Source organism: Phyllostomus discolor, chromosome 4, assembly GCF_004126475.2.
Source record: "Phyllostomus discolor isolate MPI-MPIP mPhyDis1 chromosome 4, mPhyDis1.pri.v3, whole genome shotgun sequence".
Classification (NCBI taxonomy): Eukaryota; Metazoa; Chordata; class Mammalia; order Chiroptera; family Phyllostomidae; genus Phyllostomus; species Phyllostomus discolor.
The window spans coordinates 116,165,965-116,226,912 of NC_040906.2; the positions used below are offsets into that span (position 1 = coordinate 116,165,965).

At 46.5% G+C, this 60,948-nt stretch overlaps 2 protein-coding genes across 10 annotated transcripts; one reads left to right on the top strand and one right to left on the bottom strand.

Annotated features, from left to right (window-relative positions):
- Positions 1 to 34,025: 34,025 nt before the first annotated feature.
- Positions 34,026 to 55,022, top strand: ABCC10 (ATP binding cassette subfamily C member 10). Of its 6 annotated transcripts, none has more exons than XM_036024120.1 (22): positions 34,049 to 34,303; positions 34,570 to 34,741; positions 36,686 to 37,904; positions 39,273 to 39,500; positions 40,138 to 40,294; positions 40,580 to 40,689; positions 42,240 to 42,319; positions 42,918 to 43,089; positions 44,544 to 44,642; positions 45,039 to 45,228; positions 47,553 to 47,630; positions 47,781 to 47,975; positions 48,382 to 48,535; positions 48,696 to 48,885; positions 50,594 to 50,937; positions 51,278 to 51,447; positions 51,907 to 52,067; positions 52,382 to 52,635; positions 53,601 to 53,746; positions 53,845 to 53,947; positions 54,179 to 54,291; positions 54,564 to 54,702. In XM_036024120.1, the coding sequence occupies exons 2-21, from the start codon at positions 34,581 to 34,583 to the stop codon at positions 54,276 to 54,278; spliced, it is 4,311 nt and encodes a 1,436-aa protein (XP_035880013.1). In that variant the 5' UTR covers positions 34,049 to 34,303; positions 34,570 to 34,580; the 3' UTR covers positions 54,279 to 54,291; positions 54,564 to 54,702. The 6 variants fall into 6 exon arrangements, 4 of the variants coding, with proteins under 4 accessions (XP_035880014.1, XP_035880013.1, XP_035880011.1 ...); XM_036024118.1 differs by having other exon boundaries at positions 34,057 to 34,303; positions 53,845 to 53,942; positions 54,564 to 55,022; XM_036024119.1 differs by having other exon boundaries at positions 34,057 to 34,237; positions 53,845 to 53,942; positions 54,564 to 55,022.
- Positions 54,967 to 60,434, bottom strand: DLK2 (delta like non-canonical Notch ligand 2). Of its 4 annotated transcripts, none has more exons than XM_036024124.1 (6): positions 60,385 to 60,434; positions 59,089 to 59,219; positions 58,749 to 58,812; positions 57,083 to 57,213; positions 56,512 to 56,656; positions 54,967 to 55,860 (listed from the first exon to the last, which is right to left on the bottom strand). In XM_036024124.1, the coding sequence occupies exons 2-6, from the start codon at positions 59,162 to 59,164 to the stop codon at positions 55,125 to 55,127; spliced, it is 1,152 nt and encodes a 383-aa protein (XP_035880017.1). In that variant the 5' UTR covers positions 59,165 to 59,219; positions 60,385 to 60,434; the 3' UTR covers positions 54,967 to 55,124. The 4 variants fall into 4 exon arrangements, with proteins under 4 accessions (XP_035880017.1, XP_035880016.1, XP_035880015.1 ...); XM_036024123.1 differs by lacking the exon at positions 60,385 to 60,434 and adding an exon at positions 60,267 to 60,361; XM_036024122.1 differs by lacking the exon at positions 60,385 to 60,434 and adding an exon at positions 60,110 to 60,260.
- Between the last annotated feature and the right edge of the window lie 514 nt (positions 60,435 to 60,948).

The window sequence follows — 60,948 nt, forward strand, 5'->3', positions numbered from 1 at the left end:
TCGATGTTTCTCTCACACATCGATGTTTCTCTCCCTCTCTTTCTCCCTCCCTTCTTTTCTCTCTGAAAATACATAAATACATTAAAATATATATCACTTAGTAAGTTTCTGGGTGGTGATGCTGGCAAAAATATAGGTAGGCAGGAACAATATAAAGAAATCCAAAACAAGTTTTTTCTATAATGAGAACAAATTGCTCCCCTCCCTATGATGGAAGGGATCCAAGTTGATAGTAGTCAGATCAGTCTTAGTGAGAAAGTCCAGGTTGTTGATTCCTTTCATAAACCCCCACCAATGGCCCCATGGCCACTTTGTTCATGAGTTCACAGACCAACCTCTGAGGCAACTAGCATAGAAACCTGATACCACTCAGAACAGGTCATGCTATCTACCTGATTGTTAAGAGCCTCTTCTACTCTTAGGACACGAATATAGTGTCCATTCTCTCTACTGTAGAATGGTTCGCTCAGCATATACTCCAACCTCTTTCTAGTGTGCCTTTCTATACTCATAGTATAGAAGCTAAAAACTATAAGTTTTAGATCCTGTTTCAGCTAGGGTTCCAGATGTGATTGAGATTCTGCCAGTCAGGTGCATTTATATGAGACTTGAATTTAAACCTGAATTAACTGGGTTAAGTGGAGAGAAGGCAAAGTGTGAAGTATCCACTTGGCTGCTGTGGATTATGGCAGAGGAATGTGGTTCTGTGGTTACCAGTTTGCTGGTTTGATGGTCTCCTGTGGTGGCAGTCACAGCTTACTCAAGCACAGGAGAATCAGTGAGGCTCTGGGGGCAGAGTTGTTCCTGCAGGCTCCACATAAAACTTATTCCTCCAGCCTTTCCAAATATTACATAGACTACCTAATCCTTGGTTATAAATCCTTTCCCCCTAAACTAGGTAGGGTATCTGTGGTCTGCAACTGAAGCCTGACAGATACTCTCACATTTGGGACCTATCCTGAGAGTTTTGTCCACATTATTCTTCTCCAAACTTCATTTCAATATTATTCCTAATTCCTCATCTAGCTAAGCCAGTAAGAATTTATTTAAGAATAGGTATAGATTTTTAAAAGATTTTATATATTTATTTTAGAGAGAGGGGAAGGGACAGAGAAAGAAAGAGAGAAGCATTGATGTGAGAGAGAAACATCAATTGGTTGCCTCTTGTACATGCAACTGAGGCATGACTGGGAATTGAACTGTTGACCTTTGCTTTGCAGGGTGTCACCCACCAGAACCATGTAGATCAGTGTAGATGCTTTCCCTCAGGCCCTCTTACCTGGGAAAACGAGACAGATAGATGTATTCCTTGAAGTCCTACCTATTCTCAATGTCCTTCAGGGTCACTCTTGATTGAGGGCCATAATTTTACAGGAATCCATTTCTTTCTAATGATCCCATATCGGGGAGACAGCAGACAGTTGGTAACAGGGCACATCTCCTCATGTCATAGTGATAGAAGAAGTAGTAACATAGCAGAAGAAGGGGTATGGGTACTGTGAGCCACTTGGGTCTTCACAATCTGCTCAAGCCTCATCTTGTATACATCATTTCTCCTTGAGGATGGATCCACACTAAGTTTCATACCTAGGAAGACAACATAGTAACCAGATCGTGATGACCAATTTGAGTTCTGTCATCATTTTGTGTCCAAAGTCCAGCAGCAAGTTGAGAGCTAATTCTCAAAGGGAGAATATTTACTTGCCAGAGGTCATGGTCAAAGGGCCTCTGCTGAGATTCTCTTTTCAGAATCTGACACAGGCCATGCAGTAACTCAATCTGCCACAGACATTGTAGACGTCAAAAGGATAATAAGGACCAAGCTACACTGCAGACTGAGCCAGCTGGAAAACCTTCTTTTTCTATGAATCTCACTTAAACGTGGCTTCAGTTCAGGTGACCAGGTTAGGAGGTCAGAGCAGTACACCCAGATATGGTGAACATTGTGTCTAAACTCACCTGAGTGGTATCTCTTTTATTTCATTTCGTTTAGATAGCACAAAGTAAAGCAACCTGTCTTTCATTTTGGAGGGGACACCTGTATACAAAACCACAAAACTCCATGAAACTTCAGTGAAGGCCTCTATATACTGTGGTGTCTCTGTCCTTCGGTATGTATGTGGTTCCTAAAGCATGTCAGGAATCTGCTGTTTCATACTCTACTGGTCCTGTCAGTCAGATGTCATCAGTTCAGTGAACCAGTTCTGTCTTATTTAGCTACGAATCAGGGGTTCCCACAACCCTCTTCTCAGGCTCCATAATTTGCTACAATCACTCACAAAACCCAGAGAAACACTTTACTTACTATTATTTGTTTGTTATAAAAGAATACAAATGAGCCCTGGCTGGTGTGGCTCAGTGGATTGAGCACCAGCCTGCAAACCAGAAGGTCTCTGGTTCATTTCCCAGTCAGGGCACACGCCTGGGATGCAGGCCAGGTCCCTGGTTGGAGGCGTGTGAGAGGCAACCAGTCAATGTATCTCTCATACATCAGTGTTTCTCTCCCTCTCTTTCTCCCTCCTTTCCCATCTCTCTAAAAATAAAATCTTTAAAAAATAAAGCATACAAATGAACTGTCTGATGAAGAGACACACAGGGTGCAGCCCAGAAGGGTCCTCAGCTCTGTGTACCACCCTCCTAGCATGTCGATGTGTTCACAAACCCAGAAGCTCTCCAACTCTCAGAGTTCAGGGATTTTTGTGGAGGCTTCACCATATAAGCATCATTGATTACTAACTCAATCTCAGCCTCTCTCTCTTCTCCAGAAGATGGTGGTGAACCTTAAAGTTTCAAGCTTTTAATCATGGCTTGGTCTTTCTGGTGATAGGCCCCATCCTGAAGCTATCCAGGAGCCCGCCAAGAGTCACCTCCTCAGAACAAAACACACTTCAATCATCCAGAGAACCCCAAGGGAATCAGGAGCTCACTGTAAGATGCTTCTAGCATTCCCATCACCAGGAATTACAAGGGTATTAGGAGCTCGGTGTCAGGTACTGGGGGCAGAGACCAAATATATATTTCTTATTATGTCACAACCAGCAAGATATCTTGTGAAATGGGTAAGATAGTCAAGACCCCTATGTACTAAATTGTAGTAGAGCCAGAGAATTCATGTAACCATGAGACAATAGGTAAATACCTATTGTTATGTATTTTATCTGTTGTTTTTTGTTAATTATGCCAAAGAAAAACACTTCAGTAGCCTCTTTATGTCCCTCAAGTAACACTCCCCCCAAGAAGATTAAACCACTATTCCAACTTTTATGATATCCTTGATTAGCTTTTCATATTCTTGAACTTCATATACCAGCAGTGTATGAGCATTAGAGCTACTCTTCATTTTTGCCAAATTTTTGGTATTGTTGGTTTTTCTTCTTAATTGTAGCCTTTCTAGAGGTAGTGTTGTTCTAACTGTGCTTTCCTAAATTCTATATTTGTGTATTTGGCATACATTAACCTTAGGGCCAAACTAATAGCTAAAATTGTCTGCATCTTCCCTGCAGTCCAGCTTTGGTGAGCATGCAAACATCATATTACAAATTCCTCAACCAATTCCAATTTTATATCCCCAACTCTGTCTTTTATCTCACCCTCACACATCAAGCCAATACTCCCCCTGCCCTGAATCACTCAGGGCTAGGTACCAGACAAGTACAGCCCACTCCTATAGTCCAGAGCTTGCTGGTGTTATTCAAACCAGCCAGTCCGAATCTGTTTACCTTCCCCAGCCTTGCTTTTCTTGCAAAAACCTCAATAAAGGCTGTGGCCCATGCTTTCCCATCACTCCTGCTTCTGCTTCCTGACCCAACCTGGTGCTTCCCCATGTGGCCCTACATGGAGTGTGTGCCCCCTTCTCCTGGACATGCTAAATAATAAAAAACTTCTTTCAGTGCCATTAGCCTCTCCAAGTTGTCACCCAGTCACATCTGTGAATCCTGCAGACACAATTGATTCAAGTATTATATCATTGTTGTTTTAAGTTCCATGTCCCTAATGACAAATGAGGTTGAGCATCTTTTAATATTGGTTTATTGGTCATTCAGATATCCTCTTGTGGATTGCTTGCTTGATTCTCTTGCTTATTTTTCTATTGGATTGCCTCCCTGTTTCTTACTGATTTTTAGGAGTTCTTTATATATTCTGCCATGAGTCATTTGTCAGTTATACATATTGTGAATGTTTCTTCCAGATAGTGTCTTGCTTTTTTACTTTCTTAATGGCATTTTTTGATGTCTTATCAACTCCATTTTAAAATTTCTACTTTAAACTTATGTAGATAAAGTTTGAGAGATAAGTTTTCAGTGTAAAAACCCAGGAGACTGACAACCCCAATTCATAAATTTTATAAAGAATAATGCTGAAAGAAAATTTTCTGATATAGATGTTTTTGTCTATAGTCTCAGAAAAATAAAAAATTCCTTGAGTCAAGGATGAAAAGGGAAGTCAAGGGTAAAGCAAAGAACTTGGACTTTGAGGTATTCAAGAGTGGGTGACTTGCACCTCAACTCCCCTCTCTCCCTGGCCATACACAGAAACATAGACACGGTAATGTGCCCTAAGCAGGCAAAGAGGGCACAAGGCAGCCGCTTAAATTTCCTGAGACATCCCAGTGTTTCCAAAGAATAGTGTTTCAGCTTGAGCCAGCAACTCATGCAGAACATAGATGACACTTAGGGAGATCTTAGGATCAACAAGAGCCAATCTGAGACCCAATATAAGACTGAGTTATCAATGGAGACACTGCTCAGTCTTGACTGAGCCAAGAGATTAGACCAACACTTGACTGCATGCAGACCTCAAGGGCAGTTGCCAACAAGGTTCCCAGTGGTCAGAAAGACAGAAAACTGTTTCAGAAACCAAGTGTGCCAGAGACCCCGTGAGAGTAGGTTTAAGACTTTCCATCCCCTATGTGACCAGGAGGTCACATAGTGCTTTCGCACTTCCTGAAGGTATATTAGTAAGAAGCAAGAGGAGTAGGAGACTCTCAAAGGATCTGAGAATTTGCTTAAAAGTGTTATTTTATCAAGAAGAATCTGTTTAAACTTAAAGAGATGGAGATTCTGTTAGTTGGCAAATTTAAGTTACCAATCAACTAGTGGTATCAGGGTTGTGAAGATTTGACCAGTTATAGAAAATAATGTATATTTTCTTCACACATGTGATGTTGTGGTTTTGTAAGTATGCTATTATTATCAGTGTAAATGATTCTTATGCTCTCCTTCCTCTGTAGACAGCCTCTTTTACAATTATTCCCATTCATTAATTTATATGAGGCCAGGCTCAATCTCTTTGTGGTAATAAAAAACAGAGCAGAATTGGAGGGCGGGGTTATGTTTTACAGTATGTCAATCCTCTTCTGATTTGAGAAGACAGTATTTATACTTACAGTAGTTGTATTAGGAACATAAAAATACCAATTAGCACAATATTATTTGGGTGATAAATCAAGGACATGATCAAGTAAGAAAACTAATAAGAATGATAGGTTTATTTTGAAAGTAATTTTCCCAGGAAAAAATCTTATATGACCCCTTCATTCAAGTTATACTTTCAAGGATATATTTATATTAAGAGAGAACAGAGCAAGTTGGTAATAGTTATGAATAGTCACCAAGTCTCCATTTGCACTAGTAGAAAATGAAAACAAAATTGACATTTTTGTAAATGATCCTATTCTAACACCTTATCAAATCATATTCCTTGAACTTGTATTATAATTCAGAACGATATTTCTTCCTCTGTTGCTGTAAGGAAGAGAAAACATCTTCATTTTTCATTAGAAATGTCTTTCTGTTGATTTTTGAATCTTGCTTTTAAAGACCAGGCTCTGGAATTTCATTAGTTTGCATTAAAAGCTGAATTCAAGAGAAAAATCTCAAATAAACAACCTAAACCCATATCTAAAAGGACTAGAAAAACAGCAAGAAACAAAGCCCAGAGTAAGTAGAAGGAAGGAAATAATCAAGATCAGAGCAGAAATAAATGACACAGAGACTAAAAAAAAAAAAAAAAAAAAAAAAAATTCAAAAGATCATTGAATCTAGGGGCTAGTTCTTTGAAAAATAAATAAAATTGACAAACTTTTAACCAGACTCATCAAAAAAAAAAAGGGAGAGAGGATCCAAATAAATACAATCAGAAATGAAAGGGGAGAAGTAATAACTGATACCACAGAAATGCAAAGGATTGTGAGAAATTACTATGAACAACTATATACCAAGAAACTGAACAACCTGGGTGAAATGAGTATATTTCTAGAAACATACAATCTTCCAAAACTAAATCAGAAAGAAGCAGAAAACCTGAATAGACCAAATACAACAGTGAAATTGAAGCAGTAATCAAAAAACTCGTGGCACACAAAAGCCCTGGACCAAATGGCTTCACAGGGCTAATTTTACCAGTCACTCATGGAAGAACTAACACCTGTCCTTCTCAAACTATTCCAAAAAATTCAAGAAGAGGGAAGACTTTCAAACTTTTTTTTATGAGGCCAGTATTATCCTAATTCCAAAACCAGGTTAAGATACAACAAAGAGGCCCTGGCTGGCGTAGCTCAGTGGATTGAACTCGGGCTGTGAACCAAAGCATCGCAGGTTTGATTCCCAGTCAGGGTACATGCCTGGGTTGCAGGCCACGGCCCCCAGCAACCGCACATTGATGTTTCTCTCCCTCTCTCTCTCTCTCTCTCTCTCTCTCCCTCCCTTCCCTCTCTAAAAATAAATAAATAAAATCTTTAAAAAAAGATACAACAAAGAAAGAAAAGTACAGGCCAACATCTCTGATGAACATGGATGGAAATATCCTCAACAAAATTTCAAACTGGTCATGGCTGTAGTGGCTCAGTGGATTAAGCACCAGCCTGTGGACCAAAAAGTTTGCAATGCCTGGGTTGTGGGCCAGGTCCCCAGTTGGGTGCATGTGAGAGGCAGCCAAACAGTGTTTTTATCACATATCAATGTTTCTTTCTCTCTCTTTCTCCTTCTTGTTGCCTCTCTCTAAAAAAATAAATAAAATCTTTAAAAAAATATTAACAAACTGGATCCAGCAATACATCAAAAAGATTATACACCATGATCAAGTCAGTTTTATTCCAGGGATGCGAGGATGGTATAATCCACAAATCAATAAATGTGATACATTACATAAACAAATGAAGGACAAAAATCACATGATCATATCAATAGATGCAGAAAAAGCATATAATAAAACCCAGAACCCATTTATGATAAAAACACTCAGCAAAATGGGAATAGAAGGAGCATACCTCAACATAATAAAGGCCACATATGAAAAACCTACTGCCAACATCATACTCAATGGGCAAACACTAAAAGCATTTCCCTTAAAATCAGGAACAAGATAGGAGTGTCCACTCTCACATCTCTTATTCAACATAATACCAGAAGTCCTAGCCACAGCGATCAGACAAGAAGAAATAAAAGGTTTCCAAATTGGAAAAGAGCAAGTAAAGCTGTCATTCTTCACCTATGACATGATAATGTACATAGAAAACCCCATGGGATACACACACGCACACACACACACACACACAAAACTACTTAACCTAATAAATGAATTTGGCAAAGTAGCAGGATACAAAGTCAATATTTAGAAATTGATGGCATTTTTATGCACCAATAATGAATGATCAGAAAGAGAAACTAGAGCAGTGCTGACCTTGAAAGCATGCCTGCAGGGGAGGAGCAGGAGCAGCATGGGACTTCTGGTCAAGATGGAAGTGTAGGTAAACACACTTCACCTTCTTGCACAACTACAGCAAAAATTACAACTAGACTACAAAACACATAACAACCAGATTCATCAGAAAATTGAGCTGTATGGGAGTCCAACAACCAAGGATTTAAAGAGGCCACAACCATCCAGATGGGCAGGAGGGGCAGAGATGCAGAGACACATGGAGAGATGCAAAGATGTGGAACAGATGGTCCCAACACCACATGTGACAGATAAAAATCAGGAGTGATACTGTGAGAGCAAGGGATCCCAGCCCCAGACCAGACCACCCAGCCCAGGATTCCATCACCAACAAGATAAGTCCCCATAACTTCTGGCTGGTAAGAACCAGTGGCATTTGGGGTGGCAGAAGAAACTGCAGGATCCTCTGGAGACTCCCCATAAAGGGCCTACAATGGACTTAGGACTTATGTAGACTCACCCCCTCTGGGACTCAGCACCAGGACAACACCTGGAAGGGCACCAGTGGCATAAGGCATATGGGGAGAAATTGAAGTGTTTGGCAATGGGGCAAGAGCCAGGAAACAGCTCCCTCCTGGGCAAAAGTCAAGAGGCCAGGCAGCAGCATTGTCCCCTCTTCAAGCCCTCCCCCACACAGAGCCACAAGTGGTGATAGGTTGTCCCACCCTGGTGATTACATAAGACTGCCCCATACAACCTACAGGTTCACTTTTTTACAATAGGCCATGCTGCTAAGACAGAGAGTCAAAGCAGCTCTACCTAATACACAAACAAACACAAGGAGGCTACCAAATTGAGGAGACAAATAAATATGAACTAAATGAAAGGAAAAAAGAAAACTCCAGAAAAAGAACTAAATGAAATGGAAATAAGCCAGCTAACAGACACAGAGATCAAAATACTGGTTATCAGGGTGCTCAAGGAACTCCTTAGGTACTTCAACAGCATAAAAGAGACCTAGGCAGAAATGAAGGTTACATTAAGTGAAATAAAGAAAAATTTACAGGGAACGAACAGTGGAGGGGATGAAGCCAAAATCAAATCAATGATTTGGAACATAAGGAAGAAAAAAGCATTAAATCATAACAACAAAAAGAAAAAAACAATAAAAAAAAAACAAGGATAGAATGAGGAGCCTCTGGGACTTCTCCAAATGTACCAACATCTGAATCATAGGGGTGCTGGAAGGAGAAGAGGAAGAGCAAAAAATTGAAAACTTATTTTAAAAAATAATGAAAAAAAGCCTCCCTAATTTGGTGAAGGAAATATACATGCATGTCCAGGAAGCACAGAGAGTCCCAAACAAGATGGACTCAAAGAGGACCACACCAAGACACATCATAATTAAAATGCCAGAGTTTAAAGATAAGAGAGAATCTTAAAAGCAGCAAGAGAAAAGCAGATAGTTATCTACAAAGGAGTTCCCATATGACTGTCAGCTGATTTCTCAAAAGAAACTGTGCAGGCAAGAAGGCACTGGCAAGAAGCATTCAAAGTGATGAAAAGCAAGAACCTACAAACTAGATTACTCTAACCAGCAAAGCTATCATTCAGAATGGAAGGGCAAATACAGTGCTTCCCAGACAAGTTAAAACTAAAGGAGTTCCTCATCACCAAGCCATTATTATATGACAAGTTAAGGGAATTACATAAGAAAAAAGATCAAAACTATGAACATCAAAATGGCAATAAATTCACAACTATCTACAAACAAATCTAAAAAACAAACTAAGCAAACAAGTAGAACAGGAACAGAATCATAGATATGGAGATCATTTGGAGGGTTATCAGCTGGGAGGGGGAAGGGCAAGGATAGGGGGAGAAGGTGCAGGGATTAAGAAGTACAAATTGGTATGTACAGAATACACAAGGGGATGTTAAAGACAGTAGAGGAAACTGAGTAGATGAAGAACTTATATGCGTGACCCATGGACATGAGCTAAGAGGGGAAGATTGCTGGAGGGAATGTGGGTATTGGGTGGAGGGTGGCAAAAGGGGAAAAATGGAGACAACTGTAATAGCATATTAATAAAATCTATTTTTAAAAAAGAAAGAGAAAGTGATAAAAGAATCCCATTTATAATTGCAACAAAAAGATATAAAGTACCTAGGAATAAATTTAACCAAAGAGGTAAAAGATCTTTACTTGGAAAACTATAGGACTCTAAAGAAAGAAAATGATGAAGATATACATAAGTGGAGCTATATACTGTGTTCATGGATTTGAAGAATTAACATAATTAAAATGTCCATACTACCCAAAGCAATCCATAGATTCAATGCAATTCTTATTAAGGTACCAATGGCATATTACACAGACCCAGAACAAATATTCCAAAAATTTATACAGAACCAAAAATGACCCCGAATAGCCTCAGCAATCTTGAGAAAGAAGAACAAAATTGGAGGTATCACAATACCTGATATGAAATTATACTCTAAGGCCACTCTGATCAAAACAGCCTGGTACTGGCATAAGAATAGACACATAGATCAATGGAACAGAATAGAGAGCCCAGAAATAAACCCATGTCTCTATGGCCAATTAATATTTGACAAAGGAGGCAAGACCATACAATGGTATAAAGACAGTCTTGTCAATAAATGATATGGGGAGAACTGGACCAGTATATGTCAAAAAATGAAACTAGACTATTCTCTTATATCATACACCAGAATATACTCAAAATGGATAAAAAATGTAAATATAAGTTGTGATAACATAAAAATCACAGAGGAAAACACAGGCAGTAAAATTTTGGATATCTTGTGTAACATTGTTTTTGCCAATATATTTCCTAGGGCAAGGGAAATAAAGGAAAAAATAAACAAATGAGACTACATCAAACTAAAAATCTTGGACTTCTGGCCAAGATGGAGGCTTAAGTAGACACACTGTGTCTACCTTGCACAACCAAAATAAGGACAACAAAAATTTAGAAACAAAATAACAACCAGTACTGACAGAAAATTGAACTGTATGGAAGTCTGACAACCAAGGAGTTAAAGAAGACATATTCATTCAGACCGGTAAGAAGGACGGAGTTGGGCGGCCGTGTGGAAACAGGTCCAGGCAGAAAAAAAACACGTTGGCTGGCAGACCCTGGGCATGCAAAGCAGCAGCGGATGGACCCAGCAAGGCAGCGGATTGTGGAGGGGAGCAGTGCACAAGGCAGCTGGCAGACTGGGCAGTTCCACATTTGCACACAGATAAACTAGGTGAAACTGGGGAGTGAGACAGACCGAGCAACCCAGGGCCCCAGCACCAGGAAATAAAGCCTCAAAACAATGAGTGAAAACACCTGTGGGGGTTGAGGTATGGGCAGAGACTCCCAGCCTCACAGGAGAGTTCATTGGAGAGACCTACAGGGTCCTAGAACTTACACAAACCCACCTACATGGGAATCAGCACCAGATGTGCCCAGTTTGCTTGTGGGAAGTGGCAGAAATGACTGAAATCCACCAGAGAAAAGCAAACACCATTGTTCCCACTCAGACCCCTCCCCGACATGTAGTATCACAACCCAGAGATGCGGGTTGCCCCTCCCTGGTGAACATCTAAGGCTCCGCCCTTCACTATGTAACAGGTGTATCAAGACAAAAAAAAAAAAAAATGGCCCAAATGAAAGAACAGATCAAAGCTCCAGAAAAAATACAACTAAGTGACGAAGAGGTAGCTAACCTATCAGATGCACAGTTCAAAGCACTGGTGATCAGGATGCTCACAGAATTGGTTGAATTTGGTCACAAATTAGATGAAAAAATGAAGGCTACACTAAATGAAATGAAGGAAAATGTACAGGGAACCAATAGTGATGGGAAGGAAACTGAAACTCAAAACAATGGAGTGGACCAGAAGAAAGAAAGAAACAACCAAATGGAAAAGAATGAAGAAATAAGAATTCCAAAAAATGAGGAGAGGCTTAGGAACCGCCAGGATATCTTTAAACATTCCAACATCTGAATTATAGGGGCACTAGAAGAACAAGAGGAAGAGCAACAGGTAGAAAAGTTATTTGAATAAATAATAAAGGAGAACTTCCCCAGGAAGCTCAGAGAGTCCCAAAGAACTTGGATCCAAGGAGGAACACACCAAGGCAGATCATAATTACCTTAGCCAAGATTGAAACAAAGGAGAGAACCTTAAAAGCAGCAAGAGATAAGGAGACAGTTACCTACAAAGGAGTTCCCATCAGACTGTCAGCTGATTTCTCAAAAGAGACCTTACAGGCAAGAAGGGGCCGGACAGAAGTATTCCAAGTCATGAAAGGCAAGGACCTACATTCAAGATTGTTCTATCCAGCAAAGCTTTCATTTAGAATGGAAGGGCAGATAAAGTGCTTCTCAGATAAGGTCAAGTTCAAGGAGTTCATCATCACCAAGGCCCTATAAAATGTTAAAGGGACTTATCTAAGAAAAAGAAGATAAAAAACATGTACAGTAAAATGACAGCAAACTCACAATTATTAACAACCACACTTAAAAGAAAAAGAAACTAAGCAAACAACTAGAACAGGAACAGAACCACAGAAATGGAGATCACATGGAGGGTTATCAACAGGGGAGTGGGAGGGGGAGAGAGGGGGAAAAGGTATGGAGAATAAGTAGCATAGATGGTAGGTAGAAAATAGATAGGGGGAGGGCAAGAATAATATGGGAAATGTAGAAGCTAAAGAACTTATGACCCATGGATATGAACTAAAGGGGGGGAATGTGGGTGGGAGGGGGTGTGTAGGGTGGAGGGGAATGAAAGGGGGAATGGGACAACTGTAATAGCATAATCAATAAAATATATTTAAAAAGAAAGAATAGTATGGAAAATGTAGAAGCTAAAGAACTTATAAGTATGATCCATGGACATGAATGAGAGTGGGGGAATGTGGGTGGGAGAGGGTGTGCAGAGTGGAGGGGAGTGAAGGGGGGAAAATGGGATAACTGTAATAGCATAATCAATAAAATATATTTTAGAAAAAACTAAAAATCTGCACAGCTAAAGAAACCATCATCAAAATAAAAAAGAAAATGACTATATGGGAGAATGTATTTGCCAGCAACACATCAGACCAGGGTTTAAACTCCAAAATATAAAAAGAACATTGGGAAGACAAATAATACAATTTAAAAATGAGCAAAGGACCTGAATAGACACCTTTTCAAGGAAGACATATAGATGGCCAATAGACATATGAAAAGATGCTCAACAACTCTAGCCATCAGAAAGAAGCAGATTAAAACCACAGTGAAATATTACCTCACACCTGTCAGAATGGCTATCATTAATAAATCAACAAACAACAAGTGCTGGTGAGGATGTGGAGAAAAGGGAACCCTAGTGTACAGTTGGTGGGAATGCAGACTGATGCAGCCACTGTGGAAAACAGTATGGAGTTTCCTCAAGAAACTAAAAATGGAAATCCCTTTTGACCCAGCAATTCCACTGCTGGGAACATACCCAAAGAATCCCAAAATAACAATTCTAAAGAATTTACTGTGCAACCCCATGTTCATAACAGTGCTATTTATAATAGCCAAGATTTGTAAACAACCTAAGTGCCCATCAGTAGATAAATTGATACAAAAAACAAACAAACAAACAAACAAACAAACACACCTGGTACAGCCCTGGCTGGTGTGGCTCAGTGAATTGAATGTCAGCCTGGGAACCAAAGGGTCACTGGTAAATATTCCCTGTCAGGGCACATGCCTGGGTTGTGGGCCAGGTCCCCAGTTGGGGACACGTGAGGGGCAACCACACATTGATATTTCTCTCCCTCCCTTTCTCCCTCCCTTCCTCTCTCTCTAAAAATAAATAAATATTTTTTTAAAGCACCTGGGCTGTTTTAAATAAAGTCCTGTTTAGATTACACTGATTCCTATTGTGCTCTGTTTCTTTTTGTTTGTTTGTTTGTATAAATCTTTTTATTTTATTTATTTATTTTTAGAGAGAGAGGAAGGGAGGGAGAAAGAGAGGGAGAGAAACATCAATGTGTGGTTGCCTTTCACGTGGCCCCCACTGGGGACCTGACCAGCAACCCAGACATGTGCCCTGACTGGGAATCGAACTGGTGACACTTTGGTTCACAAATAAATAAAATCTTTAACAATAAAAAGAGAAAGCTATATTTTTTAAAAAGGAAAATGTTCTATATTTTGATTGTGATGGTAGTTATCTGAGGACATCTATACATTTGTCAAAACTCAATGAACTATACACTTAATTGGTAAAATTTTACATTTAAGTTTTATCTCAATAAATTTAATTATTAAAAATCTAACTGAACAAAAATAGAAGAGATTAGAAGAATTATTAAGAAATTCAACTTTTGAGCCTTGGTCTGGTGGTTCAGTTGGTTGGAGTGTCATCCTGACACCAAATACTGTCGGTTCGATTGCCAGTGAGGGCACGTACAGAAGGCAACCAATTGACGTTTCTCTCTCACATCAATGTTTCTGTCTCTCCCTCTCACCCTCCCTTCCTCTCTCTCTCAAATCAATAAAAATATCCTCGGGTGAGGACAAAAAAATGTCACCCTCTGTTTCTGATGTCATGGTGAAGTAAGAGTCATGTTTGAAACTTCCCACTGAAAACAACTAAAATGCTATTGAAAATAGAAGAAAAAAATCCTCTTGAATGCACCCATGAGTTAAGAAGATAATGAGAAATGTTCAGTCCAGAAATGGAATAAAGACAGAAAACCAGACAGAAAGATCATTGTAGGAGCTTTCACTAAGAGGGTATTGTCAGGCCAAATGAACTTCAACACTGGATTTTGAGACTCATAGTTCAAAGTCAGGATCATCCCAAAGTTCTTCTAAGAGAAGACACCCCCAATAAAACTGGCATCCCAAAGGGCTATGTCCACAGTTTAAGAGTTAATTAGAAATAAACATACTTTAACTGAGGACTTAAACAGACATTCCCTGAAAATGCCTACAAATGGCCAATAAATACACAAAAAGATGCTTAATATAATTAGTCATTAGGGAAATGCAAGTTAAAAACCATGAAATTCTCCTTTACCTGACTAGGATAGCTGTAACAAAAAAGACATTAACAAGTGTTGGAGAGGGTATACCAAAATTAGAACACTCATACATTGCTGCTGGAGTTGTAAAGGGTGCAGTCACTTGGGAAACCATTTGGCAGCTGTAGTTAAATGTTAAATATAGTTACCATATGACCCAGCAATTCCACTCCTAGCTGTGTACCATGGAGAAGAGAAAACATATACCCACACAAAAACCTGTACTATGTGATATTCATGGCAGTATTATTCTTAATAGCCAAGAAGTGGGAAGAATCCAAATTTCTATCAACTCATGAATGAATAAACTGTGGGATAACCATACAATGGAACATAATTTGGCAATACAAAGGAATGAAGCTCTGATACAGGCTACAATGTGGATGAAACTTGAAAACATTACGTTAAATGAAATAACCCAGACACACAAAAAGTATTGTATACTTCCATTTATACTAAATGTCCAGAGTAGGCTAGTCAACAGAAACAGAAAGTAGATTAGTGATCATCAGAGGCTGGGGAGAAGAAATGGAGAGTGACTATTAATAGGTGTAGGGTTTCTATTTAGGGAGATAAAAATTCTCTGGAATTAGTGATGATATTTGAACAACCCTTTCTGTCTGGTTTTCTGCCTAGCAACCACTGAATTGCAAACTTTTAAAAAATGAAAGTTTTATGGTAGGTGGAATATATTTCAATAAGTTGTAAATTTTTAAAAATAAAGTAAATCTGTCTTCCTTGCAGGGGATTATAAGGGAAATTGCCTGTCTTGACTCTTACTGTGGAGCAGGGGGAAAGTTTCTTTCCTGAGAATTTAAATCTTCAATACAGCCCTCACATAGGCTTGCAGCCCATATTCATACTGGTGAGTGGTCTGAAAAAACTCAAGTCAGGAACTTAAAATGGTCCCAGATTGGGAGTGCCCCAAACATTAAAAGAAGCCAGTGTAAACCCTTTCCGAAACAAAAGTCCATTTTAAATTCATATCTCAAATTTTTTCACAGATAAGATGAAGTGGGAATTGCTTAGTGAAAACACCCAAGGAAACAAGGCACCATGAATGAAAGCTAGCAAAAATTAACAGGTAGGAGAACCAAACTTTCAAAAAGTTAAGATTTTGATATTATCAGACCCAAAATATAAAATAAATATGTTTAAAAGGTAAAAATAAAATAAAATAGAGCTATCAAACAAGAGTAATTAACAATGGAAACCCTACTCAGTAACATAAGATTAAAAAAGTAAAATAATTTCCTGGCTGGTGCAGTTCAGTGGATTGAGAGCCAGCCTGTGAATCAAAGGGCTGCCAGTTCAATTCCAAGTCAGGGCACATGTCTGGGTTGCAGGCCAGGTCCCCAGTGGGGGGTGTGCAAGAGGCAACCACACATTGATGTTTCTCATCCTTTCTTTCTCCCTCCCTTCCTTCCCCTCTCTCTGGAAATGAATAAATAAAATCTTTAAAATAAAATAAAATAAAATAAAATAAAACATTTAGAAAAGAGATCAACTTTTTCAAACATGACATGAATGTGTACATGGAAAATACAAAATAATCTACATGTAAACTATCAGAAATTTGGAGTATTAATCGAAGTCACAGATTATAAGATCAATATAGAAAAGTTAATTGTATTTTTAAATATAACAACAAGTAATTAGAAGATGAGAAAATTTAAATGATGCCATTAATATTGTCATAATAAAACACTAAATACTTATGAATAAAACTAACAAAACATAGGCAAGAGCATTAAACTGAAAACTACAAGACATTTCTGAAAGAAAGCCTAAAAGACCTAAATAAAGCTTAAGAATTGAAAGACTCAATATTATAAAGATGTTAATTCTCCCCAAATTTACCTATAAATTCAATGCAATTCCAATCACCGTTCCTGCAAATTTCTTTTGTGGACATTGAGAAGCTGATTTTAAGATTTATATGGAAATGCAAAGACTCAAGAATACCTTAGACAACCTTGAAGAATAATGAAATTGGGAAACTTATTCTCTCAGATTTAAGATAATTTATAACTTCCGGCCAAGATGGAGGCATAAGTAGACTCACTGTGCCTCCTTGCACAACCAAGACAGGAACAACAACAATTTAGAAACAGAATAATAACCAGAACTGATAGAAAATTGATCTGAATGGAAGTTGGACAACCAAGAAAATAGATGTGTTCATCCAGACCCGTAGGAGGGGCGGGTGCGGGTCACAGTGTGGAGAGCAGAGAGCATTGGGACTGGGTGCATGAGGCATCCGGGGTGCACAAGACTGCAGCAGGTGGACCCTGAGCACACAGGTGGCAGCTGGCAGACCCTGGCCAAGGGGTGGCAACTGGCAGACCCAGCAAAGCAGCGATTGTGAAGCAAGGCACTGCGGGAAACCCAGGATCCCAGCACTGGGAAATAGAGCCTTGGGGCACTGATTGAGAATACCTGTGGGGATTGAGGAGCAGGGAGGGACTCCCAGCCTCTCAGGAGAGGTCCTTGGACGGTCCCAAAGCGTGCGCAAGCCCACCCACATGGGAATTGGCACCAGAGGGGCCCAGTTTCCTCAGGGGAAGTGGTGGAAGGCCTGAGGTCTGAGGAAAAGCAGAGCAAGCCCCATTATTCCCTCTTGGACCCTGCCCCCACACACAGTGTCACAACCCAGTGACTGAGGTGCCCCACCCTGCTGAACACCTAAGGCTCTGCCCCTTATACGTAACAGGGTAACAGGTGCAACCAGACCAAAGGGGAGGTGGGGGGGGGGGGAAGATGGCTCAAACAGAATTGAAAGCCCTGCAACCAGTTTTTTTAAGCAACCGAGAGATAGCCAACCTATCAGATGCACAGTTCAAAACACTGGTGATCAGGATGCTCACAGAATTGGTTGAATTTGGTCACAAATTAGATGAAAAAATGAAGGCTACAATAAGTGAAATGAAGAAAAATGCACAGGGAAACAATAGTGATGGAATGAAAGCTAAGTCTCACATCAATGGAGTGGACCAGAAGGAAGAAAAAAACAAACAACCAGAAAAGAATGAAGAAATAAGAATTCCAAAAAATGAGGAGAGGCTTAGGAACCTGTAGGACATCTTTAAACGTTCCAACATCTGAATTATAGGGGTACCAGAAGGAGAAGAGGAAGAGCAACAAGTGGGAAAGTTATTTGAACAAATAATAAAGGAGAACTTCCCCATTCTGGCAAAGGAAATAGATTTCCAGGAAGTCCAAGAAGTTCAGAGAGTCCCACAGAAGTTGGACCCAAAGAGGAACACACCAAGGCGCATCATAATTACAGGAGCCAAGGTAAAAATGAAGGAGAGAGTCCTAGAAGCAGCAAGAGACAAGGGGACAGTTACCTATAAAGGAGTTCCCATCAGACTGTCAACTGATTTCTCAAAGAGGCCTTACAGGCAAGAAGGGGCTGGAAAGAAGTATTCCAAGTCATGAAAGGCAAGGGCCTATATCCCAGATTACTCTATCCAGCAAAGCTTTCATTTAGAATGGAAGGGCAGATAAAGTTCTTCTCAGATAAGGTCAAGTTCAAGGAGTTCATCCTCACCAAGCCCTTATTTTATGAAATGTTAAAAGGACTTATCTAAGAAAAGAAGATGAAGAAAAAACATGTATGGTAAAAGGACAGCAAACTCACAATTATTAACAACCACACCTAAAACAAAACCAAAAGAAACTAAGCAAACAACTAGAACAGGAACAGAACCACAGAAATGGAGATCACATGGAGGGTTAGCAACAGGGGAGTGGGAGAGGGAGAGAGGGGGAAAAGGTATGGAGAATAAGTAGCATAGATGGTAGGTAGAGAATAGACAGGGAGAGGGCAAGAATAGTATGGGAAGTGTAGAAGCTAAAGAACCTATGACACATGGACATGAACTAAAGGGGGGGGATGTGGGTGGGAGAGGGTGTGCAGGGTAGAGGGGAATAAAGGGTGGGTAATGGGACAACTGTAATCAATAAAATATAATAAAAAACATAATCAATAAAATATAATAAAAAACCTCCTAAAAAAGACAATTTATAAAGCCAGAGAACTTAAAGCAGATTGGTAAACTATGAAGGCAGGCAAATAGACCAATGGAAGAGAACAGAAAGTGTAATACATATGGTCACCTAATTTACAACAAAATTGCCACTGCAACAGAGAGAAAAGGATGGTCTTTTCTTTTTTAAAAAATATATTTTATAGATTATGCTATTACAGTTGTCCCATTTCCCCCCTGCTCTCCCCTCCACCCTGTACACCCTCTCCTACCCACGTTCCCCCCCTTTAGTTCATGTCCATGTGTCACACTTATGAGTTCTTTAGCTTCTACATTTCCCGTACTATTCTTGCCCTCCCCCTATCTATTTTCAACCTACATTCTATGCTACTTATTCTCTATACCTTTTCCCCCTCTCTCCTCCTCCCACCCCTCTGCTGCTAGCCCTCCATATGCCCTCCATTTCTGTGGTTCTGTTCCTGTTCTAGTTGTTTACTTAGTTTCTTTTGGTTTTGCTTTAGGTGTGGTTGTTAATAATCGTGAGTTTGCTGTCCTTTTACTATACATGTCTTTTCTTTATCTTCTTTTCTTAGATAAGTCCCTTTAGCATTTCATAAAATAAGGGCTTGGTGAGGATGAACTCCTTGAACTTGACCTTATCTGAGAAGAACTTTATCTGCCCTTCCATTCTAAATGAGAGCTTTGCTGTATAGAGCAATCTGGGATGTAGGTCCTTGTCTTTCATGACTTGGAATATTTCTTTCCAGCCCCTTCTTGCCTGTAAGGTCTCTTTTGAGAAATCAGCTGACAGTCTGATGGGAACTCCTTTGTAGGTTACTGTCCCCTTATCTTTTGCTGCTTCTAGGATTCTCTCCTTCGTTTTTACCTTGGCTAATGTAATGATGATGTGCCTTGGTGTGTTTCTTCTTGGGTCCAACTTCTTTGGGGCTCTTTGAGCTTCTTGGATTTCTTGGAAGACTGTTCCCTTTGCCAGATTGGGGAAGTTCTCCTTTATTATTTGTTCAAATACGTGCTCAATTTGTTGCTTTTCCCCTTCCCATTCTGGTACCCCTATAATTCGGATGTTGGAACGTTTAAAGGTATCCTGGATGCTCTTAAGCTTTTCCTCATTTTTTTTGAATTCTTATTTCATCATGCTTTTCTACTTGGTTGATTCTATCTTCCTTCTGGTCCACTGTATTGTTTTGAGACTCAGATTCCTTCCTTTCACTATTGGCTCTCCTCCGCGTATCTTCCTGCATCTCTTTTATGGTAACCTGCATCCTTTCATCTAATTTGCACCCAAAATCAATCAATTCCATGAGCTTTCTGATCACCAGTGTTTTGAACTGCGCATCTGATAGATTGGCTATTTCTTGGTCGCTCAAAAGGCGACCAAGGCTCAAATTGGCTATTTCTTGAGTCCTGGGGGACTGATCTGTTCTGTTGGAAACATATCTTATGTCTTTCCCTGTCTCTCCTTTTTTTTTTTTCCGGTCTGGTCCCTCTTGTTACCGTGGGGGGCGGAGCCTTAGGTGTTCACCAGGGCTGGGCACCCCAGTTGCTACATTGTGACGTTGTATGTGGGGGTGGGGGCGGGAGCGGGGACAGGAGGGAACAATGGCAGTAGTTCCGTTCTCCTGGGCTCAGACTCTTCTCTGGGATCCTGGGCTGAGAGCTCTGCCCTGGTCCACAATCGCCGCCTCACTGGGTCCACCAGCCGCAGCTTGTGTACTCAGGGATCACCGCTGCGTTCTTGAGCCCCGGATGGCTGTTGTGCCGATTTCGCACCAAATTTTCCCCAACCTCCGCGTGCCACCAACCCGCGCCAGCCCCATGCCCGCCCGGTTCGTCGTCTCCTACCAGTCTGGATGTACAGGTCTACTTGAACTTCTTGGCTGTCTGACTTCCATTCAGATAAATCCTCTGTCAGTTCTGAGTGTTATTCTGTCTGTAAATTATTGTTGTTCTAATCTTGGTTGTGCGAGGAGGTACGGTGCGTCATCTTTTCCTCCACCTTGCTGGAAGTAGGATGGTCTTTTCAATAATTGGTGCTGGGTTACCAATAATTGGATGTCCACACAGGAATAAAAAGAAAGAACATTTATCCTCAGGCTAATAGTATACACAAAAGTCAATTCCAGATAGAATATAGACCTAACTGTGAAAGATAAAATAATAAAGTGACTAGAAGACAAAATAGGATTATCTTGATGGCCTTGAAGCACCTAGGAAGAATATGTATGTTATGGGCTGAACCATGTCTCTGCCTGCCAAATTCATACTGAGGCAGGATAGTAAGAAGCCAGGAAAATTCCTTGGCAAGTGCAATGGGGAAACTGAGACAGACAGCTGATTCAAACTGGCTTCATCCAGCACCCTGACTCACTTGCCTCTGTCTCCCTTGCATGACCATTCCCTCAAGTACTGAGCCCTCAGGGCAATGAGGTTCTAACTAGCATCATGTAATCTTAGGAATGAAGTCTTGGGTCTGTTGACTGCAGACACAGAGTTTTGGTCAAACTACAGATAACATCTAAGCCTTAGCTGTGCTTTAGCCCCAGGCCCAGAAAAGCAGCAAAACCAGATGACATGATGCCTTGGCTGGCATCAGGACCAGATGCAATGACCAAATGACCACCCCCCCACCCAACCAATTAGTAGAGACCACATCCTGAACTTGTGTGCTCATTTTGATGCATCAGCATATTAAAGGACACACCTGAAAAGCTGATGAATACTGTATTGAGATCCTCCCCTAAAATCCCCCACCATTAGAAAACAAATAAAAACCCTTAAGACAAAGGGTCGAATGCACACCCTTCCTGGAGCACACCTGTACCCCTCCCCACCTGTTTTTTCCTTAGGCATGTATCTTTGCTTTCTTTCTCCTAAACTCCAAAGGTTCCCAGGAGACTTGCAATCAGGGGAGCAGTGGGCAGTGGCAGCTTGTCCAAGGCTAATCCCCTGAACCTGTTTTCAAGGGCACTTCTTTTGCTTCTGCAACTTGTTTCCTGAGTCCAAGCAGCCCAGCTGGCTCATTTCTCCCGACTCTGTGACTTTACTCTCTAAAAGGTGAAGGCAGCTCTCTGAGTAACCTGTCTGAATCTTCTCTTCAAGTGTACTTTTGTTTTGCGTGCTAAATAAACTTCCTCTTGTGCTGGAGTTCTGGGCTCTGTATTCTTTCTTTGTCAAACTCAAGAACTGAGAGCCCACTTTGCTGCTAACATGTTGGAACCTTAAACCCCATCCTGTACTTTATAATCTAACTGCATTTGGAGATAGGGCCTTTAAAGAGGTAATTAAGTTAAAATGGTGTGGTTATAGGGGCCCTAATCCAATATGATTGGTGTCCTTATAAGGAGAGGAGTTTAAAATACAAAACACTAAAAGATTATCATCTTCATTAGTAATGAAAACACATTGGATTGTGCTTTTGTGATGATTATTAACAGAGGCAAACATTTTCAATATTCTCAATACCAGATTCCTCCGTCTTTATGCTAATTTTCTCCTATAATTAGCTTGTACCTCCACTCTCGAATGAAGTTGCCATTGGTGAGGTCACAGGACTTCCTTCTCTATCTAAATACAAAGACCACACTTACTCTTTCTAGAACTCTGAGGCACTTGGCCCCTAATCTTTCCTTCCTTGAATGCTCCTCCCAGTCTTCTTCAAAGACTCATTCCCACTGCCCTGGACCACTTGTTGATCTCTCGACTAACCAGTCTCTTCCCTTTTCCTTCCCTCTAGCTTTGGCCAGTTATAGGTAGGCATTTCTTTCTTTTTAGGGGGGTGGGGAGTGGAAGTGAAGGCTGCTCAGTATCTGAGAATTTCTCACCTTATGAATCTTTTATGAAGGGGACCTCACTATTGATGCTGAAAGTGCCAGACATTTGCTTTCCCAGCCTCCTTCTGCACCTGGGTGCTGACACTGACCTAGGCTGAGCAAACCAGACACAGCTATCTTAGACTTTTACTCTGGAGTTACTGGTGAAAAGAAGCAGCGTCAATAGAAGAGTGGTTCTGGAAGCAACAACTTCCTGTTCCCAAGGCAGCTGTGGCTGCTGTACAGAGCTCAGGTCCACAGTCTGATAGTGTCAGTGGTGCGTAGCATGCCATCTAGTGGACGGTGGTGTCCTCACCAGACACTGTGTGCGGAGTACCAGCTGTGATATATAGCTGTTTAGGCTCTGAGCCTAGTTCTTCAGCTTTCTCAGTGATTCTGTGAGCTATTTATAGTTTAACTTAAAATCAGAATCTATTTCTGTTGCTTGCAACTGAGAACTCTGACAAATATAGCATTTCAGAAAGCTGTCCTCGGTTCTCTTTTTCTCTATGCCAGTTAAAACCACACTTACCTCTGTATTTTCCGAACTTCTATTGCATTATTAAAGAATCCATGCAGATGAGCTCATTGTCATTTGCTACCTTACACTTTAATTTTCATTTTTATATATTTATTTATATGCCCTGTTCTACCTGTAAGTTATGTCTCTCCAATAATACCATGAACAATGAGAACAATTAAAAGTAGGAGACAGCCCTGGCCAGATGGCCCAGTTGCTTGGAGTGTTGTCCCATATATCGAAATGTTGCAGCTTTGATCCCCAGTCAGAGCACATGCCTAGGTTACAAGTTTGAACCCCAGCTGAAGCACATATAGGAGGCAACCCATCGTGCTTCTCTCTCACATCAATGTTTCTCTTTCTCTCTCTCTCAAATTAATAAAAACATATACTCAGAGGAGGATTTCTTCAAAGTGGAAGATAACATAGCCTTACATATGTGATAGAAATGATGGGAATAAAAGAAATTAAAGAGAGAAGGGTGAATGGCTGACAGGCCCGCTGTCCTCGAGTAGTTGAGAGGAGAAGAGATCTAGTACCCAAGTCAAGGAGTTGACCTTGGAAGCAGAGACAGCCCACCTACAGCAGGAGGAGGGCAGGCAAAACATATGGGTACAAATGTTGTCAGTGGGTAGATGCTGTGGTTGGTATTTTACTTTTCTCTGTGGTTGAAGAAATAATGTCATCAGTAGGAAGTAAAAAGAGGAGAAGGTGTAGGAGGTTGGAGCAGGTACAGAACAGTCATCCAGGAGTTCAGTCTGGGGCACAAGACAACTTTCCAAAAACTTTAGAGTATGGATAATTTTGAGAGAATCATTTTCCAGATACTCAAGTTCCAAATGTTCTTTTCCTAAAATTGATCTTTTTTCCTAAAATAGAATATCACCTACACTTCCTCAATTGTCCTTCTCCCACTTTATAGAAGTTGTACCTCTCATTCAGCCCAAATTTTACCATAGTTAGGCAGTATAACGTGATGATTATGATTCTGAACTCTAGCACAAGATTACCTTGAATTGAATCTCAGCTTTGCTCTTTACCAGCTCTGGAGCCAGTCTTCAATATGGCATCTAATGATCCTTGACTCCTGATAGTAATACCCTGGAGTTGTTCTCTACCTCACTGAATCAGGTCTACATAATTAGTGTGTGATGACCAAGGCTAGGTCATAAAGGACGTTGCAGCTTCCACCTTGCTCATTTGGATTGCTTGCTCTTGGGAAAGACAGCTACCACATCATGAAGACACTCAAGCAGCCCTATAGAAAAAGCCATGTGGAAAGCAACTGAGACATCCTTCCAACAGTCATCATCTACTTGCTTATCATGTGGACGAACTACCTTGGGAACAGATTCCCTCAGCTCCAATTAAATGTTTAGATGATTGCAATCCCAGATAATATCTGAATGAAATTTCATGGAAAACCCCAGTCCTGAGTCACAGCCAAGTTATTTCTGAATTCCTGATTCGCAGAAGCTGTGAGAAATAATAAATGTTTATTGTCATTTTCAACCACTAAATTTTGGGGTGATTTTTACATGACTATAGATAATTATAGAAGAGATTACTCAAACTCATTCAGCTTCAGTTTCTTGATTTGGAAAATAAGAATAACACAATAGCACCTGACTCGGGATTGTTATGAGGATTAAGTGAATTAACACTTGTAAAGTGCTGAGAACATAAAAGTAAAAACTGTAGATCTGTTAAATAAAAGTAATGTGGTCTGTTCAACACAGTACTGGAAGTTCTGGCCACTGCAGTAAGTTAAGAAAAAGGAAATAAAAAGTGTTTGTGTAGAAAAGACCAAAGTTAAAGCCATTCTTATTTGTAGATGACATGATATTCTGCATAGAGTATCTCATGGAATCTACAAAAATCTCCTAGAGCTATAAGTGAATTAGGCAGCATATCAAGATACAAAGTAAGTCTACAAAAATTTGTGGTATTTCTATAATCTAACCATGAGTACATGGACATAAAAATTAAAAATACAATGTCATTTACAATCACTTGAAAATGAATAGTTAGATGTAAATCTAACATCATGTACAGGATTTGTAGGCTAAGAACTGTAAAACATTGATGGAAAAATCAAAGAGCTGAGTAAATGAAAAGATATAATGTGTTCATGGGTTGGATGACAATATAGTAAAGATGTCAATTCTACTTAAAATGATAGGCAAGTTTAACACAGATATCAAAATCACAGCAAGATTTTTTGAAGATGAATACAAGAATATTCTAAAGTTTATATAAAAGGTAAAGAAACTAGAATAGCTAAAACAATTATGAAAAAGAATAAAGTGTGAGGAATTACCCTATTTGATATTAAGACATTATATAGTTATGACAATCAAGACTGTGTAGTTTCAATGGAAGAAGGACAGTCTTTTCAATAAGCAGTGCTGGAGTAATTGGATATCCATAGACCAAAAATAACACTAATAATCTCAGCCTAAACCACAGACCTTACACAAAAATTGATTCAAACTGGATCATAGGAAATGAATCATAGATTCTTTTAAAAGATTTTATTTATTCATTTTTAGATAGAGGGGAAGGGAAGGGGAAAGAGGAAGAAAAACATCAATTGTGGTTGCCCCTTGCGTGCCCTCCACCCCTCACTGGGGACCCAGCCTGCAACCCAGGCATGTTCCCTGACTGGGAATAGATCCAGTGATCTTTTGGTTTGCAGGCCGGCACTCAATCCACTGAGCCACACCAGCCAGCACTGAATCATAGATTTAAATGTAAAATGTGAAACAAAATTTTAGAAGAAAACACAAAGAAAATCTTTGGGACCTGGGACCTGGTGAAGAGTTCTTAACTTGGTACCAAAAACATGATCCATAAAAGGAAGAAATCCATAAATTGGATTTCATCAGTTTTAAAATTTTCTCTGTGAAAAATTCTGCTGAGAGAATGTGGAAACAAGCTGCAGACTGAGAGAAAATATTTGCAAATCACTTATCTGACAAATGACTACTGTCTATAATATATAACTAAGTCTCAAAATTCAACAGTAAAAAACAAACATCCCATTAGAAAAATGGGCAAAACACATGAAAACATTTCAGTAAAGAGGATGTACAGATGGCAAATAAGTACATGAAAAAAATGTCCAATATCACTAGCCTGCCATGATTAAGGAAATACAAATTAAGACTGCCATGAGACATCATTCCACACCTATTGGACAAGGTAAAAAAATTTTTTTAACTGACAGAAACAAATGCTGGTGAGGATGCAGAAGGACTGGGTCTCTCATACATGGGAGATCCAGTTGCTGATGGGAAAATAAAATGGTTCTCTGGAAGATAGTTCTGCAGTTATTTAAAAAGCAAAGTATACATTTGTCATACAACACAACACACTCCCTCCTGTGCATATATCCCCCCAAATAAAAACTCGCACCTGCACAAAAACTGATAGATCGATGTTTATAGCAGCTCTATTTGCAGTAACCAAAAACTAGAAACCATTTAAACGTCCCTCAGCAGGTAAATGGTAAATTATAGTGTATCCATATCCTGGAGTACTAGTCAGCAACAAAAGGGAACAAATTACTGATACATCCAACAACTTGGGTGGATCTGAAGGGCATTATGCAGAGTGAAAACATCAGTTCAAAATATCACATGATTCAAGTTATATAACATTACTAAAATGATAAACTCATGAGATAGAAAATAGATTAGATGTTGCCAGGAGTTGGGGACAGGCACTTGTGCTGCCTGTCACCACCAGAACCAATAAGCAGAGACAGGGATTGAATCTTTATGGGCACTTTATTCAGATGGTCAGCATTCTGAGAAGACGCAGGTTATGTGCCCTCAAAACCATCTTAACATCTAACCTCAAGCAGACCTTTTTCTAAGGGTCTCGCAAAAGGGTGATTTTTAACCTAGTCACCTCCCCTCTTCTACTCCCTGACCACTATCGAAGCCCTCTTGAGGGAGGATCCTGTAAGAACAAAGCAAACAGAAAGTAGCAAGAAACAGAGCAGATAAAGTCACCTTATTTCATTCAAGGATACCATACATCCTTGGCAAGATACCATATATTCTCAATCTATTTATCCTTAAACTTCAGAATGCGGTGTTGCCATCACAGAGACGTTATTAACCTGTTTATTTGAATTGACAGATGAAGAATTTTTTAATTTTTATGTATTGATTTTAGAAAGGAAGGGAGGGAGAGAGAAACATCAGTTTTGTTGTTCCACTTGTGTATGTGTTCGTTGGTTGGTTCTTATATGTGCCAGGACTGGGGACTGGACTGCAAGCTTGGTGTGTCGGAATGAATGATGCTCTAACTAACTGAGCCACCGAGCCAGGGCCAACAGATGAAGTATTTGACAAAGAGAACTAACTTTGCTGATACACGTATATGGCAGACACTTCCTATGCATTAAATGAGTTTAAAATACATACAGCTCCAAGATTTTGACCAAAAAGAAATATTTAAAGTACATCATAAGAAAAACACATTGTATTGCAAATATTTTTATTGTAAATATTTTTTAAATGTTCTTTATATCACAACACATTTTAGTAAAAGGTGAAAGATTTATGCAACCTGAAGAGAAACCAGAGTACATCATAACATTCTTAAAAAAAAAAAACCCTTCCTGAGGAAAAGACTGCTCCTCCCAGGGTAGGTAATTCCTAAGGATAATAACAACTAGCCCTCTAACAACCAGCCTTTCATATGCAAGCCAACCAGTCCAGAGTTTATACCACTTCCTTATCTAACTCTCACACACCAAGCCAATATTTCCCTTGCCCTAAATCATATTGGGTGGAGGAACAGGTAACTAGAAAAGACCCCTCTAGCTTATAGCTCACCAAAATTTTTATTCAAATGTTTGTCCTGCCCAGTCTTGTCTTTCCTATGAAAACCCCAATCAGGGCTATGGGCTATGCTCGGCCCCCCCTCCTGTCTTCTGCCTCCTGAGCAAGGCTGGTGCTTCCTCTGTGGGCCAGCATGGTGTGTGGTGAGCTCTCTCTAGGATACAGGAGTACAACTTCTGCCTTTCAAGTCTAATTTTTGTGTCTTGTGGCAGCAATGACTTTATCATACCATATCCAAGATGTACAGTCTTAAGACATGCATTTTGTCAACACAATCCAATTTTAAAATTGGCAAAAGATTTCAATATACAATTCACCAAAGAAAATATATGAATAGCTAATAATCTTATGAAAATAAGCAGTTAAAAAAACATCATTATCTATGAGGGAAATGCAAATTAAACCACAGTTAGATATTTGCACACCCACTAGAATGACTAAAATTAAAAAGGTAGAGAAGAACAGGAACAAATTTAAAGGACACATGGACAAAAACTGGGGGGGTTGGTAATGGGAGGGAAGTGAGGAGGGATGGGTGGGTGGGCTGGAATGGGAGTAAAAGGAAGAAAACTGTACTTGAATAATGATTAAAATAAAATTTAAAAAAAAACGGTGGAGAAGAACAAATGTTGGCCAGGATGTGATGAGACAGGAAATCGCAGTTTTTAGGAATTAAAAATGGTACAGCAACTTTGGAAAACAGTTCATGAGTTTCTTTAACAAGTAAACATAAATTTACATTAAGACTTAGCAGTTCCTCAACTAGGTATTTAGCCAAGAGAAATAAGAACCTATGTTTACATGAAGACTTTCACACGAATGTTGATAGCAGTGTTATTCATAATGACCCAGAGTGGAAAGAATCCAGATTTCCTTTGGTGGATAAGTAAAAATACAAAATATGCTATATTCATACAATGGAATAGTATTCAAGAATAAAAAGGAAAAACTGAAATGCAAGTTTCATTCAATGTCTGAAAAATTAATTAATGTAATACATTCTATCAAAAGGGTAAACAAAAATACACAATCATCTCAACTGACAAGAAGAAGAATGTGATAAAGCATGATATCTTTTCTTTTTAAAAAGATTTTATTTATTTATTTTAGGCAGAAGGGAAGGGAGGGAGAAAGAGAGGGAGAGAAACATCAATGTGTGGTTACCTCTTGAGCACCCCCTACTGGGAACCTGGCCTACAACCCAGGCATGTGCCCTGACTGGCAATCGAACCAGTGACCCTTTGGTTCACAGGCTGGCACTCAGTCCATTGAGCCACATCAGCCAGGGCCTCAATATCTTTTCATGATAAAACAAACAAACAAACAAACAAACCTACTCAATGAATTAGGAGTGGAAGGGAACTTCCTCAACCTGATAAAGTCATCTATGAAAAACAGACACAGCTAACATCATACATAATGGTTAAAAACTGAATGCTTTCTCCCTAAGATCAAGTAAAAGACAAGATGTCTACTCTCACCACTTCTGTTTAACATTATACCAGAGGTTATAGCCAGGGCAATTAGGCAAGAAAAAAGAAATAAAAGGTATCCAAAATGGAAAGAAAGAAGTAAAACTCTCTCTACAGATAACATAGTTCTGTATGCAAGAAATCCAAGGAATCCACTAGAAATGATTACCACTAATAACCAAGTTCAGCAAGGTTGAAGGATACAAGATCAATATTTAAAAATGTACTCTGTATTTCATATATTTGCAAAAAACAATCCAGAAATGAAAGTTTTAAAAAAATGTTAAGTGAAATAGGTCAGTTTAAAAAAAGACAAATATCACGTGGTTCCACTTCTATGATGTACCTAGACTAGTCAAATTCACGGAGACAGAAAGCAGAATGGTAGATGCCAAGGGCTGGAGAGAAGGAGAATGAAGAGTTAGTATTTAATGGGTAAAGTTTTAGTTTGGGAAGATGCAAAAAGTACAGTAGATGGATAATGGTGATGGTTGGACAATAATGTGAATATATTTAATATCATTGAGCCTTGACGGGTGTGTCTCAGTGAATTCAGTGCCAGCCTGCAAACCAAAGGGTTGTTTGTTCGATTCCCAGTCAGGGCACATGCCTGGGTTGCAGGCCATGTCCCCAGTAGGGGGTGAGCAAGAGGCAACCACATACTGATGTTTCTCTCCATCTCTTTCTCCCCCCCGTCTCTGGAAAAAAAAATTAAAAACTACCACTGGACTGTATGCTTAAAATTTTTTAAATGGTAAATTTTCTTTATGTATTTTTTATCACAATGAAAGAAGCAATGAGCCGTGGCTGCTGTGGCTCAGTGGATTTGTTACAGGAGAAACTCAGTTCTTCTTGCCAACACAGTAAAAAATTACAGATCAGCAAGTCTATTAGCATGCAGGCAGGGTTTATTGGTGACATGTTCTCATGGAAGACAACAGGCCTTGCCGAGGTGGGGGAGAAAGGCAAGAGCAAGGCTGGCAAGGGCAGGGCTAGCTCAGTGGGTGTGGGTTGGATGCCAGCCTGTGAACCAAAAGGTCATTGGTTCAATTCTCAGTCAGGGCACCTGGTAGGGGGGCATGTGGGAAGCAACCACACACTGATGTTTCTCTTCCTCACATTCTCCCTCCCTTCCCCTCTCTGAAAATGAATAAGTAAATAAAATCTTTTTTAAAAAAGGGAGTGGGCCCTTGCTGGGTAGCTCAGTTGGATAGCGATCATCCCTGTAGGCCAAGGGTGCAGGTTCCATCCTCGGTCAGTGCACATACAAGGGTGAAACGATGAATGAACAAATAAGCAGAACAACAGATCGATCCTTCCTTCTCCCTTCCTCTCTTTCTGTAAAAATCAATAAATAAAACTTTTTTTTTTATAAAGAAGAAAGAATCCTGACTGTTGTGGCTCAGTGGGCTGGACATTGTCCTGCAAAATGAAGGGTTGCTTGTTCCATTCCCAGTCACGGCACATGCCTGGGTTGTGGGTTTGGTCCCCTGATGAAGCACATATGAGAGGCAACCAATCTATGTCTGTCTGTCTGTCTCTCTCTCTCTTCCCCTTCCCTTCCTCTCTGTCTAAAAATAAATAAATAAAGTATTTACAAATAAAAATAAAATAAAATAAATGAAAGATGAAATATTGGTACAGGATACAACTTGAAATCATTATACTAAGCGAAAGAAGCCAGTCACAAAAGTCCACATTATTACAGGGTTCTACTCACATGAAAGTTAAAAAGAGGGAAATCTATAGAGACAGATAGTAGATTAGGGTTAGGGGTTGGGGGGTGATTGGGAATAAAAGCCTGAAAGGGAAAGGGTACAGGATTTCTTTCTGAGGTGATGAAAATGTTATAAAGTTGACTGTCAGTATACTAAAAACCACTGAATTATGCCCTGACTGGTGTGGCTCAGTGGGTTGAACATTGTCCTGAAAACTGAAAGGTCTCTAATTCAATTCCTAGTCAGGGCACTTGCCTGGCTTGTGGGCCAGGACCCTGTGGGGTGACCTGAGGAGGCAACTGATCCATGTTTCTCTCCCTCTCTTTCTCCCTCCCTTCCCCCATCTCTAACAATAAATAAATGAAATCTTTACAAAAAATACCTATGAGGGGGAATAAAATAAAATTACCCATTGAACTGTACGCTGAGTAAATTGTTTATGTGGATTTTCTCTCAGTAAAGCTATTTTTCAAAAGACAAATGAACTACTGAAACATGCTGCAACACAGGTTAATAGGACAAAAGCCACTTTCTCAGGCCCTCTTTCTCGGAGCTAGCTGGACCCAATAAACATGACTGACCCTACCTGTTTTATGAACCCTTATCCTCAAGACTAGAAAATTCCTAAAAGTGCCCTGAAGGCTCGAAGGCTCAAAGGCTCCAGGAACTTAAGGAACAGGACAGACCAGACCAGTGACCACCGGACCCTGCACCCAAAGATAACATTGAAACAAGATGCTGCCTCCCTCAGACAGCTGCTCCACAGCCGCCCCACCCCTCCAGAGAAGCTCGCAGCCCTACCCCTCGGGCCGGTGCGGATCTCCTCCCCTAGCCCTTCCCTCCCTTGGGAAGGTGAAAATAAAACCTTTACTCTCTGCACTTTCTTCTCTTTGTGAATTCTTTCACAGCCTGCGTTGCCTAACATTGGTGGACTTCAAAAATACTATGCTAAATGAAAGGCAGACAGAAAAGGCCACATACTGCATGGTTTCATGTACATGAAAGGTCATCTTTGGGAAAAAGCAGCTGACAGGTGGTCTCGGCAGACCTTGTTCTTGTTCCCTTCACACCCTTCAGGTTAGTTCCGCTCCAAGGTGCCTCTCAGATGACAGCCTACCTTGCAGGAAGATGATGTGAGCTGAATGAACGTGTGGTATGGCAGGGGCTTTACCCAGATTTAGCCCTAGCCGCACTTGCCCCTTGCCCTCCAGCAAATCACCTTGCTGATAACTATGGAACACAGTGCAGGGAGAAAGGAGAAAGTAAGCCAAGAGGAGACCTGGGAGACAGAACTTACTGCCTTGGAAAATCACCATCTGAGAGCTCTTCTTCATTCCTCAGAGGTACCTGCACTGCCCTCCCATGCCCGCCTAGGCACTCAGCTGAATCTGCCCACCCTTACTCCCACCATCTCTGGGAGTGCCTAATTATCCAGGCTCAGTTCATATCAGATCTGAGCGTGACGAGTCTAAAGTCACAGTTTTCAAAGTGGTAGAATCTTCCTCTGGCCGTCCAGGTTTTGGAGAATTTGGCCAGCCTCCCACTCTACGGATTGTGTAAATTATCTGGTGACCGATGCTATCCTCTTCATCCCACCTCGCTGTCGTTCTGATTACCAATAATTCCCCAAAGGGGAAGGATGGAGACAAACTTGTACTTTTAGCCTCATTTTTTAGAAACCATGTGAAAAATTTATCTGGGTAACTAGGTAGAAGTAGAAACGAAATGATATTGAAAGAAGGGATTATTTGCTTCAAATGGTCTTTCCTCTTCCACATTCTGAGAAAAAGTGGCTTGGTTGGTTGTTTGTGACAGTCAGAAAGGATCCTATGTTTGGTGTGTGACCCCTTTGGCAAACTTCTTATAGAAAATTAGGACACTCGAGTATTATGAAAATGAGGGGACCATACCTTGCACCCCATCTTACACCACCTTCTTCAGATGGGCAGTAGGAATGTTATAGGTGCAAGGTGTGTGTGCCCGATGCTTCAAAAGAGAGGCTAATATTTAATGCATGGGAGTTTAAAGTACGGAAAGGTTTATTGATCAAAAAGTCATCAACCGAGCAGAGAGGAGAAATAATCCTCAAACCCATCTTAAGAGAGCTCAAAATTCAGGAGTCTTTTATGTCAAGAGAAGGGAGGATGGATGAGGCAAGAGGTGGGTGGGGAAAGGGGATCCAAGGAAAAGCTCAGAATTTCTAAATCCCTTTGTTCTTGATGCACAGCCGATCTGAGCCTGGTTCTAGAGACTCATAGATCCTTCATAAATAATCATTATTTTGTGCACATTTCCCACCTCTTCGAGAAAAGCATCGTTTGGCAAGCGGCTTGCCAAACTTGCAAAAACTCAAGCCTCGAGTGGAACTCCTCTAGTTAATTAGCATATGTATAGCAAAAGCTATTAGCCTGAACGCCATGAGAGGAGAAGCATTTCACTCCCTTATACCACTGCTGCCCTCAAAGATGTATTGTGGAACTTAATCTAAGCAAAGCACTTGCTCTGAGCACTTTAATCATTAAACTTTCTCAACAGTACTTTGGTATTGGTATTATTACCTCCTTTATACAAAGTAATTGAGTTTCAAAGAGGTTAGATAACTTCCCCCAGGCCACGTATCCTTGGAGTAAGGAAGAAAATGGTTTTATGTCCCTAAACGGCGTTATTCGCCCGTGTAGCACACGTTCGACTTCCAGAAAGTTCTGAAAACTAAGTGCAATGCATGTACCTGCTAATAAGCAGTAGGCAGAGTAGAGAGTGCTCTACGTGAGCGTATGAACGACGTTGCACTACAGCTGAGTTCAGTCCACATTCAAGTGAGGCCGCATAGATGGGTGGAAATACTAGGGTGCCACGGCAGCGGCGTGCGAGGGTAGAGACGCCAAAAGAAGCCGAGAGTGGTGAGCAGCACCAACGTGAAAGCTTCGTGAACCGGAGGGCGAACGGCGCCTGAGAAGTCATCCCGCCTCTAGGGGGTGCCAAGCAAGCGTGGCCAACACCCAAACCCGCAGGTAGCACGCTCTTTTGCCTCCACCAGTGCTCGGGATCTTGGGATCCGGTGAAAAGCAGTTCTTCAGGTTACAAGTTCCGCACCTCAAAGGCCGCGTAAGTGACCTACCCAGAGGTCCGCCAGCTCTAGGCAGCCAAACCACCTCCCTTTGTACCCTTGAGGTAACGCGAGAATGGACGGGGTCTGGCTTCTGGGAGGATGCAGAGGGAGGAGGTCCCGGTTCGAGGGCGGGGATGGAGGTCGGAAGAGGATGGCTGAGGCTCGCTGTCAGGGCCGGCTGACACCACCCTTGCGACCCGGTCAGCGTCCCAGCTGCCCCACCTCCCGGGGGCCTGCCCCCTGCCTGGTCCTCGCCCTTCGGGACGCGGATTACCCTCTCTCTGGGAGGAATTTTCCCTCTCTCTCCACTCTTTGGCTTTCCCTTCAGGTGGATCCTCTATGGAGCGGTTTCTGGCACGGCTGTGTGACACCAGCGCGTTGCAGCCACTTCCGGTGTGGGAGGGGGACACCACGGGCCACTGTTTCACGCAGCTGGTGCTCAGCGCCCTGCCCCACGCCCTCCTCGCTGTGCTCAGTGCCTGCTATTGGGGGACCCCTAGGTGGGTAGAGACGGGTGCACACACATCTATCCGTGTGTGCCTGCAGACCTCTCCCCTAACCCAAATCTGCGCGGCAGTGTAATCAGAATGGTGAGGTCTCTGGAATGGGGCAAAAGTAGAATAAAATGTGGGCATTACCACTTTGCAGCAGTGTGGCTGTTTTAGAGCAAGTTTCTTGTCTTTGCTGAGCCTCATAGCATTGTTGGGAAGTTTAAATAAGATAGTGCATTTAAGCATATAGAGCCAGTGCCTGGCACGTTTTTAAAAGCTTGGTGCATGGTAGAAATCAACAATTTTGTAGATTTTCAGATGTTCAAACACAGCTGTCATGACTTAGAGGCAAAATTGAGTGAACAATATTTTTAGCCAAAAAAGGATAATTTGTGTTGAAGTTGTAGGACCAGTTTCTCACCACTTCTGCCTCATGAAACCTCTGTGTTCCTAAGCTAAGAAAAGAACATACATAGCTGGAGAGGAAGAAGTAGGTAGAGGAAAAGAGCAAAATCACAACCCTAACCCTACCCAGGTTTGGGACTAGAAGGTGCAAGTGCTAAACTCACCTTGGTTTTGTACTCAGTTCCTGTATGGCCAGACATAGCAAAGTTAGTCTCACTCTGGCTACTGACAAGAGTGTTGTCTCTGCCTTTGGGAGTCCTTAGCCTGATGGATGAAATGTGTCCCTAACCAAGATGAATGAGGGGATTGATGAAGCCCTTCCTTGGGTAAATGAAGCTTTGGGCTTGGAGGAATCCTGTTTTGTCTCTTATGCAGAACGAGACAAAAGAAAAGAGGGTTAGTCAGTCAGCACAGACATCCACAGCCTGCTCAGAGGGGCTCCTTTGGGAACTTGCAGTCTGACAAAAAAGCAAGCAAGAGCGAGCATCATGTATCAATAGAAATTGTGGTTATCTCACTTCACTCATCAGACTTCTGTGCATTGTTGAAAAGACTGAGGTCCAAAATCTTAAGTGGGAAGGGCCCTTGGAGGGCTTTGGGTCGAGAGTCCTCACTGGTCACTGCACCAATGAGGAAAATGAGATGCACAGAGGGAAAGAGTCGTGGGACTGCTGGTGGCCGTCTTAGGGCCAGTGTTCCGGCCCCCAAAGGCCCAATGCTCTTTTGTCTCCACATCTTAAGAAACAGAATTATTAAAGGTTGACTTTTATTCCAACATAAACCCCTCCATATAAGTGATCAGCTGGACTTTTTAAAGGAAACCTGGAGCATTTTAACCTACAATTAAAGTTTTCTAGTAACCCACCCTCATTTTACATGAACTTTCAAGACATTCTAACATTCATTGCTGCAGGTGTGTTTTACACTTGATTTTTAATACAGACAGATCACCCTTTTGTTTATTAAAAACATGTTTTGCATGCCAAGAAGATATAGGCGAGACTGGAAAGAGGCCTTTCTTCAGCTAAAGGAGTCGCGGGAACGATCCACACCATTTTGTACAACCATTGGAAAGACTGAGAGTAGAGTATTCTGAGGCTTCATGAAATTTAGGCTATAAGAGTGTAAAAGGGGCATTTCAGTCAAATTTTTATTCATCTAATAGTGCTTTGAGTGAATTCAAGGATTTAGGTAGATATTTCTGTGAAAATGAATACTCATCCTATAGTGGTTATCAGTATGAAAATGCAGGATTTTTTTTTTTAATTAGACCCTTTATGTTTGGTACAACCTAAACTCAAAACTGTTAATTTCTGTGGTGGAAGACTGATCAGAAATGTTGTGGTTAGATTAGAAAATAGGTTAGGTGAATCCAGGAAGACTTCCTGTGAGAAAAGGCTCTAGGTTCCAGGGTAGTGGTGTTGAAGGTAATGTGTATAGGGGATGAAAGGGAGTTGATTCTCTCCAGGGAAGTGAGTTATTAGAGGGATGTCTGGGCCCTGAATCAACCATGATGTGCCTCCTTTTCTTTTTCTTCCTTGTCCCCAGGAGTCCAGATTACAACCTACCCTGCAGTCCTGGCTGGCGCCTCCGACTCACAGCCTCTTTCCTGCTCTCCATCTTTCCACTGTTAGACCTCCTTCCAGTTGCTTTGCCACCAGGGGCAGGCCCAGGACCTGTAGGGCTAGAGGTGCTGGCAGGAGGCGTGGCAGCTGTGGCCTGGATCAGCCACAGCCTGGCTTTATGGGTTTTGGCTCATTCCCCTCATGGCCACTCCCAGGGGCCCTTGGCCTTGGCTCTGGCCGCCTTTCTGCCAGCCCCAGCCCTAGTGCTGACCTTGCTGTGGCACTGCCAGCGAGGCACACTTCTGCCCCCTCTTCTTCCAGGTCCTCTCGCCCGCCTGTGTCTTCTCATCCTGCAGCTAGCTGCACTTTTGGCCTATGGACTGGGCTGGGCAGTTCCTGGGGGACGCCAGGAATCCTGGGCCCAGGAGCCCCTCCTCCCTGAGAGGCAGGAAACCGAGATAGCTGAAGATGGGGAGAGTTGGTTGTCACGTTTTTCCTATGCCTGGCTGACACCCTTGCTGGCCCGTGGGGCCCATGGAGAGCTCCAGCAGCCCCGGGACATTTGCCGACTTCCCCACAGGTTGCACCCAACCTACCTGGCCCGCGTCTTCCAGGCACACTGGCAGGAAGGGGGCCAGCTGTGGAGGGCTTTGTATGGGGCCTTTGGGCGGTGCTACTTGGCTCTTGGACTGTTGAAGCTGGTGGGGACCATGCTAGGATTCTCAGGGCCCCTGTTGCTGTCCCTACTGGTGGGCTTCCTGGAGGAGGGGCAGGAGCCACTAAGCAATGGCCTGCTATATGCCTTGGGGCTAGCTGGTGGGGCTGTGCTGGGCGCTGTGCTGCAGAATCAGTATGGGTATGAGGTGCGGAAGGTGACACTTCAGGCACGGGGGGCCGTGCTGAACATTTTGTACCGGAAGACATTACAGCTGGGTCCCAGCCGCCCTCCTGCTGGGGAGGCCCTGAACCTACTGGGCACTGACTCTGAGCGCTTGCTTAGCTTTGCTGGGAGCTTCCATGAGGCCTGGGGCCTGCCGCTGCAGCTGGCCATCACCCTCTACTTGCTGCACCAGCAGGTGGGTGTGGCCTTCGTGGGTGGCCTGATCCTGGCACTGCTGCTGGTACCTGTCAACAAAGTGATTGCCACCCGCATCATGGCCAGTAACCAGGAGATGCTACAGCACAAAGATGCACGGGTTAAGGTGAGGGGATGCTTGAGGTCCTTCAGCAATCTGGAGACCCCCACCTAGCGTCCTTGTCCCCAGGTCCTGCCATGCACAGTGTCTGAGGGAGTGAGTATGATCTAGAAGTTGAGCTAGACTGGAGAAAGACATGGGTTCACATCCAAGCTTTACCACTTAGTAGAATCACCTCAGACAAGTCACCTAACCTCCTTGGGCCTCCATTTTCTCATCTGTAAAGTGAGGATCATAGTTTGCCTCACAGGGTCATTGTGAGGATCCTGTGAGGTAATGCTCGGTGTGCTGCCAGTCATAAAGTAAACCTCAAATGAATGTGGCTCATTAGTAATATTATAATATTAGTTCATGCAGCCCTAAGCAGCAACCCTAGCGGGTAGACAGTAACCTGTCTGGGACCAAATGAGTTTCTAGTGATAGATCTGGCACCCAAGTCTCCTACCTCCGCATCTAGGGCATAAACCATCCTGTAGCTGCATGTAGGGAAGCCTAGGCCTATTCCAGCTGCCTCTTGGAGGTGGGCTGTGGGGAAGGGGGTAGCTCACTTTCCTTCCTGGGCCAGCTCTAGGTGTTGAGCATCTGGCTGAGTTAGTTCTGGGTTCTGCAATGATTATGGGTAACTTTACACAGGGGCTGGCAGGCCTGGGGGCCTATACAGCATAGCTGGCAACATGTTACTGGAATAGCTCAGAAGGCTAATGGGGAGGGGCTGACCCTGGCAGCTGGTTATAGCAGGAGCCTTTTCCCTACCCGTGACAGCCCAGGTCTCCAGGGCCATCTGGGAAGGGTCCCCATGCCTCCCTGGCTTGCAGGCCGAGGATGTACAAATGTTAGGATTCAAAGAGTTCCTCTGTCCCTGGCCCCTCTTGCCTGGGCCCCCTGCCTGTCTGACCCTGGGCGGTGGCGTGGCTCCTACACCTGTATTCTCCAACAGGAGTAGCAGTTCCCATACCACCCAAGCCATGGGCCAGACTGGTGACCAGCCCCCCAAGCTCTTATCTTCTGGCTTTGGGAAGTAATCCTTAGTCCCTCACCTAACAGAACGACTGCTTTTACCTGGGTGTGGTAACCCTCTGCCCTTTGCACTATTTCATCCCTTAGGAAGGAAGGGGGTCCCAGCTCTGACCCGTCCCCAGCTGGAGCATATGGAGAATGAAAAGACTGGGAGGGGAAGCAACCCAGGGCAGAAAAGGGTTTGAGGGTGAGGCTTACAGAAAGAGCTGAGGTGGAGGAGAAAACCAGGGTAGCAAGCACAGAGTGTGTGGGGGCTCAGAGTACTTGACACCCTCTACCAGGAGCCTGGGGAAGACCAGGCAGGCGACAAACACATGAGCAGTGTCTCCACACTGCTTTGTTGTTCTCCATCCTTAGCTCATGACAGAGCTGCTGAGTGGCATTCGAGTCATCAAGTTCTTCGGGTGGGAGCAGGCGCTAGGGGCCCGAGTAGAGACCTGCCGGGCTCAAGAGCTGGGGCGACTCCGGGTCATCAAATACCTGGATGCAGCCTGTGTGTACCTGTGGGCTGCCCTGCCTGTTGTCATCTCCATTGTCATCTTCATCACCTATGTCCTCATGGGGCACCAGCTCACTGCCACCAAGGTAGGGACTCGGGAGGGGCAGGGAGGATGGCTGTAGGGAAGCATGGGAGGAAGGCGGCAGCAAGGAGGCTGCAGTGGAGTGGGAGGTGGGCTCGGGACAGTGGTGCTGGCTGGGAGAGAGGGAGGGAGGGAGGGAGGCGGATCCCTGGCTGCCTTTCCTTTCCCAACTAAGGGGAATCCTCTGAAGGGACCTTTATCTGGGGCCTCACTTAGGTAACCCTTCTGTCTGTGAAAGACTTTCCTTTTACCTCTTCTTTTTTTTTTTTTAACTTCCAGTCAGGCCCAAGCTCTGTATTAGGTCCCCTTATTATTTTTCTGATGACCTTGGAGGAAAACAAAAATCCATGATCCAATGACATTTCTGCCCAGGGCCGGAGGGTTACTACTTAGAAATTCTGAGGTCTGAGAATGGGCTGGGTCTCCGTGCTTCAGGTACGACCTGGATCCCTGGAGGAACATCTAGAATTTGTAGGATTCTGAGAGTGCCCACCTTTGCCAACTCTGATGCAAGGATTGTCCTGATGGCCCCTCAGTTCTGTCGCTGCCCTGTTCTTCCCTCCACAGACCTGTCCACAGGGCCACCCATACAGCAGGCCCTCAGGTGCTTCACCCCCGCCCCCTCCCTCCAACCCATGTAGGTATTCACGGCCCTGGCACTGGTACGCATGCTCATCCTTCCTCTCAACAACTTCCCTTGGGTGATCAATGGCCTCCTGGAGGCCAAAGTGTCCTTGGACCGGATCCAGCGATTCCTCGACCTTCCCAACCACAACCCCAAGGCCTACTACAGCCAAGGTAAGGGGAAGCTAGAGGGTAGAACTTGGCACAAGTTGAGGAGGGAGCTGTAGCCCCCTGGGCGCCATACACAGATGCTACCAAGAGAAGCTAGAGGCAACGGAATCCAGGTAGAGCAGGTGGCCGTTTCCTGGGGAGAACCCTCAGACTAAGACTGAAGCTGAATCAGCCCTAGGCAAACAGATATGGGGCAGGCAAGCTAACGACATGCCCCTGGTTTACCCTCCCCAAAGCAGGTAGGTGGTGCATTAGAAGGCCAAGGTGAGTGTTGTCTGCCCTGTTCAGATCCCCCCACAGAGCTATCTACAGTGGTGGAGCTGCATGAAGCCCTGTTTTCTTGGGACCCCGTTGGAACCAGCCAGGAGACCTTCATCAGTCACCTTGAAGTGAAGAAGGTTTGTTGGTCACACAACCTAGGAGAGTCCCCAGACTAATGAGGAGGATGGGGACTCAGTGGCAGATGAACACAGATGGAGCCAATCATAACTAGATGGCCCTGTAGCTGTACTTACCAAGGGAAGGACTAGAGAGGTTTTGGTGAGTAGGGTCTAATCAAGGAAGGGATGCCACCTCATCTGGGAATGTCATTTCTCTGCACACAGCTTTCACAGAGCAGTCATGTCTCTCTGGTCTTTGGACAGCTCACACCCACCCAGTCCAGACCAGTGAGTGCGTTTGTCTGCTGGATCCTCCATGACCCCTAGGGGCCGTCCAGTTCAGAACAGACCCCAGAACTTACCCAGCATCCCCCCAGGGCTGAGGACCAGGAAGAGGCCCAGCAGTGGCCCAGCAACCCCTTCTGAAAAGGGTTTTGCAAATGGAATAGATAATCCTCTGCAGCCTGGCGAAAGGAATCACACCCTGTGATTCACACCACTGGCACACATTCTCAAAGAAGCACTTGAAAAACATTCCTGGCAAGAGAATGACTCCTGTTCACCCCAGTCTTGAGTGTTCACTCTCCCCTGACCCCCGCCCCACCCTTTGCCCCACATCTCAACCCAGCATTCTCCAGTGGTGCCTGAGCTGTCTCCACCACACTTGGCCCACGTTTCTGGCTCAGGCTGTATGTTTGTTTTTCCTCTTAGTTCAGGCAAGATAAGGCTGGGATTTTTCAAAGGAATTTTGCTAACGTGTCAGTTGGGCTTTTTTTGGATAGAAATCATAGAAACCCACTGGAGCTAGCTTAAGCAAATAAGAATGTATAACAAGGGTACAGAGATGAACTGCAGAGTCCAAAACCAAGCACGCAGCCCAACCTCAGGAGCAGCCCAGAACCAGGCCTCGACTTGCAGAGAGCTCTTTCCTTCTGTCTGCTTTTTTCCTCTGTACTGGCCTCACTGTTCTCTCTCTGAGGACTCACTCTTTGTTGAGCAGAAGACAGGACTGCAGAGAGCCCTTCTACTTACCAGCTGTAGCCAGAACTAAGGAGCATTCCCAGGGAAGGGTCTCAGATTGGCCTGGTGCCTGCTGGTAGATGGGTCAGCCCTGGCTGGCTGGCTGGGCGGGGGCATCACAGACAGAGCTTCTGGGAGCTCTGCCTGTTTCTAGAGAAGGATTTTGGTTTCTTTTTGTACAAGGACCTAGCTCTATGAATGTATATTACAACTAAGAAATAAAGGGAATGCAAAAATTTAAACTGCAAATCACAGAAATGGACACTTGTGAAAACACTGCTTTTTGCCCTGGGGTATCAGAAGTCTAGCAGCAGGTAGACTTAGCCAGCCCGGCAGCCCGGCCCCAGAGCCTGACGTCCTTTCCTCCCCTCTCACCATTCTGGAATGCTGTCTTAGAGCTTTCTTTGGAAGTTCTTGGGCAGTTTTCCTCGGGGCAAATTCTTTCCCTACAGACTAACTGGGGCCTAGAAAGAAACCTCCGTGGAATGATTGGCAGCCCAGGGCCTCAGGAAGGAGAACTGACACTTGCTTGTGTGGATTTTTTGTAGGGTGCCCTCGTGGGCATCGTGGGGAAGGTAGGCTGTGGGAAGAGCTCGCTGCTGGCCGCTATCGCTGGGGAGCTTCACAGGTAAGCAACCTCGAGCATCCCTGTCCTCAGCTCTGCCCTTCAGCGAACACTTATCTAGCCCCTGTTATGTGGTGGACACCTTTTTTAGGGGCCAGAGATGCCAAGATGAAGAAGACATGGTCCCTTTCTTGGGAGAGTTTTCAGTCTGGAAAGGGGGAGACAGTCAAAGTGAGTTATCATAATCATCACATCAGAGCGTTTTGAGTGCTATAATAGTGAGTGAAGAAATGAGTGGAAACATCCAGCATTGCCGCTCTTTGAGAAAGTGTGGCTGTGCAGGGAAGGGACCCAGGGAGGAGCCGAGGTGTGAGGGCAGGTCTTCTTTCACAGTGAGAATGCATGAGTCCAGGGTAGCGGCCACCACTCTCTTCTGAGCTTCTGAGCACATGTAGCTAAGACAGCTACTTGGCTTCAGTCAAAGAGCAATTCCTTCCCCTCCCTATTCAGAATGAGCCCACAGCCTCATTTAGGACCTCTCCACCTCCATGGCTGCCAACTCAGAGAGCCATGCGACATGAAGGGGGCCCTCTGTAGGGGTTGGGCATGGAGAGACTCCGTCTGGAGCCAGCCCTCACACTGCTGGCCTGGCTCTCTGCAGGCTGCGTGGACGGGTGGCAGTGTGGGGGCTGTCCAATGGCTTTGGCTTGGCCACCCAGGAACCCTGGATCCAGTTTGCCACCATCCGAGACAACATTCTCTTTGGGAAGACATTTGATGCCCGGCTGTATAAGGAAGTGCTAGAGGCCTGCGCCCTCAATGACGACCTCAGTGTGAGTGCCTGGCCCAGAAACCTCTTGGCCACCTGCTTCCTCATGTCCCTCACACCTCAAGTCTGAGACTTGCTACCCTGGGAAGGCATTGCTTCCACTCAGGCATCCTCACCTAGGACTGGCCATCAGGCTTTGGTCCCCCCAACCCCCCGAGTGCTCAGCAGTCCAGTTCCTCGTTCTACGTGGGGCTCAGAGGGGTGGTGGTGGCGGTGTTCCACAGAGCAGTGGGGGACCCCCGAGTTGTCTGGGGTGGGGAATGGCTCCCTGTGAGGCTTAGTTCTGCATAGGTCTGACAGGCAGTTCTTTTTTTATAATTTTTAAAAATATTTAGCTTATTTATTTTTAGAGGGAGGGAAGGGAAGGATAAAGAAAGGGAGAAAAACATCAGTGTGCAAGAGAAACATCAATTGGTTACCTCTTGCATGCCCTCAGTTGGGACGCAACCCAAGCATGTCCCCTGACCGAGAATTGAGCCAGTGACCCTTTTGGTTTGTGGGACAGCGCCCAACCCACTGAGCCACAATGGTCGGGGCTGACTAGCAGTTCTTATTCAAGAGTCTCTCCCTTAGTTCCCAGTGGGGAGATTTGGAAGAGTCAGGGTTACTCTGGGGAAGCCTGAGGAACCCTTTAGAACCCCTGTACCCAGAGTACTAAATTTAGGGGCGGTGCGATTCCGTTTCTCCCATGATTTCCCCACCCAACCCCTATATCCTTGCACCACTGGGACTGTAGCAGTGAGGACTGTCCTCACCGCTACCCTGTCCAGGTAATTGTGGTACTTTGCTGGAAAGGACCTTTGATTTTGACCGTGGAACATCCTAGGTCCATTTATTATTTGTTTCTACATGAAGCATTTCCCAAATGTCTACCAGGAACTGTTCTAGACACTAAGAAAAGAGACAAATAGCAGAGCTGCTCAGAGGACACACCATCTGGTGGACTACAGGCACTTCCTCTGGTATAGGGACCCCTTAGCTAAGGAGGCCACTCCTGATGCCACAGGAAGCCTCGAGGTGCATTCCTTCCTGAAAACCCTGTGAAAGCTTCCGCATCATGCCCATCGTCATCCTTGCCTGTTAAGAAGGCAGGGTAGTGTGCGGGAGTGATTAAGAATCTGTGTTCGTGTCTTGCCCCATATTAGCTGTGGAACAACCTTGGGCAAGGTAGTGGCTCTGTCTGAGCTTTGGTCTCATCCATGAAAAGGAAATAATACCATCTTATAAGGTTGTCAAGGGGATGGGATGAGATGATGCTTGTAAAGTGCTAAGCACAAAGTAAATGTTCAATAAATGCTGGTTGTTACTAGAATGTGGCTTATGCCTGCTGCCTTGCTCCCTCAGATTCAAGACCAGTCTTTTCAAGCTCCCTGACTCGTTTCTATGCAAAGGGATAGGAAATGGGGTAGAAAGTATTGGGGAGCTCGCTGACCAACACTGAGGGGCCTGTCCCATCAGATCCTTCCTGCTGGAGACCGGACAGAGGTGGGAGAGAAGGGTGTGACCCTCAGCGGGGGACAGCGGGCCCGGATCGCCCTTGCTCGTGCTGTCTACCAGGTGAGTTAGATGTGGGGGAGCCCAGAGCCTTGGGAACTCAGTCAGAAGGCATGGGATGGAGTATTGTCATCAGTATCTAATTTTCCCCCCTCCCCTCCATGCTCCTGAGTTGTTGGTCCCTTGGCCATCCCATTCTCCTTTTGCAGATTCAGGGCAGAATTAAAGGTTCTTTAAAGACTATTATGTGCCTTGAGGCTCTGGGACCAAGCAAGTCTGAGCACTTGCCCTGGAGCACTGGCCTTGTTTGACTGGAGGAAAGTCCACCTCAGGTCTCACCTCCTTCTCTTCCTCTGAACTGTCCTCTCTGACTCTCTCAAGGTCATGTCCTAGGAGAGGTCTGGGTTCTGGCCAGAGGACCTAGGGCTTGGTATCCATGGTGCCCCCACTGCTCTCTAGGAAAAGGAGCTCTATCTCCTCGATGACCCTCTGGCTGCTGTGGATGCAGACGTGGCCAACCACCTGCTGCATAGGTGCATCCTGGGAGTGCTGAGCCACACCACGCGGCTGCTCTGCACCCACCGCACCGAGTACCTGGAGAAGGCTGACCTGGTGCTGCTGCTGGAGGCTGGGCGCCTGGTTCGGGCTGGTAATGTGGTCTGCAGGGCAGGAGCCGGCCAGTGAGGGAGCCATCTACCTGGGCGTAACTGGGGAAGAGGGACAGATGGAGTGTCAAGTGCAGACTCTGCCACCCCTCTGTGTGTGGCCTGTTCATCCTTCTTTCTAATGGGAGCCTCTGTCCTGCCTTCCCAGAACCCATGTGAGGAAATGGGGGCTGGAGGGGAAGGAGACACTGGCAAAAGGGCCCGGTGGCTTGGGGACTTGGGATTTGTGACTGGGCATGTTGGGAACTTAGACGCCCGGGATCACTGAGAATAGTTGGGTGCCCTTGGAGAAAACAATTTTAAAACAGTCTTTTATTTAAAAAAAAAATCCCGAAGGATTATTATCCAGGGGGACATGACCGTCTGCAAGTTTACTGGCAGAGAAACAGAGGACATGAGGCTCCACCAGAGTGTTAGGAATTTTCTGAGGCGTGAGGAGAAAGCTCAGCAGTACTGAGAGGTGACTCTGGACAGAGTGCTCACAGGTGCTATGACTCTCCTAGGGGTGAATCTTTTATTTTTTCTTCTTTTTAAATATATTTTATTGATCATGCTATTACAGTTGTCCCGTTTTCCCCCATCACTCCCCTCCACCTTGCACACACCCTCCAAACCACATTCCCTGCCTTTAGTTCATATCCATGTGTCATACGTATAAGTTCTTGGCTTCTACATTTCCCAAACTGTTCTTACCCTCCCCCTGTCTATTTTCTACCTACCAAGTCTGATGGGAACTCCTTTGTAGGTAACTGTCTCCTTTTCTCTTGCTGCTTTTAAGATTCTCTCCTTATCTTTCATCTTGGGTAATGCAATTATGATGTGCCTTGGTGTATTCCTCCTTGGGTCCAACTTCTTTGGGGTTCTCTAGCTTCTTGGACTCCTGGAAGTCTATTTCTTTTCCCAGAATGGGGAAGTTCTCCTTCATTATTTGTTCAAATAACTTTCCCACTTGTTGTTCTTCCCCTTCTGGTACCCCTATAATTTGGATGTTGGAACGTTTAAAGATGTCCTGGAGGTTCCTAAACCTCTCCTCAGTTTTTTGAATTCTTATTTCTTCATTCTTTTCTGATTGGATGTTTCTTTCTTCCTTCTGGTCCACTCCATTGATGTGAGTTCCAGTTTCTTTCCCATCACTATTGTTTCCCTGTACATTTTCCTTTATTTCACTTAGTGTAGCCTTCATTTTTTCATCTAATTTGTAACCAAATTCAACCAATTCTGTGAGCATCCTGATCACCAGTGATTTGAACTGTGCATCTGATAGGTTGGCTATCTCTTCATTGCTTAGTTGTATTTTTTCTGGAGCTTTGATCTGTTCGTTCATTTGGGCCTTTTTTTTTTTTTTTTTTTTTTTTTTTTGATGAGCCTGTTATGTAGTGAGGGGCAGAGCCTTAGGTGTCCACCAGGGCAGGGCAACCCAATTGCTGTGTTGTGACGCTGTATGTGGGGCAGGGGTCTGAGAGGGAACAGTGGTGCTTGTTCTGCTCTCTGCTGGATTTCAGTCATTTCCCCCCACCCCCGCTTCCCACAAGCAAAGTGGGCCCTTCTGGTGCTGATTCCCGGGTCGGTGGGCTTGTGTATGTTCTAGGACCCTCTGGGTCTCTCCAGCACACTCCCCTGTGAGGCTGGGAGTTTCTCCCGGCCCCTCAACCCCCAGAGGTGTTTTTAGTTGGTATTTTGAGGCTTTATTTCCTGACATTGGGATCCTGGGTTGCACCATTTGTCTCCCCAGTTTCACCTGGTTTATCTGTGCACAAATGTGGAACCGCCCGGGTCGCCAGCTGCCTTATGCGCAGCACCCCTCCACAATCTGCTGCTTCACTGGGTCTGCCCACTGCCCCCTTGCGCACCTGGGGTCTGCCAGCCACTGCTTTGTCGTGACCCCTTTCCAACCGGCTGCCAAACTCCGCCTCTCGTACCGCCTCTCATACCGGTCTGGATGAATGTTTCTTCTTTAATTCCTTGGTTGTCAGACTTCCATACAGTTCAATTTTCTGTCGGTACTGGTTGTTTTTTGTTTCTAAATTGGTTGTTGTCCTTATTTTGGTTGTGCAAGGAGGCACAGTATGTCTACCTATGCCTCCATCTTGGCCGGAAGTCGTGAATATTTTCTGTCTGTGCTGATTGGACTCCAGACACAGAGGGGACGGGCTTGATGGTCCTGCCCAGACTTTGGGGATCCAGGGCAGAGCTGTGCTAGGGTGGGTCCAAAAAGAATTGGGGGTGGGGGTAGATTGGCACACATATTTAAAAAAGCCTAGTATATTTCTAGAATAGCCCCTTCCTAATCTCCCCTGCTACCTTCCAGGGCCTCCCTCTGAGATCCTGCCATTGGTGCAAGCTGTTCCCAAAGTCTGGGCTGAGGATGGGCAAGAGTCTGACTCAGGTATGGACTGAGGATGGCAGGAGGTGGCTTGCTCCTCACCATGACACTGGAGAGAGATGATTTCTACAGAGCTCGCCTGCCCCTCTGAAACACAGGTTTTCAACTGTCAGCCTGCAAGCTTAGTCCCCCTGACCTCCCTGATCTTCCCAGCCACAGCCCAGTCCGTGCGGAGCCCAGAGAAAACAAAGGAGGGGCTGAAGGTGGAGGAGGGTGCATCTGGCCGCCTGCTGCAGGAAGAAAGCAAGAAGGAGGGTGCCGTGGCCTTCCACGTGTACCGAGCGTACTGGAGAGCCATAGGCACAGGCCTGGCCCTGGCCATCTTTTTTTCGCTGCTTCTCATGCAAGGTAGGAATAAACCCCAGAGGCCCTTATCCCACCCGCAGCCCTGTGTTTTAGGTCCCCACCACATCCTTCACCTTGTACCAACCCTTACAAAGCGCAGAGACTCACCAGGCATGGTGACAGCTGGGACAATAGGCCTGCCCCCACTTCTGAGAGAGTCCCAGAGGCCAGACAGATGCACTCCATAGCCATCTTCTGATCAGTCCCATCCAGCAGATCTGAGATCACGTTCTCCCCAGACCTGTGGGATGACAGACCCAGGAACGAAGCACACGCCAGGGAGGACGTGGAATGGTGGCAGGGCAGGGAGGGCCAGCAGAGCGAAGAAGGGTAGAAACTAGAGTCAAGGGTAGAGGATTAGAATAAAGGGAGTGAGTCTCACAACTTTCTCGTTTCCATCCCCACCCAGCCACGAGGAACGCTGCTGACTGGTGGCTCTCCCACTGGGTCTCTCAGCTGAAGACAGCTGGCAATGACTCCCAGGAGGTGGCAGCCCCCATCACCCTGGACTCCACAGGGCTCCTCTCTGCTCAGCTGCTCCTCTTCTCCCCCGGAAGCTTCTGGTGAGTGGCTGGGGCTGGGGCCATCAGAGCGGTTGCCAGGCAGGCAGTGAAGAGTTGCAGGGCTGTGTCTCTGGAGAATGGGAGCAATGGTGTGGGGGAGGGGAGGGAGCCCCCAGTGGCCCTACTTCTGGTTACCCACAGCCTCCTCCCCACTACCCAGCACCTCAATATTCCTGCTGCCTAAAGCTGCCCCCAGTGGCTCCTCAGATGTCCGTTTCTACCTCACTGTGTACGCGACAATCGCCGGTGTCAACTCCCTCTGCACCCTTCTCCGAGCACTGCTCTTTGCAGCGGGCACCCTCCGAGCGGCTGCCACCCTGCACCGCCGCCTGCTGTGTCGAGTTCTTATGGTGAGGGGATGAGAGGGTGGGGGTGGTGAGGGGAGCCCTCCCCATGCTTGGGCTTCATTGGAGGCCCCAGCCTACCTCCTAGTCCTCGGGAGAATATAGCCCCAAACAGGTGCATGCAGCACTTGACAGCTCGAGACATGGAAAGGCCGAGAGCAGAGAGGCTGCTGGGCTTCAAATCCAGTTACTTAACCCTACAGTGTTCTCCTCTGTAACATGGGGAGAAGAGATTCATCCTCACAGTCACTTCCCTTTTGGACTGTGTGCAGAGGGCTGAGCTAACTGCCCCTTAGTTCATGCGAAGTCCCTTTGGGGTTTTGCTTATTTATCCATCTATTTCTTTTCTACATACCCTTTCTCCATTTCCCCTCCTTTCCTTGAACAGCAACCATTCTAAGTGTGTTCAATATGTATCTTTTTGTCTTTTTGCGAAACGCCTATGTTTTGTGTTCATTTATTTTTATAAGTGAAATTTTATTTATTTAGGACTGTTTCTAAGAGCCTTCCTGGTTGCTATGCATATATCTATTCTAGTCTGTTGCTTATCCATTGACTTAGTATGAGGATTAAATTAATTAGTATACGGAAAGTGCTTAGGACAGTGCCTGGCACATACTAAGTGCTCAATCGGCAATTACTATTAATGTTGTTATTAAAGCCCTTTCTTGTCCTGTATCTTATTTGGGTTTATAATAACCCTGTGAGGTAGGTGTTGTCACCCCTATTTTACAGATGAGGAAACAGAGGCTCTGAGGATGCAGGTGACCTGGGCAAGGCTATTTCCCCGGGGAGCCAGGCTGGGAACCCAGTGCTGTGTAGGTCTTTCCATTGCCTATCAAGGATCAAGCAGCATGCTGGTCTGCCTCTCCTCCAGGAGCCAAGTAGGGGATATCTTCAGGCTGTGAGGGAATTCGTTTATCATAAACTGTCATTAGGAGGTGCTTCAGAAAGTCCTTCATCTAGTCTCCTGCCTTAAGATAGGAGTGTTCCCCAAGTAACAGTAGAGAGTTGGGGGACAGGGAAGGTGGGGAAAGGGAAAGAGGACTATACCTAATGAGACTGTACCTCCCATTAGTAGACCAAGTATCGGACAGTCACTGAGCACTTCTTCCATGCCTGGCAGACTGTGCTGAGGACCTGACTGCTACCTATGTGGCCTTTAATCCCGCTAATAGCCCTGTAAGATGCAGTTCCATTATTAGCCCTGTATTTGAAATGAGGAACAGGGGCCTTTAATAGATTAAGCCTCTTGCCTGGGGTTTCACACCTACTAAATGGCAGAACTGGCATCCCAGTAGCAGTCTGACTCCAGAGCCTTGGTGCATAACAATGAGACAGTACGACTTGGACCACTGCCCTCACCATTCTGTCCGGCCCTGGGTAATCGGGGTGTTCCTCCTGACATCTAACTAAGTCTCACTCACTGGCCTGAAGTCCCCATATTCTGCTGAGAAGTGTAGGCATGTCTAGCATAGAGGTAGTGGAATGGAATGGCCCAGCATGGCCTCTCAGGGTCACCACTGACCAGAGGGACAGTCTCTCTTTTCTACCCTGGGATTGTTGTCTTCTCTAGGCCCCACCTGTCCTTCCTCTCTGTCCCCTTCCTATTCTCTACCTCCGGCCTCCCTCCATACCCACCTCCCCCAGGATGGCCCAACCCCCGCCCCCTTCTGCCAGCCCTGCCCTTGCCCAACCACACCCCTTCTCCCAGGCACCAGTGACTTTCTTCGACTCCACTCCTATGGGCCGGGTCCTAAACCGCTTCTCCTCTGACGTGGCCTGTGTGGATGACAGCTTGCCTTTCATCCTCAACATCCTCCTGGCCAACTCAGTGGGCCTGCTGGGCCTCCTGGCTGTGCTGGGCTCTGGCCTGCCCTGGCTGCTGCTGCTGCTACCGCCTCTGAGCCTTATCTACTACCGAGTACAGCGCCGTTACAGGGCCTCCTCGCGGGAGCTGCGGCGCCTGGGCAGCCTCACCCTGTCTCCACTCTACACCCACCTGGCCGACACCCTAGCTGGCCTCCCTGTGCTCCGGGCCACTGGGGCCACTGACAGGTGTGTGGGATCTGCCTCTCCCAACCAGGGCCGGGGGGATGAGGTGAGGGGAGCAGGGGGCAGAGGGTCCCTTAAGAAGAAACACACATGGGGAGGTGGGCTTTAGGTCTCCTGAGAAGGGAAAGGTGGGTGAGGGCACTAAGGGAAAGAGGAAGGAAACAGAGAAAAGGGCTAGTGAGGCAGAGCAGCCCCCCATGAAAGGGCACACTGACCTCTCCAGACTCTGAGGTGAGGCCTGTGGGTGTACGGATCAGCTCCAGGAAGGAGCCGTGTTGTGGGGGAGTCCGGGCAAGTCATTGCCACAGTGGAGTGGCCTCACTTCCCTCCCGGTCTCCCCCAGGTTTGAGGAGGAGAACCAGAGGCTCCTGGAGCTAAACCAAAGGTGCCAGTTTGCATCCAGTGCCACAATGCAGTGGCTGGACATTAGGCTCCAGCTCATGGGGGCTGCAGTGGTTAGTGCCATCGCAGGCATCGCCCTGGTGCAGCACCAGCAGGGCCTCGCTGACCCAGGTACTGCCCCGGGACCTTCATGCTCACCTCAGAAGCATGTGATTCCCATCCCCTGGCCCAGACCTCTTCCTGCACTGTCCCCCAGCACTTTCACCTTCCACCCAGGGCTTCCTGTGAGGATATGTTGTGATTCTCCTGCCCCCCATTTTAGAGTTGAGGAAACTGAGTCTCAAGAAGTGACTAGTCTTCTGACTCCGCCCCTTTCCTGCTCCACCCCCAGCACTCTGCCAGGCCCACCTGTTTGCCACCTGTCATTCCCCATAGCCTCTCCAGACCCACTCCACTGCCTTGCATCCAGCTCGCTGTGGTGCTGGTCTGGTGCTGGCATCTTCCTGCTTCTCTGCTGGTCTCCTTTAAATGCCCGCAGTCCACAGCTTCAGTTGCCCATATTCTGCCTCACTCCTCCATGCCTCCCAGTGTTCAAGCCTCCCCTAGCGGCTGGTGTTCCTCTCCTGCTAGGACTGGTGGGCCTGTCACTGTCTTATGCCCTGTCCCTGACGGGTCTGCTCTCGGGCCTGGTGAGCAGCTTCACGCAGACAGAGACCATGCTGGTGAGCGTCGAGCGGCTGGAGGAGTACACCTGTGACGTGCCCCAGGAGCCCCAGGGCCAGCCGATGCAGGTAGGCCTGCACCTCCGCCCCTGGCCTGGTGCTAGTGCCCTGAAGGATCCTCCCGACAGCCCAAGTTCTGTTCACTCCTTGCCACTTTTCTCAGCTCCTCTGATGCCCCTGTGTGATCCCCCCTTGCTTCACTGTGTCCCTCATCATTGTGTCTGTCCTCCCTTCTCTCCTTTACTTGCCTCATTTCTCCCATCTTTGCTTGCACGCCATCTGTTTCTCATTATTCCCTCCTCCTTCCACTCTCCAACCCCCCTTCTCCTCCCTGTGTCTCCCATTTTCACCCGTCTCCTTCTCCCACCCACAAACCCCACCAGCTAGGCACTGGCTGGCTGACCCAGGGGAGCGTGGAGTTCCAGGATGTAGTGCTGGTGTACCGGCCAGGGCTGCCAAATGCCCTGGATGGGGTGACCTTCCGCGTACAGCCTGGAGAGAAGCTGGGCATCGTGGGCCGCACGGGCTCTGGCAAGTCTTCCCTGTTGTTGGTGCTCTTCCGGCTGCTGGAGCCCAGTTCGGGGCGAGTGCTCCTGGATGGAGTGGACACGAGCCAGCTGGAGCTGGCTGAACTCAGGTCTGGGGTAGCGAGAAGAAGAGAACCAGACTACTGGCACTTAGAAGGAGGCCCAGCCAGGAAGGCTTTACGTAAGCTTAGGGCAGCCAGGGTCAGCTGGTGGTGAGAAGGTGGATAGGACAAGCAGGCGAGGAGAGCGAGCCCAGTACTCAGGTCCAGGGTTAGAGCTGTGGTCTCGAGGTCTTTACTCTGACCCAGGCCCACCTTTCCAGCTTCATCTCTCTTGTACTTCCCAGTATGCCCCCTGCATTCTAGACCACCCGTCCCTGCACCCAGAATCAGAGCCTCCCCATGCTTCACCAGACACTCATCCCCCAGCCCTTGGGCTTGGCAGGTGGTGCTCCGGACAGCTTAAGACCTGGGCCAGTTGCCCCTGGCCACAAGAGGCCACATCTGGGGCTAAACACCTTCCACCACCCCCAGGTTAGCCTAGTATCTTTTTCTCTGAGTTCCAGGATGTAGGAAAGGTAGGGGAGCTCTGTTCCAAAGCCTGTTACTGACCCCAGGCCCTGGCCCTGCTTTTGCTGCCTTTTCCAACTCGTGGCAGCCTTACAATAGAGCCCACCCATGGCTCCACAGGACCCGTTTCCAGGCCCTCCAACCTTGACATGTCCCCGCCCTACTATTCGAACTCTGCTCATTCCTTGCCACTGCTGCTGGCCCAGTCACTGCAGGAGTCAGGGCGACACCGTTAACCCACTCTTGTTCTCCGTGCATGGTGGCCGAGGGAGATGTAACCTCCTTAAAGACAGAGTCTAGGCCTTGGTTTCTCTGGTTTTCCTCAAAGCACCTGCATGGTTCTAGAACATGGCTGACCAACTGGGGCACAGAGTGAGGGTCACATTCAGGTCGTCTCCTCAAGCTTTCCTGGGGGTACTGGACCTACAGCTAAAACCTGTGCTGGGCGTAGCAGTGACCACATCTTCAGCCTAGACCCCATATGCGGTCTCCTCCTTGTTCCCCAGATCCCAGCTGGCTATCATCCCCCAGGAGCCCTTTTTGTTCAGTGGGACTGTTCGGGAAAACCTGGACCCCCGTGGCCTATATGAGGACCTGGCCCTGTGGCAGGCTGTGGAGCAGTGCCACCTGAGGGAGGTGATCACATCCATGGGTGAGTACCAGGCCCCACCTTGCAGAGTGGAAGAGGAGGAAGCAGGGAGGGGGCAGGGAGAGGCCTGGGACCCGGAGGTGAAGTGCTGTGCCTTGCAGGTGGTCTGGATGGTGAGCTGGGCGAGGGGGGCCGGAGCTTATCGCTGGGGCAGAGGCAGTTGCTGTGTCTAGCCAGGGCTCTCCTCACAGATGCCAAGGTAAGGTGAGAGGAAGGGACATTCGAGAGGGCCGGGAAGAAGGCAGAGGCATGTGAGGGGTGAGGAAGTGAGTTGGGGAGAGGTCTCAGGGGACCAAGTTAGTTTTCGTTTTAGAGCTGGAGGTGGGGCACTGTAGGCTGGGCAGGGCCCAGCTGCAAGGTGGGTGCTGGTGCTTGGGCAGGAGCCAAGACTAACCCTCTTCCCTGTCCTCCCGCCCACCTCTCCACATGTCCCAGGTCCTGTGCATCGATGAGGCCACAGCAAGTGTGGACCAGAAGACAGACCAGCTGCTCCAGCAGACCATCTGCAAACGCTTTGCCAACAAGACAGTGCTGACCATTGCGCACAGGTGTGCAAGTATCTAGCGTGAGACTCTGGTCAGAGGCTATGGTGTCAGGTACCCCAGGGGCCAGGGCCCTAGAGATTCCAAACTCCTGTGAACCTCAGCTCCTTGTTCTCATAGTACATTGTCCGAAGGAACCTGTGGCCCCCACCCCCATAGAGCATAAAGTCTGTGGGCAGAACAGTGGTGTCCAAGGGAGGGGAGGAGGGAATGAGGGTCAGCTTTCTGCTGTAGGATGTTGCTCTCCATCCCCCTCACAGACCACTCTTTCCACACAGGCTCAACACTATCCTGAACTCTGATCGGGTGCTGGTGCTGCAAGCTGGGAGGGTCGTGGAGCTGGACTCCCCGGCTGCCCTGCGCAACCAGCCGCACTCTGTGTTCCAGCACCTGTTGCAGAGCAGCCAGCAGGGAGCCTGCTCCTCCCCGTGAGGACCCAGCAGGGTCTCCACCCTCCAGGGTCTCCCTTCTGCTGGGTATCTGAGAGCTGATGTGTGTTTACATTCTCCCCCGTGGCTCTACCTCACTGGCACTCCCCAGAGGGGAGAAGGTGTCGTGGGTTCCTCTTTGAGAACCACTCCCAAGGTAGCATCCCATGGTTTCCCCAGAACCAGGCCTCTGCTCCGGCCCTCTGACATCTGAAACTCCAGGCAGGTTTTTCTGGCCAAGGAACCTGCTTATAATTTCATACTTTTATTGGATAAAATTCCCATCTTACAGTCTGTGTATTAAAAAAATAATATTTCTTGTGTGAGGCTGCTGAGGGGTGGCAAGAGAGAACCACTCCAGTCTGAGGGGCAGAGGAGGTGAAGGAGGGGGCACGGAAGCCCCCACGTCCATCACAGTGCTGTGGTCTTTCCAGGCTCAGGGGGCAGGGCAGGCGACAAGGGTGGCCCCGAAGGCAGCATGCTAACCTGACACTCCTGGTCCTGGCGTGCTGGGGCGTAGTGTGGTGCAGGGTAGCAACAGGGTCCAGGGGGACAGACACCTCGGCGCCAGGCCCGCAGGGTCAGCAACACCGTGGACAGGACCAGGGCAGCAGTGAGCGCCCCAAACACCACCATGGCCACTAGGCCAGACTCACCCAGCCCGGCCTCCTGCCTCCGCACCACCTCCTTCACTGAGATGCGCAGCAGACCAGCCCCTGCGCTGTGAGGGACAGGCCCCGTGGCAGGCGCCACCACTGCTGAGGTGGGCCCCGGGGGGACGTCTGCTATGGTGGCAGGGTCTGGGACAGGTAAGACTAGTTCACAAGTCTTGCCGCCATAGCCGCTGGGACACAAACAGTCGAAGTCGTGGACACGGTCCCGACAGCGGGCCCCTCTCTGGCATGGGCGGCTGGCACAGTCATCCAGGTTGATGGTGCAGAAGCGTCCAGCAAAGCCCTCGGGGCAGAGGCAGGAGAAGCGGTTTACGCCGTCCACGCAGGTGGCGCCGTTAGCGCAAGGCCGCATCAGACAGTCGTCTACATTCACCTCGCAGCGGGCACCCACAAAGCCTGCCAAGCAGCGGCACGTGAAGTTGAGGGCAAAGCCCTGGTCATCCTGGCACTGCCCGCCATTCTGGCATGGGGAGCTGGGGTGGAGGTGGGAGAGGGCTTTGATACGGACTCACACCTGCAGGGTAGCCCGGGTCAGCATCCTGACCACCGCCACCTCACCCCCCTTCCAGCAATGTCATGTTAAGCCACACTCTGAGCCTTCCATTCCTCCTTTAAAAAATGGGAATACAAGTAGTCCCCAGCTTCCAAATTGTGCAGGTTAAAGGAGATCACCCAATGTCAAGCAGTTAGCATGGGGCGTGGCCTGAGTGTGAGGCTAAGGCGAGTGTACTGTTACACTGGCGGGCCCTTAGGCCTGATGCTGGAATGCCCCTACAGGCCTGTTTCCTTGTGTATGCTCTGTGGGACATCCTCAGGGCCACACAGCAGCTTTCCTGAGAGGATGAGGGGAGTCCGGGGTCCTCAACCTCCCCCTCCCCAACAGCCAGAGCAGTTGTACACTGATATGTGACACCCGCAGTTCCTGCAGATTTTTGTTGTTGTTGAAATGGTTCAGGTGGTATAAAAATAATGAGAAACCCTGAACTAGGGACACTTCAGCAGGCTGGGGTTTTATCTTCCAGTGCCCCCAGGTAGGACTTCTGACCCTCAGTCCTAGGACCTCACTACCACCCCCTCAACAGTGCTATCTAACCTTGAACTCACCCCGTGGGGCCAGCACTCACCCTGCCTGCTCACAGGGTCCGGTCTTGCGCTCACAGTCCTGCCCATGGAAGCCTGGTGGGCACACACAGTGGTACTCGCCGCCACCGTCATACACACACTGGCCTCCGTTCCGGCAGGGAGACTGCGTGGTACAGACGTGTTCATCTACAGAGAAGACAGGGAAGGCTCTGGGGTAGCCCCTTACATCTGGCACCCAGACCTGCCCAGGCCCCATCCACAGCTCTGGGTGTGCGGCTTACACTGCAAACCCACCCAGGCTGGTGTGGTGTGGTGGGAAAGAGTTCAGAACCAGGCAGCTCCTAGCTCTGGCAATGTCAGTCTGTCTCAGAATGACTGGGCAAGTTCTACCTCATCCGTGGGTCTCAGTTTCCTCATCTAAAAGATTAGTACAATTTTCTGCAGCTGCCATACCTACCTCATGGGATTAGGTTAAGGGCCAATTCAGACACAGGTAGATATAGTCTAAAATGATAAAATACCATGTGTTTGAGAGGTTGAGCTGGACCTAATAAATACAAATGGATGTTTTCCCAAGGCTCTTCAGACCAACAGCTGCCCCTACTCCCCTACCTTTGTCACAGAACTTGCTCGCCCAGCCACTGTGACAGATGCACTGCCAGGGCTGATGGCAGGAACCGTGCTGGCAGCCAGGCATCCTCACACAGCGCTCACAGTGCAGCCCCTCCCAGCCTGGGTCGCACCTGGTGGGGAGAAGCACAGGGTCAGGGCTCTGGGTGGTGGATGTGAGGAAACGGAGGCTAGGCCGGAGCTTTTAGAGAACAGAGGGACATATGACAGTCCCTAAGGAGAAGCAGGCCCATCCCAGATAGGTGTGGGCTGTGCAGGTCACATGTACGGAATCAGACCATCTGACAGGAACAGTCAAGTCCTGGTTCTGCGCTTTGTCTAATCTCTCTGAGCCTCAGTTTCCTCATCTGTAAATTGGGGATACACTTTGCAGGGATGTGTTAATGAAGAAACTAAGATATGTCTGTAAATGCTCCCAATATCAGTCCAGGCATACGTGAGGCTGATAGTTTTGTTTTTGTTTTTTAAGAGTAACCCTGATAACAAAAGAAAAAAGCAAACAAGAGTCTTTGCTTTAACTACAGTCTTTGAAATTAAGAACAATCAAACAATAGCCAGAGGGGAGGGGGGAAGGGACAATGGGGAGAAGGGTTTTCAGGAACTACCATAAAGGACACAAGGACAAAGCCAAGGGGGAGGGTGGAAGAAAGGGAGGGAGGTGGGTTTGAATGGGGTGGGGGTGGGGGAGAAAATGCAGACAACTGTAATTGAACAACAATAAAATAATTTTTTTAAAAAAGTGACCCTGAGCCCTGGTTTGTGTGGTTCAGTGGGTTGAGCACCAGCCTGTGAACCAAAAGGACATGGATTCGAGTGCCAGTCAGGGCACATGCCTGGGTTTCAGGCCAGGCCCCTGGTTGAGGGTGTGTGAGAAGCAACAAACCACTGTTTCTCTCGCACATTGACATTTCTCTCCCTCTCTTTCTCCTTCCCTCCCCCCTCTCTGAAAATAAATAAATAAAATCTTAAAAACAACAACAACAACAAAGAGTGATCCTGAAAGATCATCAGGACTATCTTCCTACCCTGATTCCAGGGCCTTAATTTTTAAAAACAAAACAAAACAAAAAACCTCTCCAAGGACGGAGAGTCTGAAACACCCCCAGCGACTGCAGCAGCTTACCCTGTCAGCTCATTTCCTTGTCCAACCAGACACATTTCCCTCCTGCTACAGAATTTGCCCAAACCCCACACCAGCGAGTCAATTACTGAAATTATTGAGGAAGATCCTCTTTCATAAGTGCTTCTCCCCATCAACCTTGCCCACAGCCTTTCTTTTCCAGGCCCAACCAATTCTCTTTACATCTTTCCTTTATCTCTCCCTTTCTTCCCAATCTCCAAACTCTCTCAAGCTTCAGGTCTTTCTCCCAGTATCTTGAGGAGGAATGTTTCAGAATTTCTGGGTCAGACTTGGGAGAGAGTAAAGAAGTGTAGAGACATAAGCTGGAAGAAGGAAAAGAGCCAAGGCAAAGGGGACTGGGGATGGGTGAGGCTGGCCCGTCTGCCCTGTGTGCCATGGGGAGATGGGGAGTGCACAGTAGGGTCTTAAGCCCCTAGACACCTGCCCTGGGGCCAGACCAGGGTGTGGGTGTGAAGGGGTGGGAAATGAGGAGGAGAGGGGTTAGGAGCACGTGCTCAGAAGAGGTACCTGCAGGAGCCGTCAGGCTCACAGAAGCCGTGGGCCAGGTCACAGTGGGAACTGCAGTCATCGGCTGCAAGAGATTGATGTGGGAGGGGTGAGCCGGGGTCCGGTTTGGGTTCCCTGAGATGCAGGCTCGGGAGAGGATGCGGGGTTCCAGTAACTGGGTGGGCTCAGCTCGGGGGCAGCGCAAAAGAGACTGTTCCATTCCAAAGGGAAACCTGGGTTTCCGCAGCCCCGCGGGTCCCAACGGCTGCAGTGCCGTCTCCAGCCAACAGAGGCCAACATGCAAGCAAGGGACACCGGGAGAGGGCAACGACCTGAGCGCCGGGGGTGGGGGGGCGCTCACCTATGGCAGGATGAACCAGTGCCCACAGGATGCACAACAGGCACATGAGATGTAGGCAGCGGCAGCCTCTGGGCATGGTCAGCGCCGGCCCCAAGAAGGACGGACGGATGGACGACCGGACGTGCGGACACCTGTGGGACAGCACAAGCTGGGAGGCGGTCGGACGCAGATATAGCTGCACGGATTGCGATTCCGAGTGATAGGAGCCGAGGGAGGGGAGGAGCGCCCAGACCGAAGAAGGGAGTGGGGGCAGCGGGAAGGCTGGGGCCGGGTGAAGGGTTGAGGCGGCAAGGGTTTTGGGGACAGTACCCGGGATCAGGCTCTGTGGGAAAGGATGGACAACGTGGAGACAGGTCAGGGCGCGCGAAGGGCTGGAGCTGGGAAGGCAGCAGAACGGAGGAGCCCACGGGGAAAGGGGCAGTGCCATGGGGCGGCCTTGAGGACACAGGCTGCGTTCCCGGCAGCGAGCAGTGTCCGATCCCACCCTCGACTTCAAGCAGGACTTGCTCCCACTTCCCCTTCCCATCTCGGCGCGCTCGGCTCGGCCGCAGCGCCGCGCCTGGAGTCCCCGAGCGCCCATCGTCCTCCGTGTCCGTGCCCTCGCGGTCCTCACCTCCGGCTGGGAAGCAGCGCGCTCGGGGCTCAGAGCGAGGCCGGATCCGACGGACTCCGCCGTGGAGCCAAGCTGGGGCGCGGGTCCGCCCCTAGCGGGCCGCGAGGACCGGAGCCGAGGCGGCTGCCATGAGAGCCGAGCGCTCGGGAATCTGGGGCTCAAGGCGACCCCGAGAGGCGGCGGCGGCGGCGTCTCCCCGTGCGCTTTCAGGCCGCCTGCCAGGGGCGGCGTGTGCCGGCGGGTCCCGGCTACGCACTCCCCTCCCCGGGCCGCTGCCTGCCCGCCCCCCGCCTCCCTGCTGCGCGCGGCGCACGCCTTGCGGCCGCGGTGCTCAGCGTTCGCCCCTTTCTCCGCTGCCTCGCTCTCCCCGGGGCCCCCACCCTCCGCTGCCACCTAACCTCTCCGAACCTTGCTTTCTTCATCGAAAGGAAGAAATTATGGGAGTCTAAAAATGGGAGCAGGCTGTAAAGTGCCGGCCAGATGTGCGCAGCCCTATTATTCTCCCATCTGGCATCCCGGCTTTGCTGACCCGCGCCTCTCACCGCCGCCCCACCTCTGCTCTCACCAGTCCGTTTCCCATTACGCTTCTCGTATGTATCCCATACACGCTCAGTGCACAGCGCCGCTCCCGCCCTCCTCCTGTCATCAGCCCACGCCTCCTCCGTTCGTAAATCCTCCATCACCTGCTTCAAATGTCTGTGCCTCTCCTCTGCTCTCTCCCCTTCTTTCTCTCCTCATTGCAATCCACAGCCTTCCAGGATCAACCTACGCTCAACTAAATATCACCTCCCCATCCCTACCTCTGTCAAGTTCGTTATTCCCATCACAACGTTCCTTCCCGTGACCGCTACTAGAAGCCCCCCTGGACTGGGAACGCCTCTGACTCTGTAAACGTGCCTCCCACCCCAGTCCCCACTTCTGTACCCCGGATCACAACCGTTCTTGAACTAGGACTAATCGTCAAATGCCCCAAACCAGATCTCAGACTGAAAGAGTTCTGTGGGGAGAGTGGAGGAGGACTACGTCCTAGGCTAATGGCTCAGAGACCCGTGCAAGGCCAGACCAGGCCAGGACACAGTATCTTGTTTGCGCAGGTCAAAAGGGCAGAGGTTAGGAAAGCCACCTAAACCTCCAGATCCAGTTTTCATCATGTTTAAGTTCCAAATATTGGAAGGGGGAGTCTTTAGCTTGTGCAGAGAGTTTCCTGCAAACACTTCCACAGGAACCGAGACCCTGGAATAATTTTT

What these genes read in the sequence shown, in the direction of transcription:
- ABCC10 (XM_036024118.1), top strand. Translation starts at nt 34,581, where the DNA reads ATGGAGCGGTTTCTGGCACGGCTGTGTGACACCAGCGCGTTGCAGCCA. An exon ending in TTGCTCGTGCTGTCTACCAG is followed by an intron (nt 44,643 to 45,038) that starts GTGAGTTAGATG and finishes ACTGCTCTCTAG; the next exon opens with GAAAAGGAGCTCTATCTCCT. An exon ending in TTCTCCCCCGGAAGCTTCTG is followed by an intron (nt 48,536 to 48,695) that starts GTGAGTGGCTGG and finishes CCCACTACCCAG; the next exon opens with CACCTCAATATTCCTGCTGC.
- DLK2 (XM_036024122.1), bottom strand. An exon ending in GAGCCTGACGGCTCCTGCAG is followed by an intron (nt 57,214 to 58,748) that starts GTACCTCTTCTG and finishes TCTCCCCACCAG; the next exon opens with GTGCGACCCAGGCTGGGAGG. An exon ending in GGACCCTGTGAGCAGGCAGG is followed by an intron (nt 55,861 to 56,511) that starts GTGAGTGCTGGC and finishes CCTCCACCCCAG; the next exon opens with CTCCCCATGCCAGAATGGCG.